The sequence below is a fragment of the Zootoca vivipara genome, chromosome 15, assembly GCF_965207765.1.
Source record: "Zootoca vivipara chromosome 15, rZooViv2.hap1.1, whole genome shotgun sequence".
In the NCBI taxonomy this organism is placed as follows: domain Eukaryota; kingdom Metazoa; phylum Chordata; class Lepidosauria; order Squamata; family Lacertidae; genus Zootoca; species Zootoca vivipara.
In genome coordinates, this window is record NC_142598.1 from 22,815,922 (window position 1) to 22,888,010 (window position 72,089).

At 44.5% G+C, this 72,089-nt stretch overlaps 1 protein-coding gene across 1 annotated transcript; it reads left to right on the top strand.

Annotated features, from left to right (window-relative positions):
- Positions 1-5,968: 5,968 nt before the first annotated feature.
- Positions 5,969-55,751, top strand: PIGG (phosphatidylinositol glycan anchor biosynthesis class G (EMM blood group)). Its single transcript, XM_035097127.3, has 13 exons — positions 5,969-6,218; positions 7,641-7,846; positions 12,599-12,808; positions 14,484-14,672; positions 16,389-16,533; positions 17,553-17,765; positions 18,324-18,541; positions 19,918-20,196; positions 26,374-26,828; positions 29,975-30,166; positions 36,748-37,057; positions 45,821-45,984; positions 54,333-55,751. The coding sequence occupies exons 1-13, from the start codon at positions 6,065-6,067 to the stop codon at positions 54,556-54,558; spliced, it is 2,961 nt and encodes a 986-aa protein (XP_034953018.3). The 5' UTR covers positions 5,969-6,064; the 3' UTR covers positions 54,559-55,751.
- The last annotated feature ends 16,338 nt before the right edge of the window (positions 55,752-72,089 follow it).

The following is a 72,089-nucleotide window of genomic DNA, read 5'->3' on the forward strand; positions in this document are numbered from 1 at the left end:
GGACACATCGCCCGGGTGTGTCGGGCTCGACTCACCCGTCGACAAGCATCAGATGACCGACCCAGGAGCCCCAGGTCACACGGCACCATGCACCAAGGCAACTCGACGGAGATCACGGACTACCAGGTATTCCAGTTGCCCCATCCCAGCACAGAGAAAATTTATATAGAGGTACAGATAGAGGGAGCCCCATGCCGCATGGAGCTGGACACGGGTTCAACTCTATCCATAATCTCGGCCCGAACATTAAGGGAACTGTGCCCTAATGGGGGTCCCAAACTAAGGCCGGCCCCATTCACCCTCCGGGACTTCCAGAAACGTAAGGTCCCTACTATGGGGGTGGGGACCTTCAGGGTGCAATATCGAGGGCGAAAGCAACAATTGGACTTGCTGGTAGTTAAGGGCCCCTACGTTAGCTTACTGGGACTGGCATGGTTTGGACCTCTGGGGCTAGCCGTTACCGGGGTGAACCGCACTAGCTTACAAGTGGACGTGGACGCCATATGCAAAGAGTTTCCAGGGGTTTTCGATGGGGCATTGGGACGATATACAGGACCCCCCATTGCCCTACAGCTGGACCCCGCTGTACGACCCATCAGGCACAAGGCCCGCCGGGTCCCGTTCGCCCTGAAACCCCGCATAGACGAGGAATTGGACCGGCTCGTGGAGCAAGGAGTGCTGGAGCCGGTGCCCAACGCCCCCTGGGAAACTCCAATTGTCACACCCGTCAAGCCTAACGGTTCGGTCCGCATCTGTGCAGACTACAAATGCACCATAAACAAGGCTCTCACGGCCCATGCATACCCAGTGCCAGTGGTCAGCCATGTCCTCGCCACCCTGGCTGGGTCAAAAAATCTTTGGCAAACTGGACTTGGCCCAAGCGTATCAACAGTTGCCTGTGGACGAAGCCACAGCAGAGGCTCAGACGATTGTGACGCACAGAGGGGCATTCAGAGTTAAGCGGCTGCAATTTGGCGTTAGCGTGGCACCAGGCATATTCCAGAATCTAATGGACTCTCTCCTTAAAGGGATTCCGGGCGTCACCCCCTTCTTCGATGATGTACTGATCGCCGGGCCCACACCAGAGGAATTTGAGGACCGCCTCCGCTCCGTCCTGCACCGTTTCCAGACGGCGGGCCTCAAGGTGAAGCGGGAAAAGTGTTTACTGGGAGTGCCGCAGGTGGACTTTCTGGGATTTAAGGTGGACGCAGAAGGGGTCCATCCAACCGGTGACAAGGTACGGGCCATTTGTGAGGCCCCAGCGCCCAAGAGCAAGCCCGAACTTCAGTCATTCTTGGGACTATTGAACTTTTACCATGCCTTCCTTCCCCATAAGGCAGCGGTAGCGGAGCCCCTACACAGACTCCTAGATAAAAGGGCCCCTTGGGTGTGGGGCCAGCGACAAAGGGCCGCATTCCAGGCAGTCAAAGACTTGCTTGTCTCGAACTCGGTCTTAGCACACTTCGACGAGAGGCTGCCAGTGGTGCTGGCATGCGACGCCTCTCCCTATGGCATCGGCGCTGTCCTGGGACACCAACTCCCGGATGGAAGAGAGGTGCCGGTGGCATACTTCTCCCAGACGCTTGCTGCAGCCGAACGAAACTACTCACAGATTGACAAGGAGGGTCTGGCAATCGTGAAGGGCGTAAAAAAATTCCATGATTTCTTGTACGGGCGGCCCTTTACCATAGTGACTGACCACAAGCCGTTGCTTGGCCTGTTTGCCCCTGAGAAGCAGACCCCCCAAGTGTTGTCTCCACGTGTCCTCAGGTGGTCAATTTTCCTTGCCGGCTACCAGTATGCACTAATCCACCGCCCTGGGAAGGCGATGGGCCACGCAGACGCCCTCAGCAGGCTACCACTACCAGAAACAGGCCCCGACCCAGCGCCTGCGCAAGAGGTTATGACCCTGGAGCTGCTTCCCGACCGACCCATTCAGGCACAAGAAGTTGCGCACCATTCCACAAAAGATAGGGTCATCTCCCGGGTCCTGGACTGGGTGTGGCGAGGATGGCCCAGCAGCAGCCCCGGGCCAGAATTCGCTGGCTACACAAACCGCAAACATGAACTGTCGGCCCACAAGGGGTGCCTGTTATGGGGAAGCAGGGTCGTTGTTCCCCAGCCCCTCCGCAAAAGGGTCCTCACAGCCCTACACGAGACACACCCAGGGGTAGTGAGGATGAAGGCCCTTGCCAGGAGTTATGTGTGGTGGCCGGGGATTGACAGAGAGATAGAGGCCTGGGTCCAACACTGCCAGACCTGCCAAGAATCCCGCCCGGATCCCCCAAGGGCCCCAGTCCAGCCCTGGGAGTCCGCCCGACATCCATGGTCACGCTTGCACGTGGACTTCGCTGGCCACTTCCAGGGAAAAACATTCTTCATAGTGGTGGATTCCTACACCAAATGGCTGGAGGTCGCACTGGTACCATCCACTTCTACGGCGGCAGCCATCCGGGTACTACGTAAGCTGTTTGCGACCCACGGGCTCCCTGACACCCTCGTCTCGGACAATGGAACCGCATTCACGTCAGAGGAGTTCCAGACCTTCACAGCGCAGAACGCCATCCGCCACATCCGCTCAGCACCATTCCACCCTGCCACCAATGGCCAAGCGGAGCGCATGGTGCGGACCACCAAGGACAGCCTCCGCCGCATGACACAAGGGGACTGGGAATACCGCCTTGCCGCATTTCTTCTAGCACAGCACAGCACCCCAAGCACAACGACGGGCCGGAGCCCAGCTGAATTACTAATGGGCCGGCGCCTTGCAACTAGACTGGACCGACTTCACCCCGACAGAGCTCAGGATGAGGTAGTGGTGGGGAAAGGCAGGAACCCCCGGACATTTGTGGCCCAGGACCCAGTGTATGCAAAGAATTTTGGGGCAGGCCCAGCATGGGTACCCGCCACAGTCACCAAGGTGACCGGTCCCGTGTCGTACGAGGTACTAACGGAAGGGGGGCAATGTTGGTGCCGCCACTGCGACCAGCTACGGCAACGATTCCCAGGAGGAACCCGGGAGGAGAGCGGGACAGAGGGGTCCCAAGGGGACAGCAGGGCAGTGAGGCCTGTAGAGCGAGAGGGGTGGGCAGGGGAAGCAGAAGCAGTAGGCACAGAGGGGCGCCCCGAGGCTGGAAGGACACCGGAACCAGAGCTACAACCTAGTGGTTCAGTGGCGCCAGACCAGACAGCCCTGGCACAGCCAGCAGCCTCGGAACACGAGCCAGAACCAGAACCCCTGACCAAGGAACACCCCAGGCCACAACGCACACGGAGGCGGCCAGCAGACCTTGGGGACTACGAATGCAACTTCCCGGGCAGGACTGGAACTTAGAGGGGAGGGGTGTTATGTACTGAGCTGAATCCTAGAACAATAGGATTCACAATCAGCGGGAGCTACCCAATCCAACTCCAGGTGGAAGTGAATCCGCAACCTGATTGGCCTGCTGGAGCAGCCAATCAGGCGGCTGGCAGAAGTGAATCTGCTACCTGATTGGCCTGTAGGAGCAGCCAATCAGGCTGCAGGCAGAAGTCAATCCATAATATAATTGGCCCACAGGTGTAGCCCTGAAGTAGCCAATCACGCAAGGCCCATTGTGTAAATAATGTATATAAGCAGATGGTTTGGGGAAAAGAGCCATTCGTCTTCTCTTCTCCTCCTTGATGACTATGAGCTGAATAAAGAGCATGAAATTCACTCTTGACTCTGAGTATATTTCAGGGTGGTCCCTGCCTGTTTGAAGGAGGTAGTGGTAAAACCACTCCTTAAGAAACCTTCCCTGAATTCGGAAAATCTAACCAATTCTGGCCAGTTGTTAATCTCCCTTTCTTGAGCAAGGTCCTGGAGTGAGTGGTTGCAGACCAGATCCAGGTGCTTTTGGAAGAAACTGTATCTGGATCCATTTCAATCGGTGTTTAGGCCTGGTTTTGGCAAAGAAACTGCTTTGGTTACTCTGTACGATGACCTGTGTTGAGAGAGAGACAAGTCCCTGTTAATTCTTCTCGACCTCTCAGTGGCTTTCAATACCATCGACCATGGTATCCTTCTGGAGCGATTATCCGAACTAGGAGTGGGTGGCACCACTTTGTGGTGGTTCCAGTCCTACTTGGATGGTCGTTCCTAGAGGGTATTGCTTGGGGAATGCTTTTCAGCCCCATGGAACCTTCAATGTGAGGTTCCGCAGGGCTCAATCCTATCCCCTACATTGTTTAACATCTACATGAAACCGCTGGATGGGGTTATCCAGAGGTTTTGGAGTACATTGTCAGCAGTATGCTGATGGCACTCAGCTCTATTTTTCCTTTACATTTGCAGGTGAGGCAGTATAAGTGCTGGACCAGTGTCTTGCCTCGGTAATGGACTGGATAAGAGCCAACAAACTGAAACTCAATCCAGATAAGACTGAGGCACTGCTAGTGGGTGGTTCCCTAGACCGGATGGGTTGGAGATCGCCTGCTCTTGATAGGGTTACACTTTCTCTGAAGGAGCAGGTTCGCTACTAGATCCTTTGCTGTTGCTCAAGGCTCAGGTCGCCTCAGTGGCCTGGAGTGCCTTCCATCAGCTTCGGTTGGTGGCCCAGCTACACCCCTGTCTGGACAGGGATAGCCTAACTACTATTGTCTATGCTCTGGCAGCCTCAAGGTTAGATTGCTGCAGTGCATTATATGTAGGGCTGCCTTTGAAGATGGTTCGGAAACTTCAGCTGGTGCAGAATTCAGCGGCCTGATTGCTCACTGGAGCAGGACGGTTTGAGCATATTACACCTATCATGGTCCAACTGCACCTGCTACCAATTAGTTTCCAATTTGACCTATAAAGCCTTAAATGGCTCAGGACTGCAATATCTCAAGGACCACCTCTTTCCATATGAACCTACCTGGATCCTGAGAGCATCTTCTGAGGCCCTCCTTCATGTGCCTTCTCCTCGAGAGGGCCGGAGGGGAGCAACACGAGAATGGGCCTTCACTGCAGTGGCTCTCTGTTTGTGGAATGCTCTCCCCAGGCAAGTTCGCCTGGCGCCTTAATTATACACCTTTAGGCACCAGGCAAAAATGTTCTTTTTTTAACCATGCCTTTGGTTGATTTTATTGACATCCTATGCCCTTTTAAAATGTGGTTTTTTGGGGGTAGACCATTCGGCTGCTGACTCATTTTCTGTCAGTCTTGTCATGTTTTGTTTTATGCTAGCAATGGGCCATTGAAAGCACAAGCTCCATCTATCTCCAATCAAGTTAATGCATAAGAAAAACATGATTTTCTCTGCTTCCTTGTATTTGTTTTCTGTTTGGTCTGACTTCCTGGTCTTAAACTGCTGAGAATTGCATTTCTCCTTACTTACACTTCCTGGGAGTCAGAGCAGAATCTGTGGACCATTCTGGATGACTTATTTAATAACAAAGTTAGTTATTTATTGTTACGGTTCTCAACCAGCATATTTAATAACAAATATACTGTTATCTGTTCCCCTCCTCAGTCTCTCAAGTGTTAAGAAGTTTCAGGGGTCCTATAATACCGTATACAGCACAAGAGGGAGCAAAGTCAGGCTGTTTACAAATCTGCTTGTGTATTCATTTAATTTAAATCAATAAAGCTATTGATGCTGTTATTTGCGTATTTAAATTCATCTATTCAATTACGCATATTGTGTAGGTTAACTAATACTAATTGTATTGCAAACACTTTAATTTGCGGTGCCGAAATTTAATTCCGTCTGTGGCCCCTCGCGGCCCACTTTGCCTGAGAGGTTGGCCCGCACTGGATTATACAGTATGTGGTAAAACGCACTTTAAAGCACGTCAAAGCTCCGTCGCAGTGGTTTTCTGGGAAATGTAGTCTTCCCCACCCCCTCTCGGGATTGGCTCTTGCCTCAACGCCTTCCTTATAGGAGGTTTCTTGCATAGAGGCCAGGCCAGCCATTGGTCAGCCGGCAGCCAATAGCTACCGAGAGTTCCCTCCGGGCTTCCCCGATTGTTGTGGCCTGTCGGAAGCGGCGGAGGTGTGCGCAGGCGCGCGTCGCGAACTCACCTGTCTTCCGGCTCTACCTGTCCGCGCTGGAGCCGGAGGATGCGGCTGCGCTCGGGGGTCTTCGCCTCCGCCTGCCTGCTAGTGCAGGCGCTGGGCGTCGGGCTATTCCTCAGGGGCTTCTTCCCGGTGCCGGTGAGGTCGCTGCCTAGGAGTGGGGCGCTTGCCGGGCCGCCGGCGGAGCCGCCTCCCACAGGTAAACGCATTGCCTCCTTCCTGGCGGTGTGGGGGGCGGGAAAGGTGTGGGGAGCGTCTCTTCCAGGTCTTGGGGGTGGGGGGTTGCACGTTTGAAAACAACGAGGGTCGGCCTCTTTCTCATCGCCCAAGCCATGAGTTCATCCCTCCACACCCCTTTCCATGGGAAAGAGCCATGGGCGTGGGCGGGGTAGCTGCCCCACCCCTAAATCAAGTAAATAAATGAAAATAGCTTACAAATAGAAATAAGTAAAAAGATTTCGACAGGTTTTCCTGAGCGCTTGTGGTCAAAAGAAAGGGATTTACAACAACTGTTGTCCAATCAAATCCAAGTCCTTATTACGGTTACGGGCTGGTATAAGATTAAAGCACCTCCATACATAAATGTAACATGCAAGATAGGCAATAGTGTAACTGCTGAAGTAAAAAGGGAAAGGGAAAGGACCCCTGGACAGTTATGTCCGGTCAAAGGCGACTATGGGGTTGCGGTGCTCATCTTGCTTTCAGGCTGAGGGTCATCTGGCCAGCATGACTAAACCGCTTCTGGTGTAACGGGACACTGTGACGGAAACTAGAGCGCATGGAAATGCTATTTACTTTCCCACCACAGCGGTACCTATTTATCTTCTTGCACTGGCGTGATTTCGAACTGCTAGGTTGGCAGGAGCTGGGACAGAGCAATGGAAGCTCACTTCGTCGTGGGGATTTAAACCACCAACCTTCCAATTGACAAGCCCTAGAGGCTCAGTGGTTTAGACCATAGCTCCACTCGTGTTCGGCAAACTGCCAAAGTAGAGGGTACATTTACTCATGCTCACAGTTACAGTAGAACAGCATAAGATGAAAACACATAAAACATGTAAATCAAGCCTTCAGTTTTAGACCTGTGTTCAACTGTTGTTGAGACATTTCATTCTGAATCTGCTAGACAGAGCCAGAGAGAAGGTGATGACAGGTGTGTTAGCATACCTGAAAACACATACAGTCATACAATAAACAATAATCCTATGACTGCAGGACAGGGAATGAATCTCAACAAGGTGAGTGTCCTGCCCCCTTCCCAACATAAACCCTGTCTACACCCATGGAAAGAGCCTTGCATGCAGAATGTCCCAGGAGCAACCTCCAAGGAGCCCTGGGATTAAGCCTTTTCTGAAACCCAGGAGTGCCACTTCCAGTCAGTGTAGGCAGTACTGAGTTGGATGCACCCAGTGGTCTGACCCACTATAAGGCAGTTTCCTTTGTTTTCCCACAACCACCACCCATCACGTGGCCCAGGAGAGAGGGAGGGCAAGTGAGTAGGGAGTGAGCTGGCAAGTTGCCCACTTTCTGCAGCAAGGCAGACAACTGGGGATAGTATTTACAATGAAAACCAACCCTTGACTTGACTTGGTGACTCATACATGCCTTAAATATATTTTAGGATTCTCTTCCAACTGGACGAAGGTGCCACCCCCTGTCTTTAAAAAAACTGTCATAGTACTGATTGATGCCTTGCGAGATGACTTTGTGTTTGGCTCGAAAGGCAAAAGGTTCATGCCCTACACAACCCAGTTGGTGGAAAGGGGAACATCTCATAGTTTTGTAGCGGAAGCCAACGCACCTACAGTCACCATGCCTCGAATTAAGGTAAGTTCTGATATTTGGACGTGTGCTTCAGAACAATGTTAGAGATTAGCCGGGTGTCAGGCGTGTTTTGCAACCAGTGCGGGTCTGATTGGCGGCCATGTGTAGATCTCTGGATGCCATGTTGACGACTGACATCTCCATCTGGCGCGCCTCTCCAGCTTTCTAAAGCAGGTAAGCAGAAGAGCTTATTTATTACATTTATATCCCACCTTTTTCTCCAAGGAGTACCTGGTTTACCACCTCCTCAGTTAATCCCTACAACAACCCTGTGAGGTAGGTTCAAGAGGCTGTGACTGGCCCAAGGTCACCCAGTGAGCTTCATGGCTTTGTGGGGATTTGAACCCTGATCTCACTGGTCCCAGTCTGACACTCTAACCACTGCACCACCCTGGCTTCCTAGAGTACTTCTGCTATGGGACAGCTTTATAAGTTAAGCAAGTAAATAAGTATGGGGAAAGCAGAATGTCACTTAGAGAAGGATCTGAAATCTTTCTTTGAAGCTTGAATTTCTTTTAATCTGGGTTGTTTCATTTAATGTTTTAATGTGGTATAAAGTCATTTAAGATTTTTTTTCTTTAAAATATAAAGCTGTATAGAAATGAAATTAATAATAATAAAAATATTAATACATTTCATTAAAAATGGCTCCTAGATATTCCATTGTTGCAACCGTAACCTGGGTTTATGGTGCCATTTGGTGATTAGCTCACATATATGAGTTTCTAATACTGTTTCAGAACTGCTTGTACTTTTTTTGAGAGGACTTCCAGGTTAGCAAGCACTGTAGGTGTAGGACAGAATTTCAAGCGTCGGGTATCTTTGTGCAGGACAGAGTCTTGCTAGCTGTTTCTTCCCCTTAGAACATAATAATAATAATAATAATAATAATAATAATAATAATAATAATAATAATTTATTATTTATACCCCGCCCATCTGGCTGGGTTTCCCCAGCCACTCTGGGCGGCTTACAACAGAGACATTAAAATACACTAATTTCTTAAACATTAAAAGCCTCCCTAAACAGGGCTGCCTTCAGATGTCTTCTAAAAATCTGGTAGCTGTTTCCCTTTTTGACATCTGATGGGAGGGCGTTCCACAGGGCAGGCGCCACCATCCACTGCTTAAGAGGCACCCTGCTTTTGAACAGAGCAGAGGCTTGACTCTTCAATAGCAGCAACTATTGAGAGGAAAACTAGCAAAACTTTGCATGTGTTTGTGGTCCTCATACATTTATGTTCCCCCTTTTGATCCTGGCCATTGGCTTTGTTGTTATACTGAAGGGCAGACCGTGAAAAATCTCCTGTTGTCACATTGAGGGTGGATGGTTTATAAGAGTTTTTGAAAAAATGTTTCTTGAGCGGAACCAGTAATGACTTCTGCTAAGTGTTCATGAGATCAGGGTATAATTTTATTTATATTCTTTGCTCCAGGGAAATGTGCTTAGCAACTCCTTTGTTTTCTGAGATTATATCTACATTTCCCCAAAGACTTGCAAACATACACATGTTCACGACTATGAGGACTTGAAACTTACATTTTTTTTAAAAAAAGGGAAACAGATTATTTAATCTGAATTATGTGATATATTTTGTGGCTTTTTTGGACTGCTGTATGTAGTTACAGCCCAACAAAGGACCTACAAACAAATTGGGATCGGGACATCCAAATTCCACAAAACAGAAGAGTATAAACAAGTTATATAAAACACATTTATATCACAAATATGAACAAATGAAGACTGACATAACCTTTGAATACTCTGTTTAAGAATTAATGTGTGTGCCAGTACATTTTAGGAAGCAACATATTACTATTAGCTGTTGCAGATTTTTTTTTTTTTAAAAAATGGATGCAGTGTAGGAAAGGTGCTAAATTGTGTTTCTACGCTGCAATTGGTTGCATGTAAGAGGTCCATGAGCTTGCTTAGGCTAATCAACAAAAGCTGCTGACATTAAGGATGGAAATATGCTTTGATGGGTTGCAAGCAACCAACACGTCCCATTAGACCAAGGATTTCTGCTTGCAATGTGGGACATCACCCCATCCTCCCATGTATGTGCCCTGTGCCCTCTCCTAATCTGTTCTGGAGTGTTGGGGGAACTCCTAGAACAGATGTAGGGGGTGCATAATTTAGTGCTGTCTTAGAACAACCCAGTACTTTAAAGAATTGATCTGGTCCTATGCATTAAGAATATTTCTGCTGGAAGTTAATGGTGGGCTGTTTTGCTTTAAAGGCTCAGATCTCCAATATCTACATGTCATTGTGGTGGTATGATTGTTGAGGGGCATCAATAACTAATACGTTTATTGCTGTATCTTAAATGAGAGTAAGGAGGCAAGGGCTCCTTTATCAGGTGTTGGCTGGAGATGTGAAAGCCCATGTGGGGACCCCCCCCCCCAGTTTTCCCCCTCTTCATTTTTTTACAGACCTTCACATCTCTAGTGTTTGCATCCAAAAAGATCAGAAGCTGTGATTTGGAAGTCAAACAGACTTCCGGAATGGATTCTGTTCGACTTCCAAGGTACAACTATACTATTTTGTGCATCAGGATAATAATTCCTCAGTACTAATATTAAATGAGTTTCTAATTAAATACTCTGACAACATCAAGAACCGTGTAGTTAGAACTTAATGAGCCGTTGCAATTAATTCATCTTGTGCCCTTAAAACTTACTGCGAAGTTTCCCAAAAAAGACATTGCAATCTCTGTCCCAAAATAGATGCCTGTGAGGATTGATTGTCTGCTTCGGAAAGTGGCCGTCATCACAATTTGTCTCAAGTATCGGTTTCTTTTAATTTTGGTGAATGGATTCTGTAAATGATGCACAACAGCTACAGCGCAGTTGATCAACTTTTTAATTTTGTGTGTTGTGAAACGGCACTCGGTGCTTGTCGTGTCTTTTCCTTGTCTTGTTTTTGCTGTACAGCTGGAATCTTTCCAAGTTCAATATTGGGGATGGGCAGAAGTCTGAGGAGAGGGGAGGGATTTGCGGGCAGGGGAGCTGGATGATGATCCGGTGGAAGGGGGCAGTGATATGTGGGGTTTTGTGGAACCCATGAGGCAGGTGCCAAGGAGAGCCAAGGGGAAGAGACTGGGCACCCAGAGACAAGGGGAAAGGAGGTGGGAGGAAAGATTCAGGGAGTCTTACAGAGGCAGAAGGGGCTGTGCCAGTCCCAGGGAGAGTCTTGCCTTTGGTCCTCCCTTCCACTGTATCATCGCATAAGGAGGGTCATAAAGTGACGGGAGCAACTAGAGCGGAGTTGTAGGGCGCCAGCCCCCATTGCATCAGACAAGGGGTTTAAAGTTAGTTGAAAGGGCTGTGGTCCTAGAGCTGCTCCATCTGTCCGAGTTGGAGTGCAGGGCAGTAGAATTAGATTGCCTAGGCAGCTAGTTAGCAGGGGTGGTGTGTGTTACCATTGCACCTTAGGAGATGATGCAACTGAGTTCTTTGCCAATAAAGAAAGAAACTTCCAAAAGCATGTCTTCGTTGGGCTGGGTTTGCTCTGGACATTCTTGATCTCCTACGGTATCTAAACTTTCAGTGCTGGATCCTGGGAAATGGGAACATTTTTCTCCTTGTTGACGGATAGAAGTTCTGTTTTTCTTAGAAAGCAAATAGTCATTTGCCTTGTTGCTGGCGGCAGCTAGGGACTGTGGGCCAGGTGAGTTCCCATCCTTCTTTCCAGGCTTAGGGCTGGTTCATAACATGGGTGAGGGTTATGTAGAGTTGACTCGGCAAACCCAGGCAAAGCATCGGGCTGCTGTGCTCTGTCAGGAGGAGGACTATAGATATGCTATGGTTTATTTAGATACTGCAGTTTAGCCCGAAGGCCCCCATAGCGGTGAGCATCAGTAATACATATCAATGCAGAAGAAATAAGCCATAAAAGTACAATTCATTAAAAAAAAATCAAGCAAAGCAAAAAAATAAAATAAATAGGAGCAGGATTTTGAATGGGGGTGGGGGTGGGAAATGAAATACTTATTCCATTACGTGCTGGTCCAAGGGATGCACTCCATATCTGAAGATGTCTCTTAGCCCTATTCAATTCCTAGAATACTTGGGCAGCTAGAGGTTCCTGTGCTCTTCTGTACAACTCAGTTTCCAGCTGTGTGCTTTGCAACGCAGGTCACACACCCCTGAAGCCCTCCACCCTTAAGTGCCTGAGCAGAAAGGAGTGGCTGGCCAGCAGATGGCAGACAGACGAGCAGAGAATAACAGACAGCAACTTCACCCAGTCCTCCTCTCACACTTCAGCCCCACAGGGGGCCCATGTGTTCTCCCCCTTCTATTCTGTTGGGTAGAAGACTACTGCCAAGAATGACTTCCATTGAAAATAATCTCAGCTTTGCATTGTGTGTGAACTGGGAATCCCTGGCTTACAACTGAATGATGAACCTGTTGTTTCTGGGTTTGCACATAATGCTAAGCTAAGATTCCCATCACCCTTGAACCTCGGCCATGCTGACTGTGGGGTGATGGGAGGGAGGAATCCAGCAACAATTGGAGGATACCACATTGGCTACATATCTAACCGAGACTTGCTTGGCAGTTGTGTTAGATGTGTTCTCTGGGTTTTATTTATTTATTAAAAAAGTATCTCAGAATTGGTTCATCAAGCTGTTACAGATGATTGTAACAACATTTTTTTTTACTGTCCATGCACCTTTGTCCTAAGGCAGTCTCGTCCTCTTCTCAAACCCTATCAAGATGTTTCCCTCTCTGCTTTTGGGGCATCTGTTTGCAGGCACTGACAACGGGGAGCATCCCGGGTTTCATCGATGTCATCATGAATCTCAATTCTCCAGCATTGCTGGAAGACAACTTGATACAGCAGGCCAAAGCAGCTGGGAAAAGGATAATCTTCTATGGTGATGATACTTGGGTTCGACTATTTCCAAAGCAGTTTGTAGAATATGATGGAACAACATCTTTTTTTGTCTCGGACTATACAGAGGTATGAAAATGCTCCAGTACAGTGATGTAAGAAATTGCATTGTTAGGTTAGTGTGCAAATAATTACTGTGTGAAAATTTGATTTATTTTTTGCCTATATGTTAAAGATCCAGCTCATAGTAAAAAGGCTGGATTGATCTGTGAAAATTCTAAAGCATGTTTTAGTTGCCACATTTCTAAAATGGGTATGTTTTTCATGTCTGTGTTGTTGTTTTTTGGTTGGGTTTTTTTGCAATTGGGGGCAGTCAAATAATTGACAGGCTCTGCCTCCCCATTGTGACGAACTACTAAAAGCTCCATATGTAGTTGTCACAAAATTGCAGGCCAGCATTCCTTACTTTAGCTCAGGAATGGAGAGCTTGTAGCCCTCCAGAAGATGCCAGACTCCAACTCCCATTATTGCTGAGCATTGACTGTGCTGACTGCAGCTGATGGGGGTTGGAGTCTAACATCATCTTGAGGACCACTGATTCCTCAGCCCTGCCCTAGCCTGCACAAACCCTTGAAAGCTTTGGAATTGCCATTTGCAGCAAGTACAACTGGTCCAAAAGGACGCGGGTGACACTGTGGTCTAAACTGCTGAGCCTCTTGGGCTTGCCGATCAAAAGGTCAGCGGTTTGAATCCCCGTGACGGGGTGAGCTCCCGTTGCTCGGTCCCAGCTCCTGCCAACCTAGCAGTTTGAAAGCATGCCAGTGCAAGTAGATAAATAGGTACCGCTCTGGCGGGAAGGTAAATGAAGCTGCTTAGTCACGCTGGCCACATGACCCGGAAAAACTGTCTGCGGACAAACGCTGGCTCCCTTGGCCTCTAAAGCGAGCTGAGCACCGCAACCCCAGAGTCGTCTTTGACTGGACTTAACTGTCAGGGGTCCTTTACTTCTACCCTTTTTTTTACAACTGGTCCACTTGGAACGGTTCTCTAGAACTTCAGGCAGGGCTCTTTCCGGTCCCTTTTTATTTTGTATTTACTATGTTTTATATGCTGCCTTTTCTACCAAAGAACTCAATATTATTTATTTATTTTAAAACAATGGATACATGAGATACAAGAAAGCTAGGGAGAAGAGGAAAATAACTTACTTGAATATTGCCCTTTTCATACGGTTATGTTAATGATCAGACAGAGAAATCTCTGCAAGGTTCTAGGAGAGAAGAAACAAATTCAGTTAGGTCTACATGGTTACTTAATTCTTATTAACTGGCCATCTGCCTAAAGATCCTTCTATACCAGTGTTTCCCAAACTTGGGTTTCCAGATTTTTTTTTTTGGACTACGATTCCCATCATCCCTGATTATTGGTCTTGCTAGCTAGGGATGATGGGAGTTGTAGTCCAAAAACATCAGGAGACCCCAGTTTGGGAAACACTGTTCTATAGTGTTTCTTGGACTCCAAGACTCCAGAGGAGAGGGGCATCATGTTTGAACGCTCCTCAGTTGAAAACAACTCATTGTATGTAGAAAATGAGCGTGTCTGTGAGAGACATTCAGCCTTGCCTTCTCCCTTTAGTGTGCAATTTCCGCTCTTGTGTAGGAAATAATAGGAATCATTGCAGTGTGATAGAGTCCAGGAACAGTTTTTCCCCCTTGGATTCTGCCGACTGTATAAATTGCAAGCTTGAAAAATTAAAATGGCGGAGAAGTTTCAACCTGCCTTTGCTTTTCCTTTCCCTCTTAAGGTTGATGATAATGTTACCAGACACTTGGATAACGTGATGAAAAGAGAAGACTGGGACCTGCTCATCCTTCACTACTTGGGGCTGGACCATATTGGTCATCTGAGTGGACCACACAGTCCTTTAATAGGGCCAAAGCTTTCTGAAATGGATAACATCATCAAGAAGATTCATACTTCTCTCCTCTCCAAGGTGACATGCATGTATAGTGATATAAATTTAATCACGAGAGTAGGAGCAGCATAATGAAGCCTTAGGTTTCTATCCAATGTCATTTATACACTTATCAGCCTGTCCTAATGCATGCTTACTTGCAAGAAAGTCCCACAAAATGTAGCGAGGCTTTTTCTCAGGCAAATGTACATAGGTTTACAGCCTTCGTGGTGCTGTTGCCTTTGATGTTTGGGGCAAGTTAACCTGACACCCTTGAAAATCTTGGCCAGTGTGTTAAGGACACGAGTAATCACCACAATTAAAAATCTCATCAATGCATGTGGCACAATTTCAGGCGTTCTGCAAAGGCTATTTTCAGGCGTTCATGGCTATTTCAGGCATTATGCAAAGGAAAATGCATGTTTGCCACCCACCTGACAACTCAACACGAAGCTGCGTCCGATAGCAGCTCTCTCGACAAGGGCACCTGCATGTAATACACACGACTGCGGTACTCAGATTGCATATTTTTTTTCAGTGAAATGTGTTGAGTGACCTTAAAGCTCCATAAGGAAAAAGGACCAACTGCCAACTTTTCCCACGGTGTGTGTAAAAAGGAAAAAAAGAAGTTTGGTGCTTAGTTACTTGAAAAAGTGATGCCGGGGCTCAAATCTGAGAATGCCACTTCATCTGGAAATTATTCCATCCTCCCTGAATCCCTGATCTGTTGGGGGACTCTCTCTACTTCCGAAGCCATTAAGGAAATGCCCTTTGAAACTGCTCTAGTGTTTGAGGGTGAAATAGGTGCCTGTTTGGAGGTGGGGGGAGCCTTGGCACTCGTAAAGTCCTGTCTGTGCTGTGTGGCACAAACTACATGTGCCATGGTGCGTCTCTCTGCCTTTTTCTTTTGGATGACCAGTACAGTCATACCTTGGTTGACGGAACGCCTTGCGACTTGGAACCTTTCGGCTCCCAAACGCCGCAAGCCCGGAAGTGTTTCGGTTTGCGAACATTCTTTGGAACCCGAACGTCTGACAAGGCTTCCGTAGCTTCCGATTGGTTGCAGGACCTTCCTGCAGCCAATCGGAAGCCGTGCCGTGGTTTCCGAACATTTTGGAAGTCGAATGGACTTCTGGGGCGGATTCCATTTGACTTCCAAGGTACCACTGTAGTGGCCAGCTTGTAGTGGCCCTCTGTTTGTGAAATGCTCTCCCCAGGGACGTTCGCTTGGCACCTTCATTATATATTTTTGGGCACCAGGCAAAAATGTTCCTCTTCAACTGGCCCTTTGGCTGCTTAAAATTCTATAGCCTCTTAAATGTGTCTGGGGGAAGGGGGGGGGAGTATTGCTTTGCTGTTTTGTTCTATGCATTTACTTGTTTTTATCCTGTATTTAATTCTGAGATCTTATGACGAAGGACAGTATATAAATCCAATAGATAAATAAATAACAAACAACTGGCTCAATGACAGCCATTCCTCAAACTGCAGGTGGGGGACCTGGCGCCCTCCACACATTGTTGGGCTCCACTTCCCATTAGCCCCACCCAGCATGACCAGCATTGTGGGATATGGGGAGCTGGACCTCCCAGCAGCTTCTACAGCGCCATGGGTGCCCTGTTCCTCCTCAAACGGTTTTGACTACGACCACCTGTGCTTTCTGAGCTTAGATGTTGCGAGTTAAGGAAACGAAATGGTTAACGGAGTATGTCAACATTGCCCCGCTAAGCCCTCGGCAATTTCCTTCCTTTGCAGGAGGAGGGAGAGGTGGCTTCACCCCACCTGCTCGTTGTGTGTGGCGACCATGGGATGTCCGAAACAGGGAGCCACGGGGGATCCTCGGAAGGCGAAGTGCGGACGCCCCTGCTTTTCGTCAGCTCTGCTTTCGACAGGGCCGGGGGTAAGGGCTGGATTCCTCTTGCCAGTGCTGTTATTTCAGTAAAGAGATCCAGCTGCTTTTATTAAAAAGTGCCGCAGAGGAGTAGCTACTCCCTTGTGAAATGCTTGTGAAATGACGCAGCTTTAGAAAGGTGTGCTTAATGTGTCCTGGTAGACAGTCTTATTTCAGAAAAAGAGAGAGTTAAAAATGTCTAAGGTCTGTGGTAGCCCTAGCATTAATAACGTCAGGACAGCTGCACAAATTGTTATAGCTAGGAAGTGGAAGGGGGAAAGGTGACTATAAAATGGAAGAATGGTACAAAGAGCTGTGGGATATAGCTATTAATGATAAATTAACATGTGCAATTAAGGTAAGACGAGGAATATGCAGGAGAAATGATTTTGAGGAGATATGGAAGGTATTTGTGGGATTGGTACTGTTAAAATGGAAAGGGGTCAAACCATCGCAAAGAGGTGTTGAAATTTTGGGAGGTTGGATAGGTACAATGGAATGGCCTCGGTGCTGGGGTGCACATTTTTTTCCTTATTTATTTATGATTATTACTTTGTCAAAATAATAAATAAAAAATGTCAGTGGGTTTTTCCTCTTCTTTTTTTCTGGACTACCACTCCCCTCAGCCTTAGGTATCACAATGGAACTTCTGGGTGTGATGATTAAAATATTTGCAGGGCACCAGGTTAGAGGAGGGTGTCATATTATTATATGTTGTTGTTGTTGTTAGCTATGAACGGCTCCAGTGCTTTACTCCGTTAGGAAGGTAATAATGGGGGGGAATCTTGATCTGTTTTGGTTAGAACGTGGCGGTGATAATGCCAAGGTTGCAGGTTCAATCCCCTTATGGGCCGGCTTCATATTCCTGCATTGCAGGGGGTTGGACGAGAAGATCCTCAGGGTCCCTTCCAACTCTACAATTCCGTGATCAGAAGGAACATGATTGTGTAGCAAATACCTCTTTGCATTTATCATATTTTTGGGAAGACAAGCCAGGGAAGTCTTAGCTGGCGTCTTTCTCCTCTCAGGTCTCCTGAAACCTCCAGAGCTTGTTCAGCAGACTGACTTAGCCGTCACGCTGGCCATTGGCCTTGGCTTGCCCATCTCAAGGAACAGCGTCGGGCAGCTTTTGTTGCCTGTTGTGCAGCAGAAGACGGTGAGAGAACAGCTGCGGTACTTGCATTTAAATGGATTCCAGCTTAGCAGACTCCTCCAGGAGAACATGGCTACCTATGAAAAAGGCAAGTAAGTTAATGTCTGCGCCTTTTATGATAGCCGCCGAAACATTCTTAACCCACAGGAAACCCACTTTGAAGAAATAACAGTACTGTATTCTGATTGTCAGGGGACTGAAATAGATTTTTGTAGCATGACAGGAGAGAGACAGGATCAAAAGCAACTCTTTTGGTTCCCTCCTCCTAAGGCAGAACCTGCTGATGGTCAGTTTCTGCTCTAGTGCGGACATCAGGCTGAGGCATTTCGTAATTTTCACATTTAAATCCTGCTGCGGAGGGAAATGGCAGCTCTTCTCCCTTCTTTATTTTAATTTAATTTAATTTAAACTGTATAAAACAAATGAATTGTTAGCTTTAACTGTGGTTTAAAGTGGACACGTGCTCATAAATACTTGGGTTTCTTTGCAAACTGTGTTTCGGATTCTGTTTTTAAAAGTGAGTTTGCAACTCAGTGGTTGCGAGGGAACCATCGCAGACCTTTATGACTCGATGCAAGTAAGAAGAATCCTTTCCTCAGATCCCTCAAATAACTTTCTGGTCTGCGTTAATGTCTCTTATGACTAGATCCTGGATTCCAGCAGTTTAAGATGGCGGAAAAATCCCACGGAAGCTGGCTCAAGCTCTATTTGGAGGGGAATACCTCGGAGGTCCTCAGAAACCTCGGCAAAAAAGTTCTCAGGCAGTATTTAGAGGCCATCAGGGTCCTGAGCTCTTCCTTAAGCAAGCAAGTGGCACAATACGACACATATTCAATGATAGTGGGGACCGTCATTATTCTGGAGGTACGGTTGAGTATACTGAAGCCGTCAAAATTTTCAGTTCAGTCAATAAGTCACTACACTATCTCTTTTTAAAGTACTTAGAAAGTACTTTTTTCAAATTTAGGTGGCAACATATCGGCCAGGAGAAGAGGATCTTTCTTCAGAAGTTGCTGACATGGCCTTGCAGCTTACATGTGTTGTCTCTGGTTTTTATATAGGCAGTATAAAAAGACTGTTTTTCTGACAGTAGCGAAAGCTTCTCTATCTAGATCCACGCTGCCTATATTTTCATCAAAAACCTTGTACGTACAAGATGCCTATGCTGGATTGCAGACTTTCTCTGCAGTTTCCAGTTTGTATGCTACGTGGCATTGGGAAGGGGCTGCTATTTGAGAGACCCAAGCCTGAAACTCTTATGAGCGTGGGAAAATATTTTGTGTGGGTTTTCCCCCCTGTCGGATCCTGGCCTGCGGCTCAAGCGCTATAGCGATGAGTAAAAGAGCAAGTCTTGCCTTTGCTCCCAAAATGCTCACGAGCAGTAGATGCAGAGAAACGCTGTCTTGCTTGGCATTCTGGGTAGTTTGAGAAGTCAGCCAGTCTGGTCTGTCCCTTGTGCCACTCATAATGTGAAATAATGCAGGACCCTAACTAAATATCACAAAGAGCCAAGGGGCACGAGAGTGTTGGGCTAAGAGCTTGGAGACCAGAGTTCAAATCCCCACTCAGCCATGGCCACTGGGTGACCTTGAGCCAGTCAACATCTCTCAGCCTAGCCCAGCTCACAGGGTTGTTGAACATAGCTGTCAACCCTCCCGTTTTTGGCAGGAAACCCCCGGATTTAAATCCGTTTCCCGCCACGACCCCAGATTGTTAAATACCCAGTAAATTTACCGGATTTCCAAGGAAGCAGCTCCTCCCCCTCCCTGCTGGCCAGGGAGGCTCCACTCTGCCCCCCCCCCTGCGAGCGAGCAGCCAGCTGCTGCCCGGTAAAACGCCTTGCTCGGCGGCTGGCTGCTCGCTCACTTAACGAGTGCTGCCGAAAATCGCCTCTGCACATGCCTGAAAGCGATTTTCTTTCGGTGCCCAGACATGGGCAGAGCCGGCACCGAAAGTCGCTTCTGCGCATGTCCAGACACGCGCAGAAACGACTTCCGGTGCCGCACCGCTGGGTGAGTCTGCTGATCCCTTATTTTTCAATGCGGAAGTTGAGAGCTATGTTGTTGAAAGGGCAAAATGGAGGTGTGCAGTGGGGAGGACCAGGTACACCCCCTTGAGGCCATTGGAGGAAAGGCAGGATGGAAACATAATGGTAAAAACAACAACCAATAAACTGCTCCTTCCACTGGTTTTGAGTTCTAGATTCTCATGGGATGTTCTTGCTTGTTTTATCCTTCTAGGTGCTGGTGCTGCTTCTATTGAGTACCGCAAGAGCTCTAAGCAGCAGGGCGGAACTGGAAGTGCCCCTCTCCCTATTGTGTTCTCTGCTGTTCTACCTGACATGCCTGATGCTCTGTACGGTTCATGTCGTCGTGTGCACTTCGGCAGAGAGCTCGTGCTATTTCTGCAGCATCTCATGGCTAACAGCCACTGGAGTGATTGTGCTGATTTCCGGGCTTCTCTGCGTCGTTCTCTCTGCCCTGGAAAATGTGTTTGTGAACCCCAAACAAATGACAAAGGTAATAGATACAGGAATGTAATTTAAGCTGCCAGGGAATGTGGATCTGTAATTGTCTTCTGCCTTGTTGCTTTGGAAAACCAGTACACCTTTCACATGGTACCTTAAACCTAGTGTTTCCCAAACACGGGTCTCCAGCTGTTTTCGGACTACAGTTCTCATCACCCCTGACCACTGGTCTTGCAAGCGAGGGGTGATGGGAGTTGTAGTCCAAAAACAGCTGGAGACCCAAGGTTGGGGAACACTGCTTTAAACCTTTGCAAGGAAAAGCATACATCATGCACCAGCATGCTGCACATTTATATTCAGCACCACCACTTCTGCCTGCCGGTAGCCCCTGATAGGCAGACAAGCCCACAGTGTCCTCCTTAAGGAGGCTGACCTGGCACCTACGTCACAATCTTTTCCATGCTAAGCAAAAGCGTTGCTTTTTGTCCCAGGAATTTTAGCTTGTAGAAAGCATGCTAACAATTGCATTGGTGTTGTTACTGTATTCGTACTGCTATACAGTTAGTTGCATACTGCCCTGGAATTCTAAATAGGATGGTCTCTCCCCCCAGACTGGAATTGGACATTAAGTGACTCCCAATTCTTTGCTTTTCCATTGCCTGTTTAATTTTTTTTTTAACCCACCTACTTCTCAACATGCAAGGGTGGTGAGGTCTTGCAGTCCAAGGCTGTTACACATGATTTTAGCATGGCAAATTGCAGACATCGATTTGCCACAGTGGTGATATTGCTGTCTTAAAGGTAAGCTGCTGTCAGTTATAATGACTAAATTACCAGTGCCTAAGAGCAGAGTTCAGGGAGATTAGTGGTGGTGGAGCTGCTGGCTCGGCTCTTCTGCAGAGCTTCAACGGGCATCTTTTAGTCTTTGAAAATCGCTGCATGAAAGCTGCTTCTCCCAGTAATCCATGTTATCCGATTTTTCTACTGGAGCGGTAATGAAAACCCTAGTTTTGAAGTCGCGTCTACAGATTTCAGTAAAACTGCTTTTTAACAAGCAGCTTCTTGCAAAAGAGTTGTGGGAATAGTTTTGTATAAAAGTGGCATGAAATTGTGATGGGAAAAACTAGCGCAGAAAAAGGGGGAGAGGGCGAAGGAAATTAAGCCCCTCCCTTTTACTTGAAAAGAGGAAGAGAGAGATAAATTAAACAGGCCGATAACATTGCAAGAAGTGTATAACGTAATAGAGAAGCTTAGACCCGGGAAATCCCCAGGAACAGACGGCCTTACTAACCAGCATTATAAAATATTCAAAGAACAATTAGGAGGTATTTATGTGAAATTGATAAATGAGATATTAGAAAAAGAAATATTCCCCCAAAGCTGGCAAGAGGCCTACATAACGCTCATCCCCAAAGGCGATAAACAAAACGACCAAGTAGAAAACTTTAGACCCATATCCCTTTTGAACGTAGACTACAAAATTTTCGCAGGGGTCCTGGCAAATAGGATTAAAGATATATTAAATAGAATAATCGGTAAGAATCAACAAGGATTTCTGCCCCAAAGGAAAATGAATAATAATGTGAGGATATTATTGGACCTGATAGAATATTTAGATTGGAATCCTGGGCAGAGTAGCTTTTATTTTCCTGGATGCTGAGAAAGCCTTCGACAACGTTAATTGGAAATATATGATGAAGGCTTTAGAAAATATCGAAGTCGAAGGGAACTTTCTAAAAGGTATCCGGGCGATATATGGGAAGCAAAAAGGCAAATTGATAATAAACGGGGAAGTAATAGAAGACATTGAAATAACAAGGGGCACGCGACAAGGATGCCCACTTTCACCCCTTTTATTCATATTATCAATTGAGTTTATGTTAAAAGGAATTGAAGAGGATGGAGGAATTAAAGGGGTGAAAGTAGGAAAAATTAATTGCAAATCTATGGCCTTTGCCGATGATGTTATCATCATGCTAGAGGATCCCACAGAAAATATCAAGAATCTAGAAGAGAACTTACGGAAATATGGAGAAATATCTGGCTTTAAGATAAATGCAAGGAAAACAAAGATAATTACAAAAAATATGAGGAAAAAAGAAGAGGAAGAATTAGGAAAGAAAGTGGGATGGGAAATTGTGAAAAAAGTAAAATACCTGGGAATAGAAATAACAGCCAATAATTTGAATTTATTTGAGAATAATTATAGAAAGAAATGGAGAGAAATCAAACAAGATTTAGAGAGGTGGAGTAATTTAAAACTAACCCTCTCCGCGAGGATAGCAGCGATTAAAATGTCAGTATTACCTAGGGTGATTTTTTTATTCCAAATGATTCCAATTATAGAGAAAAGAGAGATATTCGATAACTGGAGGAAGGATCTGAGTAGATTCATATGGGGAGGAAAAAAGGCAAGAATTCAATTTAGATTGCTAACCGACATCAAAGAAAGAGGAGGCTGGGGAGTACCAGATTTTAAGCTGTACCATGCTGCGGCTGGTATATGCTGGATTAAAGAATGGATGAGATTAGAAAATAAAGAATTATTAAATGTAGAAGGATTTAGAAATAATCAAGGGTGGCATGCTTATTTGATGGAAGAGAAAGAAGGAGGTCATAGAGAGTTTAGAGATCATGTCATTAAAAAGCCACTATTGAAGATATGGAGGGAAAATAGAGACATCCTAGACTTCAAAATTCCGTGGTGGGTTTCCCCCACAGAGATGACAACATTATTTAGTAAAAATACAGAAAGAAAGTGGGCAACCTACCAGGAATTATTAATAAAAGAGAATGGATAATTAAAATTAAAAACATATCAGCAAATGAAGGAGCACTGCACAAGCTGGCTACATTATTGTCAAATACAGAGCCTATTCCAAAAACATAGAAAAATTGGGTTTAAAGAGGGGAAATCTAAATTGCAAGAAATTTTGATAGAAAATAATGAAAAACCATTGGCAAAATTATACAACTATTTGCTAGAATGGGAGGTGAAAGATGAAATAGTTAAAACAACCATGATTAAATGGGCTCAAGACATTGGGAGACCCATTTATAGCAACCAATGGGAGAAACTATGGAAAGAGGGATGGAGATTCACGGCCTGTGCAGGAATAAAAGAAAATATGTTAAAATTAATGTATAGATGGCATCTTACTCCAGAGAAAATTGCGAAAATCTATAAAACAAGCTCGAACAAATGCTGGAAGTGCCATGAAAAAATAGGAAACTATTATCATTGTTGGTGGCAGTGCAAGAAAATTAGGGAATTCTGGAATATGGTATATGAAAAGTTTAAAAAGATACTTGAACCCCCTTCTTTGACCAGCTTATCTACGTGGGCAGAAATGTGCAAGCTATGGGGAACCTTAGCTTGGAATTGGTGAGGATGATAGAATTGGTGAGGACTGAAATCAGTACATACAGCTGTGAGTTTATGAGCAAACCTTTTAAAGCTACTTTGGTTCCAGTGTGTCGCTGTATGAGAGATTGAAAAGAAAGCATTAAAGATTAGCCTTTCGGCTAACAGCGAGTGGTAACTTCCCTTGACTTGTAGGTTAACCTTGTGCATTCCTTCAGAATCTTAACATTGAGGTTTTGATAATATGGAAATTGAGTAGGAAAAAGGGCACACAAGCATCTAAACGTACATTGACTTGGTTGATTTGGCTCTGACTGACCATTGTAATCCATGTGCTGGTAACCTCAAGACTGGATTACTGCAATGCGCTCCATGTGGAGCTGCCCTGGGGGCCTAGCTTGGAAGCTCCAGTTGGTGGCGAATCTGTTGGCCAGATTGCTGATGGGGGGGGGGCACATGGCCAACGACATGTGACACCACAGTTAAAACATCTGCACTCCAGAGTCATGTTCAAGGTCCTAGTATTCATTTACAAAGCTCTGAAACACTTAGGTCCGGGGTAGGAACTGTCTGAAACCGTACCTTCCAGCTCAGCTGCCTAGTTCATCTGTAGGAGTGTTGTTCGTCATCTCCTGAGTTGGCAAGGTTTATCTGACAGCAAAAGGAAACTGAGTCTTTAGTTTCATTGGCCCTGCCTGCCCTGTGCAATGCTCTGCCAATAGAAATTCAGCAGGCTTCTTCCGTGTTGATATTTATACATCTGTTGAAAACTTTTTCTATACTGCTTCTGCATAGAAAACTATACTGCTTATGCAGGCAATTAATAAAATATCCTATCTGTAATAGTTGGGTGATTTAAAATTTGTATATAGTTTGTATTGTGAATATGTACGTTAGTTGTAAACTGCTTTGATTTTGAGCCCCGCATTGCAGGGGGTTGGACTTGATGACCATCACGGTCCCTTCCAACTCTACAATTCTATGATTTTTATATACTGTATATAAATAAAACAAACTGACTCGCCACAAGTGGGAAGCATTTACCCCCTCCCAAGCTGAGGGATTCAAGGTGGTGGTCTCCAGTAAAAATAATTATGCTTCATGTTTAATTATGAGCTTCAAGTTTTAAAAAGGAGGGCTCCAAAGAGGTTAAGTGGTATGCCCAAGGAGCAGCCTTCACCAACCTGGTGCCCTCAGATGTTTTGAACTACAACCCTCACCAGTCGCAGCCAGCAAAGCCATGCTAACTTGGGTTTGATGGCGAGTTATGGTCCGAAACATCTGCTTGATGAAGGCTGCTATAGACAAAGTCTGAGCATAGCTGGCAAATATTCTTTGATATACCTGTAGTTAAAGAGTTATTATTCCTGATACCTTCTGGCAGTCAAAACTGATTACATTGAATGCATAGACTAGAGCAGTAATGAATAAGCAAGTCAGTCTTTCTATTTCCCACTAGCTGGCCCTGCATGCGTTGCTGTGCGTTAGTCTGTCAAATGGAGGGTAATAGCCCCCCTTCAGATCCCCCTGAGTCTCAGAGTCCCCCTGTTTTACAGGATCTCGTGGCGGAAGCGGGGTTTGTGGGTGTGGGCTAGACTCCATGGGGAGGGAGGAGGAGGTGGAGGAGGAGCTGTGGGAATAACGCCACTTGAGGGCGCTGTTTTAGTTTGTGGAAAAGCAGGTTTTTACCTGCGCAGGTATGAGATGTGAGCAATCCGAGGTTGTGCAAACACTCGGGTAGTGGCATGGACCGTTGTGTCCAAATTCCAGGACAATCGGTCAAGCGGTTTCGGAGAAAAGTGGAGCCCACAGTTTCACCTTTTTTACATTTATATATATATAGATGTATACATCAAAATCCTTTCAAGCACTACCTAGGCAGTGAAATCTGAGAAGCTTAACATTCAGCATTGAAGTCTATGACTTTGGTCAACTGAACGGCTGGATATTTTTTATAGACTTCTCTCTGCATGTCTTACTAGTGTTCAGATGCTATCCCTTTATTTTATTTGACTGCGCTTTTCCAGAGTCGTTTCGTTTTTTGCAGAGCTAAGCCAGTGTTTCTCAAACTTGGGACTACAACTCCCATCATCCCTAGCTAGTCAGGAAGGATAGGAGTTGTAGTCCAACAACCACTGGGGACCCAACTTTGAGAAACACTGAGCTAAGTGAACTTCAGTTTGCTAAAAAATGGTGCACTCAAGGATTTCTGAAGAGCTATTCTTAAATTGGGTTACTCTGCAGCAATTAACATATAAAATAGCCATTTCCGAGGTAGCCTTGCCTGGCGGCTTCTTAGGAAATAAACCCATAGCTTTAGTATGAGCAACGTAATAACCAGCGGATCAATATTATCTTTGCTGCAGCTGTAAAGCTAAATGAACAACTGTAGATAGTTGGTTTTTTTCCCTTTGCATTGCAACACGCTGGAAAATGGGTAGATTTAAAGAGACAAGGGAAACGGCTCCCTACTTACCGCCTTTAGAATTTTCTGATTGCGAAAAGATTTTCTATTTTTAGCTCCACATCGAGGCACTTCATACTCAGTCGTGTGGCTGGAGACAATGTGGACTTTACATGTTAATGCCAGTTATTCAGTGAGAATCCCCGCACACTCCTTGAAAGAGAACACTCAGCCGTTTCAATGGCACAATTAACTGAATGTTGACAGCAACTCTGAATTACACTGAAATTAACCTTGTTTCGGGCTAGGAATATAGGAGAATTACATAAAACGTAACAAAAATACCGTTGTCGTTGAAGAAGCAAATGTGTGCAATTTTATATGCCGGCGGGCTCTAATGATACGTTGGATTCTTCCCAAATTATCTCGCCAACATATTTTTCTCCCTCCCCTCTTCACAGAATCCAGCTGCCGCTACTTCCAGCTGGTCTGAATTTGACGTGCTCATCCTGGCAGGCACCATTGGCCATGTGTCAAGTCTGGGCGCTAGCAGCTTCATTGAAGAGGAGCACCAAACTTGGTACTTCCTCGTCAGTACCCTCTGCCTTGCCCTCTGCCAGGAGACCTGCAGGCACTGTTTCCTGGCTAAAGACTGCGATCTTCAGCTTCCCTCTTCATCCAAAGCAGACCCTGAAAATGTCAAAGGAGCCCACCACCACAGGGATGATGCTGGGTTCCTGCAGGATGCCCCGAAAACGGGCAAGGCTGCCAACTCTGAGAGCACAAGGGGCTCCGAGAAGTGGATGGTATTGGCCACTCCCTGGGTTGTTCTCATTTGCTGCCGTTTGCTTCGCTCGCTAAATCAGACTGGGGTTCAGTGGGCTCACAAGCCAGATTTTGGCCACTGGTTGACAAGGTGCGTATTTGAATTGCTCTGTATTTGTTTTGGGCAAGATGGATGATGAATTAAGGCTTGTACATTGCAATTCACCTGCAGGGAGGTGTAGAGTGATTGGGGAAACCCCACCAGATAGGCAGGGTATTTTTTTAAAAAAAATATTATGTAGGGAAGCATAACAAAAGGTCTTTCTTTTGGGCCACAGGCTACTGATACTTTATGGATCTTGCGGCTTTATTAGCTAGGATTCGAAATATTTGTTTATTTATTTATTTAACATCACATCAAAAAGAACATAGAATAAAATTCCAAATCTTACTAATCGAAACACATATTCATAAATATAGATAAGAAAGAAGAAAGAAAAAAGTAAAGAAGAAAAATAGTGATAAAGAAAAAGAAAAGATAGTCTTTGAAATAGTTTGTGTTTCATGCCATGCCTTGGAAGGTTTCTTCATGTTTTATGTTTTATTGGTCACCCCCAAAACAGTGGAATGTAGGTCAGCCATCTACCCTGCTTCATTCAAAGGCTCTGAAAAGGTTACAGTGAATTTTGCAGTGGAATATTCTTCCTCTGTGCACTTTCCCTCTTCCGGGATGGAAGATGGCAACCCCATTGTTTTCTGGGCTGCTGAGAATGCGGAGGGAGAAAGAACACTGGAGGAAGATGGCAATGTACCATTTGGAATATGGCTGGAGGTTCCCTTACCTCTGAAGCCACAGAGCAACAGACTTTGGCTCTGGAGCACGGTTACTTCATCCCCCCACTCTACAGACCACTTTGGAAATTGCTGACCACTCAAAATGCCTTTGTTCTACAAATCAAGGCACAGCTTCACCACCAGCGTCACAATCAGAACAAGCGCCATCTTATGAAAATCCTGGCGCCCAGGCCAGGGTGGTGCCAGCCCGCTCATGGTCAAAGCAGCTTCTATGCCAGTCTCTAGAATGAATGAGTGGATGAAGTTAAGGGCCTAGCAACAGCTAGTCCAACAACAGCCGAGGACTCCAAATTTGAGAAACGCTGGGCCAGGCTAGTCTTCCCCATGACTTTTCTTTCTATCTCCAGTTAGCCAATGGGGGGCTGAGCCTGAATACTGTAGTGCACTAAATGAGTTCACGACAGGCCAGATTTGAACTGGCGGCTTTCTGGTTCACTGCTTAATCATGATGCTGCTCTAGCTCTACTTGGTAGTTAGATTCATAGACTTGTAGAGTTCAAAGCAGCCCAAAGGATCATCTAGGCCAGTGTTTCCCAAACTTGGAACTCCAGCTGTTTTTGAACTACAATTCCCACCATCCCTGACCATGGGTCCTACTAGCTAGGGATGATGGGAGTTGTAGTCCAAAAACCTCTGGCAATCCCAGTATGGGAAACCCTGATCTAGTTCAGCCCCCTGCAATGCAGTAGTATCTATTTGATACTTTGCAAAAGACTGGAACAATCTTCCTTTGCATCTGCTTGGCTTTCTTTTTAAAAAGAAAGTTTCCTTTTCCATCTAGGAAACAGTTACCTGATCTTGGGTGGAAAAATGATGCTTTCTGAGATAACTTGCCAATCCTTAACTACAGACTTCTTTCCAACAGACACGCTTGGCCTGTGAAATAAGAGTTTTAAAGGAAGCCTAAAAGTGGGGGCTTTAAGTGCCAGCTGGCGTTGTGTAGCAGCCCACCCTAAATCTGCAGTGAAGCTGCCTTATACCGAGTCAGACCATTGGTTTATCTAGCTCAGTATTGTTTACAGAACCTCACTTTGACTCTCCAGGTTTTCGGGCAAGGTCTATCCCAGCCCTACCTAGAGACACCAAGGATTGGGACCTTCTGAATGTCAGGGAGATGTTCTGTCACTGAGCTGACGACACTTCCTTGTTATATTCATGTGCAAAAATAAGGTGGGGGGGGAGGGAGGAAGGTGCCAGGCATCCAGAATGAATGCCATGGCATAAATAGCTCTGTGATGCTCCATGCTAAAAATACAGTGAAAACTCTGCTCCAAGGCAATCCAAATTCTGTGATGCTGGGAAAAAAAGCTGAATTATGTCGCTTGTATAAATTAGGCAAGTTTGTGAGATTTCTCTAGTTTTGCATAACACTGTGCTTGATACTATTTTAATTTATTTATTTTTGCATTGGATATTCTGCTTGCGCTAACTGTGATGAGGGGCAAGGAGCTGGAACTCGTGACTTCTGAAATTTCACCAGGTGTTGGCACTGCACTTTGAAGAATATATTTGCAACCCTAATGGCTAGAAAGCTGCTCTCTTGCTGGAGCAGGGATAGGAGGAAAAAGCAAAGCCCTTTTACAAATGGTGCTTGGAACATTTGACTACCCCAAGCAAAATTCCAGTTTTCTCAGGGTAGTAAAATTGTCCCCAAGCAGATCCATGTGTGTGATATCTGAAGAAATGTATTAAGGGTGCAATCCTGAACCCACTTACCTGTGAGTAAACCCTATTGAATTTAGTAGGGCTTACTTCTGAGTAGACATGGTTAGGTTTGTGCTGTTAAGTCTTCCTTGGATTACCTTTTGTTGGGAAAAACCCCCAATGGGGCAATAAATCCCAATAATTTACACTGCTGGGGCAAATATATCTAGTTAAAATTAGCAATATCTGTACCTATCTGTATCTAAGGTTTAGGATAGGGAGAATTCCTCTGATGTACCGTGTTTCTCATATTATAAGACATGTCTTATATTTATTTTTTCCTCAAAAAAAATACTATGGATAATTTCAAGGGATGTCTTATTTTTTTCCTCCTCCTCCTGCTGCGGCCGGCATTGCTGCTGCGCCTATCACTATGTCTTATTTTCGGGGTATGGCTTATATTCCTTGAATGCTTAAAAATCCTGCTATGGCTTATTTTATGGGTATGTCTTAAAATATGAGAAACAGGGTAATCAAGAGGCAAGTCCGATTTTTAATAATAAAAAAAGTCTGGAACAATGTGACAAAATGAAGTAATATGCAATTTACACAAAAGCATATATATCAGGGTTTGAGATTTGCTGTTTTTGGGGTTGAAACTAGTCAGCTCACTTTAGCCTCCTTCCCAATAAACAACTTTAATACAGGTCCAACCAACCAGCAGTTTCAAAAAATGAATTTGCAGTAGCTGAATCTGTTAAAATGGATCTAATTGAAATTATTCTTGTGTTTTTGCAGTTCTGAACATAAAGCTGAACTTTCTCTCGTGGCATCTGTATCTCTAGCTATGATTTTTATTCTTGTGCAGCGGAGATGTTCTCTGGTTTCAAAAATAGCAATGGCACTTGGACTCTTGGGAGTGTACAGTTACCGGGCAGCCATTGGAAATGTGGAATTTCCATGGCAACGAGACAGCAAAGATATTTCAAAGTAAGTTCATTAGCAGCTATGTAAATGTACTTAACACTGCGAGGTCTAAAAGGAAATGTTATACAGTACGAGCGAACGGTGTGTTGGTTTGGGCACGAGCCTTAAGAGCTCCTGCAGGTTGCTAGGGACCATTGCAAACTGGGAAGCTTCTGTAAGACTCCATTCTGCCTTGGTCGGACCACACCTGGAATACTGTGTCCGGTTCTGGGCACTGCAATTTAAGAAGGAAATTGACAAGCTGGAATGTGTGCAGAGGAGGGCGACCAAGATGATCAAGGGTCTGGAAACCAAGCCTTATGAGCAGTAGTTGAGGAACTTGGGTATGTTTAGCCTGGAAAAGAGGAGACTGAGAGGAGATAGATCCATCTTCAAATATCTCAAGGGCTGTCACATGGAAGATGGAGCTAGCTTGTTTTCTCCTGCTCTGGAGGGTAGGACTCGAACCAATGGCTTCATGTTACAAGGAAGGAGTAAACATCAGGTCTCTTCCAACTCTGCAATTCTGTGATTCTACAATGCACTGTGGTGATGAGGAGGCACCTAGACAGCTTGGAGATGCATGGCTGGCTCATTGCAGGCAACCAGCTGAGTGTTAAACGACAACACTAGGGATAGTTGGGGATCAATTTGACAGCAAGGTTCCGCAAATCTCTCCGTTTCCTAGTTGCAGCCACCTGCTCTTCCGCAAATGACTTTGGGGGCTTCTAAGCCGGAAGCATAATCCGCCGAACTTTCAAAGCGGCAGGTCCCGTGTGTGACTCTTCCTCCCTTAAAGCTGATGGCTTAAAATCACCATTACAGTGTGAAGAGCAGTTTAGAGGCATGTGATCTAAAGTACACATGTAATCTAAAGATTCTGAAGTACAACAGCTCTTTTTTTAAAATGCATCTTTAACTGGGTTGATATATTAGAATCATTTTGTACTGTTGTCATTTAAAATTGTCTTGTGTGTGTGTGTATATATAAATATGTATGCCTCCTTGACTGGACTACACCTCAAAGGTTGGCCTATAAATAAGTTTATTAAAAATACAGCAAGAAACTTCTGCTCCTGAACGTCAATGAAAGCACTCATTTTAATAGCTAGAAATCTCGAGAGTGTTTGTAGCTACATGTACGAACTAGAACACTGAGGTGCATTTCTGTAACTTTTAAGGAGAGGTGGTTGAATTGATGTTTTCCCTGCAATTAATTGGTGGTATCTTGATTTATGAAGCGAGTAAGATTTTTTAAAAGCTACTTAGACTTGTGGTTTGTGGAGGTCCTTGTTTCTGATGATACGGCCAAATGTAGGCTTTTCCGTTCGACTTCCAAAACGTTCAAAAACCAAAGCGTGGCTTCTGATTGGCTGCAGGAAGCTCCTGCAGCCAACCAGAAGCCACGGAAGTCCCGTTGGACATTTGGGTTCCAAAAGAACATTCACAAACCGAAACAATCACTTCCGGGTTTGCGGCATTCGGGAGCCAAAACGTCCGAGTTCCATGGTGTTCGGGATCCAAGGTACTGCAAAAGTTTAACTATCTAAATATGCAGCAAGTCATCAACATTATGACTGTGTGAGACCATTTTTCTAAATAGTACACTTTCTTTTGTTAATAACAAAATTTCTACTTCTGCTTTCAACATTTATTTTCCCCAACTTATTATCATTATGATTATTTATTAAATTGGTATACAGCCCCTTCATCCATAGATCTCAGGGCGTTCAACATATCAGATGACACTTAAGATACGTGTACTTAAGGTGCCATAGGGCAAAGCACATTGCAGCTTTCTCTAGTATTTGATCATATATTAGTAATTTTGCTTCTACAGAACAGATGCATACTTTTTGAGGCTGCAATTCTTTGTGTGCTTATCATGGGAAAACTTCACTAAACAGAATAGGTTTTACTTCCTAGCAAGCGTGCGTAGGACTGCTTTGTGAATTTCATAAACATAGCAAATGGTATACTTTATAAATAAATAATGCATTTTATACCGATAAAGCCATAAAATAAAGGTAGGGTTTATGAGAAAGTTAAATATTGGATATATTTCAGTTCCCCTCCCAAACTTGTTTTGGCATGGAAGGATGGAGAAGAGAGAGAGAGAGACCAATAGGTCCTTTTTTAAAAATAATAATGACTTCAACATTTTCAGAAAGTCTCTGTTATGTAAGATTTGCAGCATATTGATATAATAGGCATTCAAAGCTGATAATAGAAAGTGGAACTCATTTAGCTGTTTAACTTAGGATTGTTTCCAATATTAGTCATACTCTGAGTAAATTAATAAAAATAGGCCAATTAATTCCAGTTGGTCTACTCTGAATAGGACTTAGTTGGATGCAACCCTTCATTTAAATGACACATTTGTTTATATGGATTGATTTACTAGTGGCATAGTTTAGTTTAACTTTCCGGTGGATGTTCCTTAGGGTCAGATGTTTTTCTTTCTTGAAACAGAACAGAAATGTTATAACTGCTTCAATTGAAATGAGAGGGTATTTTAAAAAAATGCAATTAGAGTGGTGAATAACTTCTTTTTAAAATGCCTACCAAAAACCTGCTTCTGACAGCTTAAGTGCAATTAGCATTTTAATTCCAATTAGCATAGACTGAAATATGTATTTTGTAAAAAACAAACAAAAAACCTCTTATCACAGTATTGTACAGTTGGAAACGGACCCTTTTGTAATTTGCTTAAATTGCCCCGGTCTTTGGTAATACAGTGGTTTTCAAGATAACTTGCGATAATGCCTGAAAAAAATTATGCTATCAACTGGAGATGAAGGTGCCTTAAAGATAATGGAGTTTGATAACTGAGCAAGGTTTGTTTTGTTTATTTGTTTATTTATTTAGATTCCCTACCCACCCTTCACCACCAAGGTCCCATAAAAGTACAATACTAAAATCCATTAAAACCAACCAACCAACCAAAGAGCCTTCCTTTTTAATATGGAGGAGGGAAATATTTAGGGGGAAAATAAGACCAAAAACACTTCCTCCCCCCCCTTTTTTTAAACTGGGAGCGCTTTCCAGTTTTTTGTTTACATTCCCATGTTATTACAATATTACATGTTATTACAATCAGTGCCAGATTTATGTACAGTAATACCTCGGGTTACGAACGCGATCCGTTCCGGAACGCAGTTCGTAACCCGAACTGTTCGCAAACCGAGGTGGTCGTAACCCGAGGTACGACTGTATAAGCTAAGCAAGCTATAGCTTAGGGCCCCACTCTCTTGCCCCCCCCCAAAAAAATTTAAAGACAAAACAAACCTGGATGTACATTTCCAAAATATAAGATAAAAAAACAAATACTGTAAAGTAAAACCTACATACAGTTAGAGCTTAATAATTATTTCATTATTATAAGTATACTTATAATTACTTCTTTATACTTTATAAGTATATTTATATACTTTATAAGTATATTTATAAGTATACTTATAAATACTTCTTAATTGTATTTCACTTTTAATATACTTATTCTTGTATTTCAGTTCAACAATTACTTTGATAAAAAACATATTTTGTTATGTGCAAATGGCTTTAGATTAGGGTTGCCAGACTCAATAGTGGACAGGACTTCTGTGCCTTTAATTGCTCTGCTCTCTTTTGAGTCTGGAAACCTTAAAGAGAAACCAGCAGACCCTTTGCTTGGAAATTGAACAAAGGGTTTGCTGGTTTCTCTTTAAGGTTTCCAGACTCAAAAGAGAGCAGGGCAATTAAAGGCACAGAAGTCATGTCCACTATTGAGTCTGGCAACCCTACTTTAGATACCTATTAGGTCCATAAATTACTCTATAGCATATATTCAACACAAAAAACAGTGACAATTTGTTGTTGACAAAGGACAGCTGGACATATAAAGGCCCCCATTACCTTCAATAGCTTAGGGCCTCATCAAACCTAAATCTGGCCCTGATTACAATACCGGTATTCAAAGGTATGGCAATTTATCGCACAGCCCTAGTGGCAGACGAGATGCTTTGAATGCTAGCATTACTTCTACGTCCTTTCAGTGTGCAGGTACAGGAAGGTGTGCAGGTGAGTTCTGGACATGCCACACTGAGGTGTACCAGTCCTTTTCAGTGCTCCTCATGAGTCCAGTAGGAGCCTAGGACATGCTGGCAGATATACAGGTTTCCTCAGCAGATAAGCCAAAGTTTTTCTTGGCAATCAAAAGTTTGAAAGCCCCTGGGTATAATGGGTTTGGCTGTAGCCATCGTTGAAACCTGAGTGTGATTTTAAGTCTAGTTGTTTAAAGCTCCAGCTTCTCTCCCCTTTTCTTGCTCAGATTCCCCAAAACCATTAGAAAGTACAATTCATCAGCTAATGGTGGTTTACGGAATAACAGGTCCTTTGTGCACCCTGGTTGTGTACAAAAATCCAATTCCTGCTGATGTTCAAAAGGCATGTGAATAGTGGAAATCAGCCCCATCAACACCTTCCCCCTTATTTTTAGCCCTCCCATCCCTCTTGAGGTATTTGAAGCAGTTCAGCAGGGGTCTGATTGCCTTCAAATTCAACATCCTTCTTCAAAGTGATTTCCAGAGAAAGAAAGGGAGATAAAGGCCCTGTGAGCTTGAGTCAGCTGTTCAATTCTTTGCCTGGGTGCTGGGCGCCACCTTGAATGAAAGACACCACTGAGAACGTGGTCCTCGGTGCAGGAATTGTTATTCCATGCACTATGTTTTGGTTTTAACTGCTAAATCTCATGTTTTTATATAGATTTGATGCTAAGACTAGTATTTTGTTTAAACCTCTAATATTGTTTCTATTAATTGCTTGTCATTAGTGTTCCTAGGGGCGGGGGTCCAGTATCCCAAGATACAGCTATGAGGGGTGGGGGGTAGACCTCCCTCCCCAAACCCCTGGATCCAGCAAGTGTTAAGATATAAGTCAGGCTAGCTTCCTGTTGAGGCGATTGCCTGGGCGATGCTCCATTAAGGGGATCAAAGGAATGGGGCTCTGTACATGATGCAGGTACTTTCCCCCAGTTTGCGGGTAGATGGAAAGACAAAGCCAGTGTTGAGAGCAAAGAGTTGGCAGTGATGTGAGCTTAGAACAGGCACCCTCAAACTGCAGCCCTCCAGATGTTTTGGCCTACAACTCCCATGATCCCTAGCTAACGGGACCAGTGGTCGGGGAAGATGGGAATTGTAGTCCAAAACATCTGGAGGGCCAAAGTTTGGGGGTGCCTGGCTTAGAAGCAAAGCAACAAACTGAGAACTGAGAGAGACACAGCTGTGGCTTGGGAGGAAGCAAGGTCCTCTAGGGTGTGAATGCTGTAAACCCCTCCATCATAGGCTCAGGTTGTATGTATGTGTAAATAAACAATATAACAGAAAGACGCCATAGTCTCCGCTGTGCCTCATTCCAAAGGACACACCCTGGGTAAGTGCCTGGAATCCTTGGAATCTCGCACTGCTTGCTTGGATAGTGGGGTGGCATGCAGCAATACTTTTTGCACTTTGAGTAGGAATGGTTAGGATCACACTATAAATTTCTAGTCCTTATCAATGGAGATGTGATGACAGGTTATGAAATAAATTAGAGGTGAAATGACCCCAAATCTTTTAAATACCCACTCTTTCAAAGTGTTAACAGACTTTGGACTGAGCTGTTGAAACTTTGAAAAAGTGGGTGTTCAAAAGATTTGGGGTTTACTCAGAAATAGTTCCTGCTGAGTTCAGTGTCTGTTGTTCTTTGGTAAATGTGCACAGGATTGCAGCATTAGGTTTTGTCGTGGGAGTAACACCCCCATAACGGGTATAAAGGCTCCAGATTTTCATAGCTGAATAAACATACAGGGTTATGGTTGAGAGCTGTAGTCCAGGAACTTCTGAGGGCAAATTTTACTCAGTATCCCATTAAGGTTCAAAATCAGCAGGGCGCCAGGCACATTTTGTGCCTAAAGATTCTCCATTTGCGAGCACCTCACAGAGTCTGGGTGCCATTTTTTCCACCTGGCTGACACTCAAGAATTACTGAAATTTATGTGCTTTGAAGCCTCAAAGAATATGTTAAGGATAGACAATATGTTAAGGAGTTTTAACAATAAAGTGTAGAGTGTTTCGAAAACTGAAGTATGGTACCAATATTTTTTTATTGTAAGCACCAAATTAAACATGTATTAACAATTTCTGTTAAAAGTGTGATGTTAACAATGTGTCACTTACGTGAATTGCATATTCATGCTTATCAAAATAATAATTATTTATTTATATAATTATATACAAATAAAAAGTGTTGCTGAACCCCCCCCCCCCCTTGTGGTGACTAGACATTCTGTTTCGGTGCCCCCAACCCAAGTCCCAGAAACCCATTTGACTCCTAGCTTTTCTATCCCAGTTTCTAACACGGGGGTGCAATCCACCAGGAAGATTTCCACACAGAGCTCTTTGATTTATTCCAGTCGCTTCTTGATAACGTCTTGTTACATCGGTAATGGCACCCCAAACCCATTGCCTTGATTTGCTTACTTTGGACTCTTCATTCCTCCAGGAATAATTTATTCTAGTTTCAACAGAAGCAGATTTTTGGACCCATCAGATGCTGAATTTGTCCTATCTTTTCTCTCTCATTTTTAGGGGCATAATTGAAGCACGCTTCGTCTATGTCTTTGTTCTTGGCATCGTCTTCACAGGCACCAAAGACTTGCTCAAATCTCAGGTTCTCTCGACAGACGCTAAGACAAAGTTTATAGGATTGTGGGAAATCTACAGCGGGTTGGTCCTGCTGGCTGCGCTTTTGCTCAGGCCTCACAACTTGCCTGTCTTGGTCTTCTGTCTTCTCATCCAAGCCATGATGACAAAGTATGTCTGGAAGCCGCTGGAGTTTGATGCAGCTCAAGTTACCATCATGCATTACTGGTTTGGACAAGCGTTCTTCTTTTTCCAGGTAAGAAGAGCATATTGTCTTTAGAAGAAACGTACTTACTCGGTTGTAGCCTGTTTCTTGCTTCAGTTCAGATGCTTGCCTCTTAGGTGATAAACTCTTGACCAGGAACTAGGGCTACATTGAGAATGGAACTTGGACACAGGTTGGCAGGGCCCATTGCGGCAGCTGCTGTTATCTGCACACACACCATTTCCCTTGTGGGAGTGGTTCAAAGAGTTAAAGAGGCCAGATTTATCCATGGTGCCTCCAGTTGATTATTTCTGTCCAAAAGTGATCTGGGGCCAAGATACTTCGGGTAGTACTTTCCTCTTATCTGCGGGATTCTTAGGCCTCAGTACATCTCTGTTTTATGTGGTGGTGGACCTTAATAAATTTGCTTGAGGGAGACCAGAATCATCAGGTTCTTTTCCATGCAAGTAGAAACCCACGTGGTTGTCCTTTTTGGACTTCCAGAGAGCATTTAAAACCTTCCTCTTCATGTCCCCCCCCCCTTTTGATATTTTAGCAAGCTGATGGATTGTTTGTATTTATATTTTGTTTACCACTTAACACTCGTCATAATTAATTTTTTGTTTTTCATTTGCTGGACCGAAAGGCAGTCTATGGAAATGAATTACGGGGTGTTTTGTGTAGCATTATGGCAGCCTTGGGTTTCTAGGCAAGCTCTGTTTTCATTCAAAGCATTTAAAAAGACCTCTCGCTTCTAAAGAGACTTAAAGCCACTTACCAAGAAATTTCAGCAATGGCAACAATGTTCAGATCTTACCAGCTTTAATTCAATTCATGAAAATTCAAATTGAGTCCTTTTCAAAGGTTAATTGTAGTTCTTCTTAAATGCAACCTTCATGTGTAGGGAAGGGAAGTGGCATGAAGAATTTCTGTAGTGGCGATTGTACCTTTGTACTACAAAAATGTTTGCCTGTGGAGACTGGCAATTAAGTTTTGAGGAATTGAAAATCCCAAAATACAGATGATCCTCCTTTATAGTGGAGAACATACCGTACTAATGAAGAGTATGTGGTGTTAGGGGAGGGGTAGTTCCTCTGGTGGAGGACACATTCTGCTCCTTGTGGGATAGTTCTTCCACCTTTGATCCCAACCCTGCACTCACTTTTCACCTGCAGCTGTCAGCATATGACAGTGGCCACACACTGGGAAATGGCTTTGACCGGCTGGTTAAACCAGGTGAGGGTAGCTGATGGGTCTCAAACATTTGATGATTTAGGCATGCAAAGACAGGCCCGGCAGATTGAACAGATTAGAGCAATGGTGTGGGTCTAATGGTCAAGAAAGCGGTTTCTACACTTGTAAGGGGCAGATAGGGCTTGTCAAGTTGGAAGGGTAGCCCATCTAGGAGAAGGGAAACTGACCCCCAACCTCTGTTGCCTTGTGTCTATACTCATTCATGAGATCAGCTTCGGGAGTAAACCCTGAGGAAAAATCTGTACCCCCTACCTTGCGGGACATATTCAGGAGAAGAAAAGGCAATTGAGTAAATGCTACACAAATCCAGAGGGGAGTCCGTAAGGCAGTTGTTGGATGGTGTCTCGTATGCCTCCTTCCAGCAACTCCTGCAGTCAAGTTGGTACCAGATGTATCACTCTGCTTTCCTTTGGATCACATCAACATGGTCGAGAAGGGGGGGTCTTATTGTCCTGGCAACCCAGGACTTCCATACACACTGCCCAGGCTCACACCGCGGGGAGATCACTTTGGTGCTTCTAACACAGCAAAACCAACAGTTTTTGGAGGCAGCAGTTGTTACGAGGTACCGGTCTCTGTAGCCACAGCAGGCGCTGTGATTCTCCAGTAGTTTGACTTCACCCCCGGAGGCGCACTCCATTGTCTTCTTGAGACAGATGGATGCCAATAAAAGCAGGAGGAAACTCTCTCTGGTGAATTCCTTGCATGCAAATTCACCACTCAAGTTTTTAAAAGAGGAAATAGGGATGTGCATCCCCTCCATCTGTCCATCAAGGCACTCAGAAAAAGCTTCTAATAAAATACATGTTCAAGCCCATTCAGGATTAGTGGTTCTCGCAATGGAAAGACGCCACTTTATTCCCCCCCCCCCCTCACCCAATACTTGTTCTTTAAAACCTGTCCTGTTTCCTACTGACACACTGCTAGGCATACATTCTCTTTTGGCTTTGCTTCACTATTAATAGAAATGCATGCCCTGCACCCAGAAAAGTCATTAAACAACTCCCCCCCCCCCCCGGCCTCCCTGTTAAAAGAAGCTTGAGCGATTAACAGACAGTCGGTCTTCATAAAATAGTTCATGTGATCAACCCTGTAACTGAAATTGGAAACGCTTTTAGAAGCCTCAGGAATACTATTTTCGGAATACCCTTAAATTAAACTCTGTGTTGCCATTTTCTCTTAGCTCTGTTCTTGTGTAGAACTGCTGACAATTAAGCAGTGCTGGTGAGATCCATATGGTTTCTTTGCAGACTTTCTGTTGCATTAGAGGCTACAGTATATTGGTAGAGTCTTGATTCATACTTTGGTTTAATTGAATCATGCACCCCTCCTGCTACAGATTGGCTAATGATCCCGAAGTTCTGGGGGCAGCAAGTACGAATAGCTTTTATAGATCCCATTAAAACCTAATGAAAAGTACTGCTTATATACTTCCCTCCATCTCCCTGTGCTTATTTAACACAAGCTTCCTCAGGATTATTCTAGAGAGGAAAGCCTTAAGCTTCTGAAATATTTGGAGGCCTTGTGTTTACAGTGATGGGATGTATGTGTGTGTGTGGAGTTTATAGGGTAGACAGGAGTGTCTGAGAATGTCTGCACACCAGACTGCTTGGATGGGATCATAGCGGTGTTAACAGGATACTGTTAGTTCTTAGGATTGTTTACAGCAGGACCCAAACCAATGGATTCAAGTTACAAGAATGGAGATTCTGGCTAAACATCAGGAAGAACATTCTGAGCGTAAGAGCTGTTCGACAGTGGAATTCCCTCAGGACTCTCTTTCCTTGGAGGTTCTTAAGTGTAGGTTGGTTGCCCATCTGTCATGGATGCTTTAGTTGAGATTCCTGCATTGCATTCTACGATTCCCATCAAGACCCATCAAGGAAGCAGATGTAATGTCTCAGAATATCACAAGGTGCTTCCTCTGCGGACCTCATGGACTTGTGCGTAGCTTGCCTCTGCATTTTCCTTGGGCTGCGAGGGCCTTCTGGCGGTTCCCTCACTGTGAGAAGTGAAGCGACAGGGAACTACTTCTCAGTAGTGGCGCCCGCCCTGTGGCATGCCCTCCCATCAGATGTCAAGGAAATAAACAACTGTCTGACCTTTAAAGCCCTAAATGGCCTCGGTCCAGTATACCTGAAGGAGCGTCTCCACCTCCATCATTCTGCCCGGACACTGAGGTCCAGCACCGAGGGCCTTCTGGCGGTTTCCTCATTGCAAGAAGCCAAGTTGCAGGGAACTAGGCAGAGGGCCTTCTCGGTGGTGGTGTCTGCCCTGTGGAACGCCCTCCCAACAGATGTCAAAAAGGAAAACAACTACCAGACTTTTAGAAGACATCTGAAGGCAGCTCTGTTCAGGGAGGCTTTTAATGTTTAATTATTATTGTGTTTTATTCTTCTGTTGGAAGCCGCCCAGAGTGGCTGGGGAGACCCGGCCGGATGGGCGGGGTATAAATAATAAATTATTATTATATTATTGTTATAGAAGACATCTGAAGGCAGCCCTGTTTAGGGAAATTTTTAATGTTTGATGCTTTTTTGCTTTTTATTATTATTAATATTTTGATGGGAGCCACCCAGAGTGGCTGGGGAAACCCAGCCAGATGGGCAGGTATAAATAGTAAATTATTATTATTATTGGGGCATGCCATTCCTAAAGTGGGTAAATCTGAGGAGAAATCTGATTTAAGAGATTAAAGCTTTTCCTGGCTGCAGAGAACCTTCCAACATACACTTTTTTGCCAGGGATCGTCTGGTATCGGCCTGGAGAGAATGTTCCGGTGTGTTTCAGGGCATTCTTTCGGGTCCTACATTACTACAATCTGCTGGCCCTCCTCAGAGCCCCAGATGAACCGAGAGTGTGCTACAATGTGCGTAACGTTTCCCCGTAGCTGCACATTGCAAGGGAAGATTAATAATAGCTGTTGGCAACCGGTGTTTCAGGAAAGATTGCCCAGCGCTATTAATCTTCTTTGAGGAACCCTGATGAGCGTCTGAGGAATTCCGAGTTAAACATAAGGACATAAGATGACCCTGTTGTTCAGGCCAAAGGCCCATCTAGTCCAACATCCTGTTCTCACAGAGGCCAGCCAGATGTCCCTGGGATTCCCGCAAGGAGACCCTGAGCCCAACAGCACTTAGCAACTGATATTCCAGGCATTTGGCCCTCCAGCCAGGCCCGGCTTGTCGTAGACCCCCGGTGGCGCAGTGCACCATGGCGCGGGGCTGGTAAGCTGGGCGCCGGCCTGGGAAGGAGGGCGCCGCGCGGCAAAGCTGCGCGGAAACCAATTGCGCCCTGCGAGGGCAGGGCGGGCGGCGGAGCGATCTCCGCCCCTCAGCACCAGGGCGCGCGATCTGCTCAAGACGGCCCTGCCTCCAGCAGAGTTAACTCTGAATTCCCTGAAACATAATTTGAAAGATACTTCGCCTCCAGTCCCTCGGTTCTGGTTCTTGTGCCTGAGGCTGCACTTATTGCACTGTCATTTAAATTGTTTTGCATGGTGTTCTGGTTGTAAGAACTCCCATAAGAAAATTGGAGCCTGTTTCATTGCTTGATTTGAAGCTTTACCACCAAGCTTGGAAACGCATGCCTCAGAAATAGATAGCAGTTCTTTACCTTAACTTTTTTTCCCCAGGGCTGTGAGATGGTTTTGTATTCCTTCATCTCTTTTGTTTTGCTCTCCAGGCAAGGAGATACAGGAGGTTTTGCCCTAGGTTGAAGAACTCTTTAACTGCCACTCCGGGTTCAACCCTTTCGTAGATGCTTAGCACTGATAGTCCGTTGAAGTGTTTATCTCTGTTTTCCCAGCTTGCCAGGCCACCATTTTATCTTGGGGCAGGAACAAGTGATATCCATCACTTCTGGGGTGTGTGAATCGGGACAGTGGCTTGTAGGGATATGCAAATAATATTCCCTTCTACGATTTGAACGAATCCCCCTTCCATTCCTTTTTTCCCACTTGTGTCTTTTAAAATTCTTTGCTACTGGGGCAAGTCCAAGGGCAAGGACTGTCTTAGAACTGATTTTTGTAAGCTGTAATGAGAGTCATTTCCAGTTAAAAGGCATGGTATAAAAGTTGTAGGGGCGCGCGTAGGGTGAACTATTTATTCAGAGAAGTTTTTTTTTAAGTGTACAGAGAAGTTTTTTTTTAAAGTTTTTTTTAAAGTTATATTGCCACCACAGGAAGCAGCATTTGGATTTGCTGCCTTGAGTACCAAAAACACGCCATCTCTGGCTCTGCCTTTTGAAAACTAACCAATGCCTGTGTTGGCACTGTTGATAATAGGAAACTGACTCGTAGCTTGTTGGACTGTATGCCCACATAGCCCATTATTGTCTACTCTGACTGGCAGCAGCTTTCCAGGATTCTCAGGTAGAGGCCCTTCCCCGTCACCTGTGACCAGAGTGTTTTAACTGGAGGTACCAGGGATTGAGCCCGCGACCTTCCAGTTCCAAAACACGTGCTCTTGGGCCACTGAGCTGTGATCCACCCCACTCCCTAGTACATCTGCAAACGTACATGCTTTTTTGTGTGATTATGTGCCAGAACAAACCTCTTGCTTGTGCCACATCCACCGTGTGTAGAGGAGGCATGGGCCTGAAGATGCCTCATGCATGCTGTGGAACATCATCATCATCAATGAATAAATAATTTATCATTTCTACCCTGCCCCTCTGGGCGCCTCCCAACAGAACATTAAAAACAGAATAAAACTTCAAACATTTAAAACTTCCCTAACAGGGCTGCCTTCAGGTGTCTTCTAAAAGTTAGATAGTTGTTTATTTCCTTGACATCTGATGGGAGGGCGTTCCACAGGACGGGTGCCACTACTGAGAAGGCCCTCTGCCTGGTTCCCTGTAGCTTCACTTCTCGCAGTGAGGGAACCGCCAGAAGGCCCTCGGAGCTGGACCTCAGTGTCCGGGCAGAACGATGGGGGTGGAGACCCTCCTTCAGGTATACTGGGCCCGAGGCCATTTAGGGCTTTAAACTTTGAATTGTGCTGGTACTGGTTGGCACATACCCAGTGTGTGCATGCTTGTGCCTGTAAGGCAAAAGGGTGGATTAATGCTGAGACAAGGCTCAAAGGGTTGGTATGCAGGCCTCATCTCGGGCTCTAATTGTGACTGATATTGGCATGAGTGTGTGCCAGGGCTGGGCAATATATCATCCAAAACTGGTTTGAAGTCCATATCGTGATATCGTCTCGTAATTTTTGACCTGGCAATATATTGAGAATCATGATTGTGTGTGTGTGTGTGTGTGTGTGTGTGTTTGTGTGCTATGCAAAAATCATAATGTGGGGGGAACCCGTGAAGCCAGCCAATGCCTCTTCATAGCTCTATCCTTATTTCAGACATTGTGATATATCGGTTTGATGCGATGTTTAGCTGGTGATATGTCATGAAGTTGAAAACCAGATATCGCCCATCCCTAGTGTTAGCACAAGCTAGGAAGCCAGAGATTTGTCCTCGTTCCTCACCAAATCTACTGGGTGCTTTGTGGGCTTCCTCTCAAAGTAACACGAAAGTAGATGTTGAGTTTTGTTATTGTACAAACCTAGTTGCGTTTTGCTTTTAGCCCGTTCCTGTCTACCTCTTGATATAGAACCTAGTCCCCATTAAAAATTACTGTTCGTTCATTTGTTTCTAATGCATGTTCAAAATTTATAACGAACAAAAGAGAACATTTGTCTGGCCACTTAGGCCTCCCGTTGCAGTAGATAGATATTGTGTGGCTGCTTCCTCCGCACAATGCCTCCATTCTGACGGTTTGTCCTCTCCCGAATACAAATTTGCATACGCCTCTGAGCACCGGGCAATGGCTTTGTGAAGCTGGCATCCTCTTGGGGATAGAATTCGTGTAGCACAGCGTAAATATTTAAAATGTAATATCTGCACAGTACACTTTACCTCAAGGTATGCCAGGCTCTAAACTGCAGAATCAAATAAGGAACGAAGAACAGATTCGCTTCGAGCCGGGGGAATATATAAAATCTTTATATAAAGAAAAACTAAAAATAAGTAAGCCACTTGTTTGTGATTTATACAGAAGTGGTTCGAATGCCTCTTTTAAAAACTGGAGGAATCTCATATTGTCCTTTACATCCCTGAGTTGACGGCAACAACAATGGCTTATCCCAGGGCTTTTTTCCAGCTGGAACTCTCAGGTGGGCGCCATTGCCATTCTAGGAGAACAAGGGAGGTGTTCATGGTTGCTTCTGCTACCTCTTTTTCTAGAAAAATAGCACTGGATTATCCACATGGTACATATTTTAAGCCGCACAAGGGCTGAAAGGCCAGCACATGGTCTCCCGCCATTGACTGACACTCCCGGAAAACTGATGGGATCCATGAACTTTTTAATCCCATAGTCCCCAATATGAAGAGCAACAGTTAGTCGGTTCCCTGTGTGAGCTAGGATGCTAGCAAAGAGGAATGACGAGCATGATGGAGGACTGTAGAAGGCTTTGATGTGACAGTGGCAGAGATCAGTTCCAAATCCTCCCCTCTCCAAGCTGCTATTTACCCGACGTGGCAAAGTATTCAGGTACTCGTGATCATACATTTATGGTCTCTTCCTCCCACCCCCGGTAAATAGTAAATGTGAGGGGGGATTTCGATTGGGGGAAACTGGAAGAAAGGGTTAAAACCTCACCTTTTGCAGCACTGTGTCATAATCACATTGTCTTCGTCACACACACCTTCCACACACATTTCCTGATACAAATGGTTGCTGCACACACCTGAGGCCTGAGGCTTAAAGGGACCTTTGCTTATGTCTGTTTAAGAAATTGAGTGAGGGGCATAATAGTGGACAGCTTCCTGAGGCTGGGGTTGATTGAGCCTCCAGGTCTCTGTTACTACTATTGCTGTTGTTTAGTCGTGTCCAACTCTTCGTGACCCCATGGACCAGAGCACGCCAGGCACTCCTGTCTTCCACTGCCTCCCGCAGTTTGGTCAGACTCATGTTGGTGGCTTAAAGAACACTGTCCAACCATCTCGTCCTCTGTCGTCCCCTTCTCCTTGTGCCCTCAATCTTTCCCAACATCAGGGTCTTTTCCAGAGAGTCTTCTCTTCTCATGAGGTGGCCAAAGTATTGGAGCCTCAGCTTCAGGATCTGTCCTTCCAGTGAGCACTCAGGGATGGTTTCCTTCAGAATGGATAGGTTTGATCTTCTTGCAGTCCATGGGACTCTCAAGGGTCTCCTCCAGCACCATAATTCAAAAGCATCAATTATTCGGTCTTATTTTTTAAGGAAATTTACATTAACAAAATGTGGGGGGGGGGGGGGAAGAGAGAGAGAGATCTGTCATATTGCTTCTTGCTGGTTGGATGGAGATGTACATGCAGAAACCTCTGACTTCTCTGTGGCTGAATCGCAGCCTCTGGAAGGTTGCCCACTTTGGGCTAAAAGTATCCCCTGCCCCTGGTCTGGGGGAAAGTTGTAAAGACAGAGTTCTGAAAGGCCTCCTCCCCCTTAGGACCTCGAGATGTATCTTGGATAGCTTTCAAATTTTCACTGTGTGGATTTAGCTGCTCAGTATTTTCCTTTTCTTCCAGGGCAACTCAAACAGCATTGCCTCTGTGGATGTTTCGGCTGGCTTTGTCGGGCTTGATAACTACGTGGAAATCCCGGCCATCTTCCTAACTGGATTTGCGACATATTCTGGACCTTTGTTGTGGGCCATTCACTTGCTGTGCTATTTGAGCTCCGAAGTGAGCAGGTAATCTGTTGTTGTTGTTGTTGTTGTTGTTGTTTTTTGCACTGACCGCAGCTTTATAAATACTGCTAAATGTTTAATTTCTTTCTGGCTGTGTGCTGAATGTCAAGGTCCATGCTCCAGCGAACTTTGCAAGCCTAAGGGGCGAGCCAGAGATGTTATTGGCAAATGTGTGTTCTCAAACTTGCGTGGGCTGATATAATGGAACGTTTAAGAGGGCAGGACTGGCAGGCAAGCAAGCAGGAGGCTCTTTTTTATTCTGCCCACTGATTCAGCAATTGGGTTTTTAGAGTCTGGCTGGAGAAAAGAACTGAAAAACTACTGGTGGGTGGGGAGAGAATTCCTGGGCAGGGGGGATAAACATACCTGCCTGCAGATTCTGCTTTGCAATTGTCCACATTTCCCCCCCCCCCCATATTAGCATTTCAAAAAGGCTTTCTCTGTCTCAAGAGACAATGGAGTATTGGGGGGGGGGTTTGAAGTCAAACTGCTGCGCTGGCAGCACCAAAGTGACCTCCCTGGGATGCAGTTTTAGGCTGTGTGTATGGTGTTGCTGGGCTACCCAGGCGACAAGACCCTCTCCTCGGCCTTGTTGATGTGGTCCAAAGGAAAGCAGAGCAATACGTTTGGCACCAGCTTAGCTGCAGGAGTTGCCAGAAGGAGGCGTACAAGACACCATCCAACTGTCTTAGGGACTCCACTCTGGTTTTGTGAAGGGTTTACTCCCTTAGCCTTTTCTTCTCCTGAAGAAGGCAGCGGAGGTTTAGTGTCAGAAGTCTGATCCTAAGGGTTGGAAAATGTGTGCTTTCTTCTTCTGCTTTGGCCCAAAATGGGATATGGCTATGTGTCCAAGAGCATTGGAGAGCCTTGGTTACAAAGATCCAAAATGACAGCCTCCACACCTGTTGGCTTTTCCTGATTCAGAGTAGGAATGATGGGGAGCAGGGAGCGGGATGCCATTACCTGAAGGAGCGTCTCCACCCCCATCATTCTGCCCGGACACTGAGGTCCAGCACCGAGGGCCTTCTGGCGGTTCCCTCGTTGCGAGAAGCCAAGTTGCAGGGAACTAGGCAGAGGGCCTTCTCGGTGGTGGCGCCTGCCCTGTGGAATGCCCTCCCAACAGATGTCAAAGAGGAAAACAACTACCAGACTTTTAGAAGACATCTGAAGGCAGCCCTGTTCAGGGAGGCTTTTAATGCTTAATAGATTACTGTGTTTTATTTTTCTGTTGGAAGCCGACCAGAGTGGCTGGGGAAACCCAGCCAGAAGGGTGGAGTATAAATAATAAATTATTATTATTATTATTATTATTATTATTATTATTGCCTAAGGGCACTCAAGGTACCTTCAAGCAGCACCACCCAGTTGGCCTCTGTCCTCTCCTACCCTTCCTGCTTTGGGGGTGGTGACTAGGGTTTTTGGCCTGGCCAACAAGGCCATCCAAAAATTGTAGACCCCCCTCCACCCATATAGAGTGAATGTATATATTCACAATAAAAAGGGCTTGCGGCTGAATGTGTACCAGCTTTTTAATATTGAGCACTGGCTTTGAAACGTTCTCATTATATGTAAGCTAATTTGAATCCGTTGGCGGGACTTCCTGGTAAAAGCTCTGGAGAATTGCTAACTCAGGAGACCTTGTCGCCTTTCTCCTTTTTAAAATATGGTAGTTCATATTTATATATATATATATATATATATATATATATATATATATATATATATATATATTAATACAGTAAATAAAATCACCTTCCTCTCCTATAAGGATCGTCAAAGCTGCTTATGATACAAGTATCAAATAAAAAGACTATTAAACTCCAAAATAAAAACCAGAATACCATAGACACAGCAGCATACATGCTTAAAATGACAGCATAAAAATTGCCATGTCAAACTTGCCACTACCCTGTAGCCAGCTGCAAATGCCTGGTGGGGTGTTTATAGTTTATTATTATTATTATTATATTTTATTATTTTCTATTATTTTAAAAATTAGTTGCCAAAAAGAAATAAGTGCTTTGAGTTACATATTGGAAAAAGAAAAATGACTCAACTAAACAAATGTTTAGTTAATAACTATTCATAATCTATTTTACAGCAACTTAAAACATTAATTTAAGATGACTTAACAATTAAGAGAAACATATTTACAGTATTTTTAATTTATTTGAACTATGTTAAAATCATTTAATATCGGCTCCAGAAGTAATGTTTGGACAAGCCCTAGTGGGATGAAAGTGTTTGTTTTAAGTATATAATCTCCATTTTTAAAAACAACGCAAACAGTTCCTATTAAAATTGAGGAGGAGGAAAAGCAACTGAAAAATTTGGCAAAAAGATTAATTGCATTACATCAGAATGACAAATTTTCCTGGCTGGACTGCTTGATTAAAGAGCTGCAAATATTGTTCATGTTCTTAAAATAGATTCTTAGTTGAATTGGTTGTGTTCTCTTTACTTTCCTAAAGCCTTACTAGATGGGTGAATTTCGCCCATATGCAGTGTAGTTCAGATCCTTTAAAAGGAAAATACCCCTGTTGAGGTATTGCCACTGACTAGCTAATTCAATCCTTGCAGCAACAGTCACATTAACACCAGTTTTTTAAAAGCGTGTTTTCATTCCAAAACCTTTAAATAGCTAAGTAGAAAAATACCCAGGGGCAGGAGAGGTAAATGAACAACAACCACATGGCAAAGCAAAGAAGTAGACCGAGAGTCCTAAAAGGATTCTGTTAAGATGCAAGTCATAATAATGTGAAAATATGTGAATGGCCAGAGACGGGTTTAATGCTGTATATAGTATTTAAAACATGTTGGCTTCTGCCTTCCTTGGCAATTTGTTCCATTGGGATTTCATGTGGATACTCAGAGCTCAAGCGGGGGCCTTAATTCTTACACCCATATACTTTAGACCAGGCACCCCCAAACTCAGCCCTCCAGATGTCTTGGGACTACAATTCCCATCATCCCTGACCACTGGTTCTGTTAGCTAGGGATGATGGGAGTTGTAGTCCCAAAATATCTGGAGGGTTGAGTTTGCCTATGCCTGTGCTAGGCTTTCCTCTCTAGGGAGGCCATTTTGAAGGTAGGGAGCCACCACCAAAAAGGCTGTTCTTCCAATCACCACCTCCATCACATTTCAGATGGCAGGGGTGCCCAGGGAGAGGCCTTGGATGACTCATCCATCTCATGGATGGATGGACTCTCAAACCCTGCACCTAATCCTAGAGAGAACTAATAAGAAAAACCTCTCTGGGTAGAGGAACTACACTTCATCCAGTCAGGAATTGAGTTTCCATTCATTGACCCTCATCCGGTCCATTAGTACTCCCAGATTACCTGATCAGCACTTCATCTGCATCACTGAACTCAGCTGGAAAAGACGGCTTTTTGTCACCATATTGATGACACCCAACTCCAGACCCTCAGACCTCATTTGTAGGCTTCAAGGGGCCGTTTCCCCAATGTTGATGGGCATTGCCATTTAAATGGTGTGTGTGTGCCACGTCATGTGATCGATTATGTGGGGCTGGGCTTACCTCGAACCCCTCTTCCCATATTTTATTCAAGTTTGCACTCCCGGCTTCATGCAAATGTTGAATGAGGAGCCCTGTAAGGCGTGCATCCCAATCCCACCTTCTGGAACTGGTTCTCCAGGTTGGAGCAGAACCATCCAAAGATGGTGCCTGAGATCGTACCCAAAGGCTACCATGGTTCATAGTATCAAATGCCAGAATGAACAGGGTGGAACTCCCTGTGTCTTTCCCAGCAGAGGTTCAGCCTGACCAAGGCAGTGATCCTCCTACCATAACAACCTGCCATTATTTCCACATTGCAGATTCCACGGGTGGGCAGGAGAACTGAGGTCTTCCTGATTCCACAGTCCAGCTACTTAGGCTCTCTGCCTCACTAGCACACAAGCTGGGAAAATCCCGACTAGCCAGAGGTTATATTAAGAGAACAGGACCTGCCTTTGAATTGCTGCCAGGTTGCTGTGATTGTCGCTTCAAAGTCGAGATTGGCTTATCAGTCTCACTTCTGCCCAATATAAAAACCAGCGTTTAGGCCTATGACAACCATTGGATGCTCAATCCGATGGCTAGTGTGCTCAGAGGCACATCATTTCGTTTACCAAGTGCTTTGGTATTGCGTCTCTACAGACTTAGCAAGCTACCTACTGTGCATCAGAGAGATTGCCTGTGTGCCTGTAGTTCTGTTTTGCATTACAAAACCTACAGCACATCCACCCCCCCTACAACCCTTTATTAAACATAATAAGCTTCTTTTTTGTGCAGTACACAATTCTAGCGCCGGCTGCAAAGCCTGCATAAATATGTTCTCCCAGGATACAGAGGCTGTGTTGTCAGAATCCCTTAGCAGCCGCCACAGAATCACAAGTGTTATTCATGGTATGGTTAATGCTCCTCACGCAGACAGGAACCTGGAGAGCTTTTAGCTGACCTTGGTTCATCAATAGGCTAACATTGGAGAGGGAAGAAACTCCTGATGAAGCACAATGTTCAAGAGGATTCACTTCAGTTATCAAATTTCATTGTGTTCTGCACCCTCCCTCTTCTCTCTCTCTCTCTCTCCCCCCCCCCCCCCGCCAAAGTGTAGGGATCTAGCTGGAATTTGCAAGGAGATTGTCCTTCCATTGTTATGAGCACTGATCAATATAAATATGTTGAACTGTAGAGTTGGAAGGGACCCAAAAGTTCATTTGGTCCAACCCCCTGCAATGCAGGAATACGGGGATCGATCCTGCAAACGTTATCAGCACCACACCCTAACCAACTGAGCCTTGGCTGAACTGTGGCAAATGTTTCCAATAAACAACGGCGGCACCTGCCTCCTTAAATAAACCCAGCCCATAGGTATCAAACGTTGAATAAACACAGGTCTGGTTTGAGGAGTGGAGAGTACCTGAACAAATGGATTTATTGCCCCTGTGTTGACCATACATTCATAGGCACACCTTGCTTATCTTAACTAGTTCCTAGTGCATGTGACGTTCAGGTGCCTCGGTGCTATTTGACGTGCACCTTAATGATAGCAGATGGACCTCTCAGCTTGATAATTGGTGATGAGCGCTAGAGGTGTGTATAGAATCAAAGATTTGATGTCGCTGGCCCTTCAGAGCTATCATCTTGAGTGCCTTGATGCTGGCGGGTGGGGGTGGGGCATTGTCATGTTGAGTAAATGGAAATAATTGCGCCTGTATTGTGTCAAGCTTTGAAGATCAAATTGGCACAAGAGCAGTGGCTAGCAGAGCCAAATAGTGGAAGCTGAAGGATAGGTTTTCTGCCAGCTAGGTGGCTCTGTCCTGGAGTCTTTTGTCTTCATTAATGAAGTGGGATTGGCCTGTCACCTTTTGACAATTTAAATCAGGCTTTTCCTCCCATCAGATGCAGTGGACTATGGGGTCTTTTGCCAAAAACATAAAATCTGCTCTTTGCACTCTTACTATTTGGCCTCGAGTATCAACCTGCAACTCTTGCCCAGTAACTTCATATGAAATCTTCTTGACAGTCCATGTGAAACAGCGACCTGCTGTTTTCTGGTTTCACAGCTTGAGAAAAGGAAGACGGCTGGAGGATGCCCTCAACTAGGGAAGAGTAATTGGGTTTGCAGTACCAGTTATGAATTCTTTTTATTATTAAATTATGTGTTAAAAGAATAAACAATACTTTGACCTGTCAGATGCCCGGTGTTAACTTTAAGGCGGGCTGTATGTAAAGCAACTTAAAAACTAGTGTTAAATCTAGAAAGAGACTTGAGGCAGGACAAAATCAAATGTTAAAAGTTAAGGCTATTGTATGGAGGTGATGGATGCTGGGGGCGGCGTGTTTGCAATAGTATTAATGCTGCAACTTGTTGCAAGGCTACCAGAATGGCTTGACTTTGGCCTTGCCATCTGCTGTGAGCTGCTAAAGCAGTTGTGGGAGAGCCAGAGGGAGAAAAATCTGAGCAGGGAGAGCTTAGATTCCTAAGAGGGCTGTGTTTGTGTATTCACGGTGTCCTGTTCATCATCTCTCTCCAGCTTACATTGTGATTTTGCCACAGTTGTGTTCCTGATTCCTGTTCCTCAGCCAAAATTGTATCACTCCAGCCTCTTGAGGCATAAAGAGATGTGTGGGGTATTTAGGGGTGGGGAGAGAGAAGCAGAAAAGTCAGTTGCCCTACTTTCAGGTGCTATGACTTTCCCCCTCCACAATTAAAAGCCAACTTGGTCAAGTTCCTTGGAAAATTTCTCAAGTTTGGATGAGAGTCACATGATACCTACTGTGTGCACTCCCATGAAGCAACTTCTACAGGAGTCCCCCCCCATAAGGCTGTTCAGGGGGCATGACATCATGGCTCCCAGTACGTTTCTGAGCACAATTCAAAGTGCTGGTGCTGACCTTTAAAACCCTAAATGGCTTCAGCCCTGTAAACCTGAAGGAGGCAGAGGGCCTTCTCGGCAGTGGCGCCCTCCATGTGGAATGTCCTCCCATCAGATGTCAAACACATAAACAACTACACAACTTTTAGAAGACATCTGGAGGCAGCCCTGTATTGGGAAGTTTGATGTTTTATTATGTTTTTACATGTCCAGAAAGCCACCCAGGGTGTCAGCCAGATGGGTGGGGTATAAATAATGAAATAAAAAGAATAAGAATAACTTTTGTTATTGTTATTGTTGTTTCTGTGAACCGCCCTGAGACCTCTGGGTATAGAGCAGTATATAAACTCAATTAATAATAATAATAATCTTGACCAGGGAGACTAATTTTCTCCCAGCTGAAGAACCTGACAGGCAGCTTCTCACCTCATAGCTTAAAATAGTATTGGGGTGACAATGAGGACCTTCAGTTGAGCCATATCTGCAGTATTGTGCAGTACACAGGCCACAGCATGCAATGGATCATGTTTCTTGTACATACACAGGCAATAGAATTGTCTCCTGGCGGGCCCCTGCTTCTCTGCCGTGAAACACCTGTGCAGTGTGCAGGGAATTCTGGGACATATACAGAGTTCACACTGGGCCCCATCAGGCCTGTTGCAAATTACCCAGCTCTCTGTGGGAACTGATAGTATACCCGAGTCAACACATACCGGTAGCACTTTCCGATGGCCCCATGTTGCCAGGGAATGCCAGTCGTGCTGGGCAAGCTGTCGTTCCAAGAAGCTTGCACGCCATTACTGATTGCCTCTGCGAGGAACCGTTGGCATGCTTTCAAGGAAACCACAGTTCCCTGGAACACACTGGCGGAACTGCTGCTCCAAAGCGTTATTACTGCTTGGCGGCAACAGCTCCCATTGGACATGTTTCATTTTGGTCCCTTCCCAATTACCCATTCAGCGAGAGCTGTCTTCATGTATGAGCAGTCCCATCATTTCTCTTTATTCCCTGACTGTCATGATGGCAAAGCCTTCTCTTTATGACAGGGCTTACAAAAGGTCATGTGTAATAGCTCTACAAAGTTAATGGGCAATAAATCTACAGCCTTGGGAGCCACCAGTATGGCTCCCCAGCCCTTCTTCTTCAGTTCTTTGTGATTGCCATGTGGTGTCTGCCAAACCATCTCTTGAACTGTTAAGTCGATATCTGGATTTCTGCCTGGCACTGGAACTTACTTAGCAGTGGCAAGATGTCCCCTCCGAACCATCGCTTTTCTTATACAATCAAAAAGGGTGGGTGGGTGGGTGTCCCCAGTTGTAGGTAACAGAAAGACGAAGTCCCAGGAACACAATTTAGCAAAAAATGAAAGTAATATTTATGTAAACATGTGCACTGCAGTAAAAGAATACAATGATCTACGAATAGTACAAGCCAAAGCCATCGGCATTCCTTTTAGTTTTGCTAAGTTGGGTTGCTGTGACCCCTCCCCCTTTTATAAAATGCCTTTATTGTTGTTGGCATCTGTCTCGGGAGAAGGAGTGCACCATTGGGGGTGGAGAGTTACAGCATTTGCTGTGGCATCTAGAACAGGCACCTCCAAACTTCGGCCCTCCAGATGTTTTGGACTACAATTCCCATCTTCCCCGACCACTGGTCCTGTTAGCTAGGGATCATGTTGTAGGCCAAAATATCTGGAGGGCCGCAGTATGGGGATGCCGGATCTAGAAGAACCATATATTCATTGAAACTCACGCCTCCACTCTGCATAACTCCACCTGAGTTGGTTTTGGCTCTCTGCAGATCAGGCTGCAGTGCTGGAAGCTGGTTGTCCTGCGTTTCCTAAATCCACTTCCATCTCTCATTTATTACAGAGGCTTTCCTATGCCAACCCACAGAGATGCAAAGTAAATTATTGGATAGGGCATTGACACAGGCTGTGATCATGTTTTTTAATTATTATTTAAAGGAATCCTTCAGCCATGGGGCACGGCTGCTTCTGTTACGCGCTGCTGCGTTCCATCCCGGTTGCCGTGTACATCATCTTGGTCACGGGCCTGCGGTACCACCTCTTCATCTGGAGCGTTTTCTCGCCAAAGCTTCTCTACGAGGGGGTGCATGTCTTCATCACGGCAGCCGTGTGCACCTTCTTCACAGCCATGGATCACAACCACTTGCGTAAAGTCCAAGACTGAAAGCAACCATTAAGGCAGAGTCTTGCATAATTTCAAGCGACGGACTGAATTTCTACTATGGAATGTGGATTCTTGCCATTAGATTGATATTTAAAAGTTAACTGGGTATCTATTTTTGGCAAACATGTTTATACATGCATACATATCTACACACACACACACACACACACACACACACACACACACACACATTGCATTGCAGATTCTGGCTTGAAGTGCTGATCCAAGCGTAACAGGCCGTGTGGTGGGGAACGGTATCTAAATTTCAGTTGGACTATAAATGGATTGTTAGATCGCATCCCTTCCGTGCCAGTTTTCATTGCCTGCCTTAACTACAGTTAAGCATCACATTGGCATAGATGTTGATTGCAATGGAAACTAGCCAGGCTCTGTTCTCTATCTTACAAAACCAGAGTTTGAAGCTGGTTAACAGGCACTGGTCAAGTGGGCATTTGGCTTGACTTAACTATGATTAATGAAGGGACGCAGGTGGCGCTGTGGGTTAAACCACAGAGCCTAGGGCTTGCTGATCAGAAGGTCGGCGGTTCGAATCCCTGCGACGGGGTGAGCTCCCGTTGCTCGGTCCCAGCTCCTGCCAACCTAGCAGTTCGAAAGCACATCAAAGTGCAAGTAGATAAATAGGAACCGCTACAGCGGGAAGGTAAACGGCGTTTCCGTGTGCTGCTCTGGTTTGCCAGAAGCGGCTTTGTCATGCTGGTCACATGACCTGGAAGCTGTACGCCGGCTCTCTCGGCCAATAAAGCGAGATGAGCGCTGTAACCCCAGATTCGGTCACAACTGGACCTACCGGTAATGGTCAGGGGTCCCTTTACCTTTAACTATGATTAATACTGCTAACTATTAAATGGTGGTTATAGTAATCAGTGGCAATTGGTGCTGGAAGTGGTCACAGGCTGCCCCCGATTTCTTAAATGCACCACAATTGTCCATGTTGTGTATGCACTATCTGGGTTTGAACATCTGAACAGGATAATCTCTTGAGAAGTTCTTACTGGTCTTCATTCCTTCATATTGGAGTTTAGATGAAAATCTACCAGTCTTTAACAGATTGCTGGGGCTAGGGTTGTCTCTATCACTGGGACTGTATGTTGAAATTTTTTTCCACTCCTGCACTGCATTTCTCATTTGTTAATCATAACTTGAATAAGTAAAGTTTTTATCTCCTTATCAAATTCCATGGAGTGCTGGCTGATGAACCTCACTCAAAGGTTAAAACTGTGAAGAAGATTCTCTCCAAAACAATTACTTGTATTTTTGTTGTTGTTCCTTTGATATATTCTGAACATTATGGCTCACAATGTGACAGGATGCTGTGAACTGGAGATTAGACACACACATACATTTATACCATAGCTGCCAAGTTATCCCTTTTTTTAAGGGATTTTCCATTATGCTGAATAGGCTTCCTCGCGAGAAAAGGGAAAACTTGGCAGCTATGATTTATACACACATGCATCACAGTTATATGAATGTAGCTCTCATAGTTTCCTGTAGTTTTCTGCAGTCAAAGACTATGAAGGCGCTCTGGCAGGCTTAAAAATGCTGGCATATCTGTAAATATGTGTGTGAAATTCTTTATAAGCATTACTGGAATGGGTTTTTTAATAGGGAAAAGCAACTAATTCCATTATTTTTGATAGCTGAATTGTAGCATGGAAATGTTGCAAGTTATATATGCAATTATATAAATAAGCTATCGGCGAATGTCAGTGTACTTGCAGCTGACAGCAAGCTTTGCTTAAGAAATGCAAAATCTATGTTTAAAAAAAGAAGAGTTATACTTATTTATGATAACTTTAACTCTCCTGGGTGAGACCTTATTTTTTGGTATTAGCGTGTGTTCAGAGGCTACCTTTCTGAGAATACAGCCCTTGTGGGGTGAGTGGGAGCTGGTTGTGGGTGCTTACTCACATGGTGTTAGGAGGCGGGTATGCTGCATTTATCCACCTGTACTTACCCTGTGACTCATTCTCAGATCATGGAGGCAGGAAAAAGCCCATACAGCCTGGCCCAAACTTCATATTCTCTGTTTATAGTGTCAGGCCAAAGCTCATTCACATTCTCAGGTTAAGCACTCAAGTATTATCCAAGCAAGCCCCATATTATTCAAGCTTCTCACGTTTGGTGAAATGGTCATAGAATCATAGAGTTGGAAGAGACCACAAGGGCCATCCAGTCCAACCCCCTGCCGAGCAGGAAACACCGTCAAAGCATTATTGACATATGCCTGTCAAGCCTCTGCTTAAAGACCTCCAAAGAAGGAGACTCCACCACACTCCTTGGTAGCAAATTCCACTGCCGAACAGCTCTTACTGTCAGGAAGTTCTTCCTAATGTTTAGGTGGAATCTTCTTTCTTGTAGTTTGAATCCATTGCTCCGTGTCCGCTTCTCTGGAGCAGCAGAAAACAACCTTTCTCCCTCCTCTATATGACATCCTTTTATATATTTGAGCATGGCTATCATATCACCCCTTAACCTTCTCTTCTCCAGGCTAAACATACCCAATTCCCTAAGCCGTTCCTCATAAGGCATCGTTTCCAGGCCTTTGTCCATTTTGGTTGCCCTCCTCTGGACACGTTCCAGCTTGTCAGTATCCTTCTTGAACTGTGGTGCCCAGAACTGGACACAGTACTGGACACAGTACTCCAGGTGAGGTCTGACCAGAACTGGACACAGTACTGCAGGTGAGGTCTGGTGTCAGATCTAAACGTCTAACCGGGGTATACTCTCCTCCCGTGGCGTGGAAGGACAGAATGCTTTGTGCTGTGACCAACGGTGATTTACAAGGTGTTTTCATTCCTTCGTACAGAGATGCAAGTAAGGACCGCAGAAGCACCAACAATGGGATTTAAGTAGCATCTCTGCATTTGCAGCTGTTGATCTCTTATTGTTTTAAGCTGCACGGTTCTGAAAGCATTTGATATTCACATGTTATTGCAAACTCTTGGAATAGCAAGCAGGGGCAGAGCAAATAATGCTGCTGCTCTGGCAAACAGCAACGTTAATATTTTTTCCTACTTTAAAAAAAAGAAATTTTCTCACTATACTTCGAGGCAGTGTTTTCCAAGTGGAACTGCCTGCCTCCAGAGCAGGTCCTCTCTCCCCGCATCTCAGTGTGAGTCACTGTTTCGGTTCAGCCCCAGTTGGAAGGAGGCGAAACTGGAAGTGGTGCAATGAGCAGACTCCTCTGAGGACAGGGAATTTTGCTCTGTATAGGGAGGGAGGCAATTGTCAGAGGTCCCTCTGCTGGAAGCAGGGGGTGGGTGCTCACACCTGGAGCTTACCTGCATGCTGTGACATAGTAGGTAAGTACACAGGGCTTACAGGAGTTTTTGATTGGTTTCTTTAAAATTTTAATACTTCTATTTCTAGTGCAACAAGCTAATGTGCCCCAATGCACAATTTGGTGAATTACTGCTCCAGGGTAAATGAACAATTGAATCTTTTTCCAATAAGAAAAAATAGCTTATAAGAAACATTCAAATCATGCCACATCATGTAAATCCAGTTTGAGTTTATCTGAGCAACCACTCTGGCCTGTATATATGCTAATATCTAAAATAGGATGGCAGTTTTTCAGGCTGTGTTTTTCATAGGTTAGATAAGAATCTTGTTTTAGTTTCAATAACAAGGAGTCTCTCTGGGCCAAACTAGATGAGATGCAGGAGATTTGAATCCGGTGGTTTTCAGCTGATTGCCACAACTTTGGACCGTCAACTAGACTGGGCCTGGGGAAGAGGATTTAATTCCCAGTGTGCTTCCCTTTGCTTTGCTGGGGTGGCCTTTGTATAGGTAGCTGTATCCTTTTCTTCACAGGGCAAATGACAACTTACGCATGTGCTTTTGATGAGGAAAATGACTTGGTTTGATGGATTTCTGTATTTTAGTGTTTTGTTGGAAGCCGCCCAGAGTGGCTGGGGGAACCCGGCCAGATGGGCGGGGTATAAATAATAAATTATTATTATTATTATTATTATTATTATTATTATTATTATTATTATTATTATTATTATTGGAAGGATTGACTTTGCCTTCTCCCGTATTGGAACCCGTTCCAATTCTAGGACTCTGATCTTCCCCCATCACCCCCAGTTTGGCTATGACCCTGCTTTAAAATGCAACTTGAATGCAGTGTAAACATGTTTTTCAACCTTCCCTCACAACCTCTCATCAAACGGGAGGCCATGACTGCCTATCTCACACACTGACTCAATTGAGATATTACACTGAGATATTACACTATACAACATGCCAGGTGGAAACCTCCAAACTGATACTGCAAGCCAGGATTACATCATGATTTGTAAAGGGGGGCGGGGGGGGAGGAGGAATCACACCAGTTTCCCAGTAAGGTGTTATAGCAAGCCAGTAACTCTTGTACTAAGATGGGCATGTGAAGAAGGGAGGAACCACACAGGGACATTGTGCATTCCCCAATCCAGGAATGTGATAATTGAACCAAACAATTGAACAGCTTTTCTGCCTAAAAGGGCAAAAAATATCTGACTTCTTAGGTCAGGCATAGGCAACCTTGGCTCTCCAGATGTTTTGGAACTACAACTCCCATGATCCCTGACCACTGGCCCTGTTAGCTAGGGATCATGGGAGTTGTAGTTCCAAAACATCTGGAGAGGCAAGGTTGCCTATGCCTGCCTTAGGTCAAGCATTATAAGAGTGGCACAAGACATTATTATTAGAATCATAGAACCACGGAGTTCTAGGCTAGTCAACCCCATGTAATACAGGAATTTCAGCTGAGGCATACATGACAGATGGCCACCCAACCTCTGCTTGAAAACCTCCAAGGAAGGAGACTCCACAACCTCCTGAGGAAGACTTCCACTGTTGAACAGCTCTTACTGTCAGAAAGTTTTTCCATATATTTAATCGGAATCTCCTTTCTTGTAACTTGAAGCCATTGGTTCGAATCCTACCTTCCTGAGCAGGAGGAAAACTTGTTCCCTCTTCCATGTGACAGCCCTTAAGATACCGGTATTTGTAAATGGCTATCATCTCTCCTCTCAGTCTCCTCTCCTCCAGGGTAAACATACCCAGATTAGTACATTTCCTTTTCATCTCCATAGAGGACTCTTGCCTAGTAATGACCAGTCGTTGCTTCTGAAAGTTTTGAGCGCTTCAAGTAAATGATCTTGTGCCATGTCTTTGGACGTAGGAACCTTTCATTTCATAGTGGCTGCTATGTCCATTTGCCAGGAAAGATTAGGACTCCAAAAATGGATTAAGAGAAATTAGTGAAGACATCTTATTATTTCGCTTAGGGCCTCATTGCACAGTGGATTTTAATTTGTATGCATTAAGTACAGTATGTCAAAAATATAAAGGTGCAAATTCAACAAACTTATTCACAAAAGCACATCTCAGTCCAGTAGACATGGCAGGGAGCTGGAATTGGAATTTCACTTAAGTACCAACATATACTAATTTTAATGATTTTTGCTTTAGCAGCATCTGTGAAGTTGATGCTTTACACAGCAACATAGACAGGCTCGTCTCTTTCCTAAACTATTTTGTGTACAGATTTGCGTATGGCCCTGCTTTAGATCTTAAAATGCATGAACTGTACTTCTCATGCAAGTCTACTTTGCTGCTGCATATTGTGTGATGTCTGTTAGGCTGTAGTGGACAGCACAGCACTAAGTGACCTTTTCATGACAACTCCCAAAGAAAGTTATATTTCTTTTGTTCTCCAGATAGGTCATGCGTGGATGTAATGTTCAACCATCCTTTGTGCTAAACATGGTTTGTTGTCTTAATTCTGAGCGAGACCCTCAATATACAGTAAAATGGTAGCTTGGCTTGTCAAGTTAAGGTCTGTCCCCAAGGACAGCCGCTTGCCACGTTGCAAGCGGAGAAGCTGGAGGGGCAGAGAAACTGCCTTAACCATTGTTGGTTTGGTGTAGATCCTATTCTTTACCTATGGTTTGCATGCCCACATGAAACCATGGTTTATGGCCAGTATTAACCATCGTTAAGGAAAACAAACCATGGTATAAACTACAGTATGTGCAGCGCGTTAGTTTTTTTCCATTAGAATTAATCTCTCTCTCCAGCTAACATATCTGTTGGATGGGCTTTGCTTTATGATGAATGTCAGAAAAGAAGTGTTGCTGTTTTAAATAACTTCTGTGCTCATGAGACCTGCTGCTGTTCAAAGGCAGCTTGCTCCCCAAGAGGTTTGTAACACATCTGTCAGGATTTTGGCCCAACAAGGAAATTCTTTTGGGGAGCAGGAAACAGCAAATTTGAATTTACTGCAAAAAGCCAGATAGGCATGCTTACTATATACAATTTTCTCTACTGCAGGATTTCTACTAGTTTGGAGACACAACTGCTTCTCTGACACACACACACACACACACACCAGCCACTTGACATTCAGGCGGGTAGCCAGTTCTTCAGGTCATAACCCAGGATCCCATGTAAATCTTTAAGCTCAAGATTGTTTTAAGAATTGACCTTTATTCGGTGTCCATTTGCTTAATTAGGTAATGCATTGTAGCTCAAATTCCCTGCTGTTTTGAAAAGATACATTTTAATGGGAAAGTTTGCTTCCCTGCAGTATGATACGAGGCCCATTGAATTGGCCAGTTTGCGCAATCAGACTCATGTAGCAAATGTTGTTTTGTTTCCTCAGGAACATCAGGTTGCAACTGTTTGCATCTGTGTGTTGAGAGAAAAGTGCTTATTTGTATGCATTCTCCCCCAAGGAGAAATATATATATATTTATAGCTTTTCCTAGGCATGGTACTTAAACTGAACCCTTATTCTCTGGCAATCTACGTAGTTCTCTGTGTAGCTAATCCCTCCCACCCCTCTTTTTTGGGAGGAGCAGTTCAAACTAGCCCTAAATCATATATTTCCTGTTATAAAGCTTTCTGGAAATAGACATGGAAACCATAAGGTTGAAAACAAATACTTTTTAAAGAAAGAGTTGGGGCTGATGCAGTGCATCTTGGGGACTTGCTGCAAGTTTATTACAGTGGTACCTCGGGTTAAGAACTTAATTCGTTCCGGAGGCCCGTTCTTAACCTGAAACTGTTCTTAACCTGAGGTACCACTTTAGCTAATGGGGCCTCCCGCTGCTGCAGCACCGCCACTGTGCGATTTCTGTTCTCATCCTGAGGTAAAATTCTTAACCTGAGGTACTACTTTGGGTTAGCGTTTGTACCCCGAAGCGTTTGTAACCCGAGGTACCACTGTAGTTACTTGAAGTCCACCATGAAATCAAAATTAACTTTGGCATAGGTAGGAAGGAAGGAAGGAAGGAAGGAAGGGGTCTGATTTTGGGTGGTAGGGGGTTAATGGTAATGGAGAAAAGCCTAAATCCCCAAGCTTTGAAGGAGTGAATTGAGTGTGTGTTTAGATGATTCCAGGCTGAAATGCCAGAATACTGTTACTTCTAGTTCTTTGATAACAAACTGAATCAGCATTTAATAGTTTTAAAGCATTCTTGTTCCTTAAGACACCGGCTTTGTACAAATTGAAACGTGGGTTAATCTTTGCGTTGACTTGCAGCCCAAGCCTATGAATGTTTGCTCAGAAGTCCCCCTGTGTTCAGTAGAGCTCACTCCCGGGTCATTGTGCATGGAATTTCAACCTCCGAATTGGGAGGGTGTGGGTCATTCTAGAATCATAGAGTTGGAAGAGACCACGAGGGCCATCCAGTCCAACCCCTTGCCAAGAAGGAAACACCATCAAAGCATTCTTGACATATGCCTGTCTAGCCTCTGCTTAAAGACCTCCAAAAAAGGAGACTCCACCACACTCCTTGGTAGCAAATTCCACTGCCGAACAGCTCTTACTGTTCTTTCAGTCAGGAAGCCGAAAGGACAAGGAATACTGCTAGGCCTGAAAGGATAGCTTTCAGGACTGAAGTGGGCAATGATGAGTGTCTAGGCAGAGGAAATAAATATTCTAAGTCCAGGGCAGAAATTGAAGGCACTTGCAAGAGTCACTACAATGAGAATTTCAGTGTTGGCAGTGTTCCCTTGTTTTCAGCTTCTGTTGACTTCTGATTAGCCCATGTTTTAATTCCCTGTTTGTGTGTGTTCTGTACACGAGTTATTTCTCCTGTTCTGAATAAAGTTTGTTTGTTTTTCTTTTGACTAATTTGGCTCTTGATTGTGCTGTTTTTAAGCATGTTGTCATCTTGAGCACAGCTCGGCTGGTTTTTGGAATCCATCTTGGTATGCTTCCCTCCTTGAAGTTTCTACGCCAATACTGTACATATATTTGCAGCTCCATTTCCCTTTAACCCTCACAAAAATGCACCTTTGTTCCATGTCAGAAGCACAGGGGGAAAGAAAGGCCGTATTCCCACAGACCAAATATACAATAACATATACAGTGGTACCTCGGTTTAAGTACACAATTGGTTCCGGAAGTCTGTACTTAACCTGAAGTGTACTTAACCTGAAGCGAACTTTCCCACTAAAAGTAATGGAAAGTGGATTAATCCGTTCCAGACGGGTCCGCGGAGTACTTAAACTGAAAGTACTCAAACCGAAGCGTATTTAAACCGAGGTATGACTGTATATTCAAATCCTTATTTAATGGCTGGAAGGGAATGAATGGACTAGATCTCATCAGGCAAACAGCCTTCTAAGTGGAGGCACATGAAGTAAATGCAGACGGCAAAGGAGCAGAAATCCACAGCCGGTTCATCGAAGAAAAAAACCACGAGACAAAGATTCAAGGGAATAATGTGAAAGTGAAGAAGATTCAAGGGAATCATGGAATAGCTAGAAGCTTTTAATAGACCTATACTCCATGGATTTGTCTTTTTTTTTTTTTTTAAAAAAAAGGAAGCACAAGAAATCTACCCCAAAACAAATAACTGGAAGGCAACAAAATTAATACTAAACTGTGTAACAAATATTGACACAGCATAATTGGACTACAGTGGTGATGTGGACCTACAACTAGCCTGTACAAATGACAGATGGAAAATGCTGAAGTGAGCCAAATTATACATGCAGGACGTGATTAGAAATATCAACACCCGCTGCCCAGCATGGATATAAAATTGCTCATGAACCATCAGTGCTGATGACATCTCTTAATGTTCTGACTAAAACCCTGTTGGGAGACTGGTGCATCACTCCCAAAATGGATTTACCCTTACTTGTAAGAATGATGTAGCAGACATATTTATTCAAAATTGTGCTGATAGCAGACCTGCATTGCTGTCTCACGACTTCTAAGAGCAACCCACTGAATATACAGACGTCCCCCCCCCCAACTTAAGCAGAGGTTACGTTCCGGGCCTTTATGCACATAAGTGAAAATAATCATGTAAGTGGGGTGTACCCTCTAAAAGGCCTGCCCCCTCCCCCCGCTCTCCAGCTCTCTCTCTCCTGCTTTCTCTCCACTCAAATCTCTCTTCAACTAGAGTTGAACCTCTGGGACCGAATGGAGGTTGGAGAATATGTGGAAACGTTGTTGTTGTTGGGGAGGCTGAGCAGCCTAAACCAGGCATGTCCAAAGTTCGTTCTGGGGGCTTAATCCTGGCCGCCGGTCGGTTTAATCTAGCCCCTGTGTCTTAAAACCCCCCACCCAACAACTTCAATCCTAAAAAAGCTCAACAACTTTGGGGTAAAATCATAAAAAAGCGCAACACTTTCAATCCTAAAAAAAAGTTAACAACTTTGGTTGGCCCTCACGGCCCTTGACTTTATCAAATCTGCCCCTCTTTGAAAAAGGTTTGGACACCACTGGCCCTAAACAAAGCCCTGCTGTGCCTCCGGACTCTTTGGGGCTTCCTCGGCCCTCACTGAAGTCTTCGGGCTCCAGAGAGGGTAGCACCTTAGAGACCAACTAAGTTTGTCATTGGTATGAGCTTTCATGTGCATGCACACTTCTTCAGGTGAGTGCCTGGAGGCAGTTGGAGGATGGATGGCGGCTAATGGATTGAAGTTGAATCCTGACAAGACAGAAGTACTGTTTTTGGAGGACAGGAGGCGGGCAGGTGTGGAGGACTCCCTGGTCTTGAATGGGGTAACTGCCCCTGAAGGACCAGGAGCGCAGCCTGGGAGTCATTTTGGACTCACAGCTGTCCATGGAGGCACAGGTTAATTCTGTGTCCAGGGCGGCTGTCTACCAGCTCCATCTGGTACGCAGGCTGAGATCCTACTTGCCCGTGGACTGTCTCGCCAGAGTGGTGCATGCTCTGGTTATCTCCCGCTTGGACTACTGCAATGCGCTCTACGTGGGGCTACCTTTGAAGGTGACCCGGAAACTGCAATTAATCCAGAATGCGGCAGCTAGACTAGTGACGGGGAGTGGCCGCCGGGACCACATAACACCGGTCCTGAGAGATCTACACTGGCTCCCAGTACGTTTCCGAGCACAATTCAAAGTGTTGGTACATGCCCTGTGGCATGCCCTCCCATCAGATGTCAAGGAAATAAACAACTGTCTGACCTTTAAAGCCCTAAATACCCTCGGTCCTGTATACCTGAAGGAGCGTCTCCACCCCCACCATTCAGCCCGGACACTGAGATCTAGCACTGAGGGCCTTCTGGCGGTTCCCTTAGGGCAAGAAGTGAGGTTACAGGGAACCAGACAGAGGGCCTTCTCGGTAGTGGCACCCGCCCTGTGGAACGCCCTCCCAGCAGATGTCAAGGCAATAAGTAACTATTCTACTTTCAGAAGACAACTGAAGGCAGCCCTGTTTAGGGAAGTTTTTAATGTTTGGTGCTGTACTGTTTTTAATATTCGGTTGGAAACCGCCCAGAGTAGCTGGGGAAACCCAGCCAGATGGGTGGAGTACAAATAAATAAATAAATAAATAAATAAATAAATAAATAAATATTATTCAGATATGGTTTGACTCTATTTATTTTATTTCCCGGTGCTGAGCATATATGCAGTCACACATGAGTCAAATGTGCATTAAGTGGCGGAGGACGGGACGGGACGCCTGTATAAAATATACATTCTGTCCTTTGTGAATGTTGGTGATTTGTAGACTAATTGGTTATAGCTGGACTCGGGGGAATTACAGGGGTGCATCCATCTAAGTCCTCCTCAGAGTAGCCACTGTTGGAATTAATGAACCTAAGTTAGTCATGCCCATTAATTTCAATGACTCAACTCTGAGTAGGACTAACAAAAGTTACAACTCTATAGATCCTCCCCACTTGAACCTTGTTCTGTGTGTTAGTTGCAAGAAGGTGTGTTTCATTCAAAAGGCAACCCATCAGTTTATCTTTGATCCATGCTAAAGCCTCTCTACCAGCGGAATTTTGCAGTTTCGCAATATATAAACTACTGTATTAAGGTCCAGTACATCGCAATTGATTTACAAATGGATGTTTTCCTGCCGCTGACTTTTCTATGAATAAAACCGTCCAAAATAAATCAATGGACCAGCCTCCCATGGGGATTTATTCAGAATATGAAGCGATCTCTGCATTAACGAACTTTCCAGCAACTTTACATTCATGCTGGGCTGAAGACACTGGTATTTCTGGTAATATGCTGGATGTTTATTCAGCATTTAGATGTTCAGCATCCTTTCTGCCTTTTGTACCCATTACTTTCCTGACAGATTACTCTTTACATCTATGTGTTCTAATTGCACTCTGTTCATGCAATTCTAGGATTTTGTTCCCTACCATATATTTTGGGGTGCATTTCTTGTGCTACTAGTTTTGGTATCTAGCTGACCTCATTCTGCCTTCCTTTTCAGTGCCTGTCCTTCACTGCATCTTGCATCTCTTAATTCCACAATTTTTTTTAATGCTTTGTGAGCAGTGCTATTTTTCTACAAGGAGGTGCTAGAACTCACCATGGACGCCTTCCTTGTTCTCTTACGGCACCCACCTGAGAGCTGCCGGAACTGAGGTCTGGTGTGTTCCAGCTTTTAAAAGCCCTGATTGCGAGAAGTATTACTTCCTGTGCCTGCTCTCAGCTGTGTTTTAAGGAAGGAATGCTGGGCAGCTGGAGTCTTGAGTGGGAAACACTTCTATGCCATCATGCTACTCTTGCCGACACAAGAGACCAATAAAAGGAAAATTATTCCATAGGTCCAACCTTGCCCTGAACATATGTCTCTCTCAACTACTTTACACCTGCAGTTTCACAACTCCTTGTCATGGATGCTGCTACTAGATCTAGGATGGAGCCTTGCACTTGGGTACATTTATTGACGGGCAATGTATACCAGGGCAAACGTATCTTGAAGTTGATATAGAAGAAGAAGAAGAGTTTGGATTTGATATCTTGCTTTATCACTTCCCTTAAGGAGTCTCAAAGCGGCTAACATTCTCCTTTCCCTTCCTCCCCCACAACAAACACTCTGTGAGGTGAGTGGGGCTGAGAGACTTCAGAGAAGTGTGACTAGCCCAAGGTCACCCAGCAGCTGCATGTGGAGGAGCAGAGACGCGAACCCGGTTCCCCAGATTAGGAGTCTACCGCTCTTAACCACTACACCACACTTAGCCGATAGATAAAAGATGCCTGAATACAGTTATTCTTAACAGCTGATTCATACTGGCAAGCACACCATTTGATCCCTTGCTACCTGGCAAGTTGAAGCTGTATGTTTGAACAATGCTTGGCGGGGCAGGGGGATTGAGATGACATATGATATGAAACACTCTATCCATGACGTCATCATTGACACATGCCAGTGCCATGTGAACTGATCCAGACCCTGAGATATCATCTGAGGCCCTTCTTCGTGCGCTTCCCCAGCAAGAGGTCTGGAAGGTGGAAACACAGGAACAGGCCTTTTCTGAGGTGGCTCCCCATTTGTGCAATGCTCTCCCCAGGGAGACTTGCCTGGCGCCGTCGTTACATATCTTTAGGTGCCAGGCAAAAACATCCCTCTTCCCCTGGGCCTTTGGCTGGTTAACATTCTATGACCCTTTAAATGTGTCTCCGGGACAGGGCTATTGGCTGTTTTTGCTTTTGCTTTATTATGTCTTCATTTTGCATTTTTATGTTGCGAACCACCCTGTGGTATTTAGATGAAGAACACAATGCAAGAGAAATTAAGAAGTCAAAACCTGAGTTTTGCTTCCTGGCAGCAATGGTATATGGACACAGGTTGGCAAAGGAAGATATGGCTCTGTGCTTGCAGCCATCAGAACATAAAAGCTTGTTTTTAAGTAGATAGATGAACCTGGGATTCATTGCACAGTGAACTCTTCATCTCAATATTTACTTTGGGCCTTTCCCCGCCCCTTTACAGTACTTTTGTGTGGGAATGTTTACTAGACACAGGCCAGTATTGTGTGTTCCTGTTTGTGAACCACAGAGCTATATGGCGCAGACATGCCTGCCCTGCCTTCCTAATCTCATGCAGACCTCAGGACCCCCATGATAATTTTAGCTCTGCTAATAACAGCTCAGTCACACCTTGCTGATGGCGATTGTTAGAACGAGGTTGAATCATTAGGGTCTCTTGAGCTTCTCTGAAAAGGCATGTTTTACAATCTTAATGAATGCCATGAACTGATATGGAAATTGCCAAATTGCTCTTAATGAAACCACCTCTAACTTCATACTGCAATGTAATTGCTTTTAATTGCTAATTTTCTTCTGTGCAGTTGTGCAATCAGGAAGCCTTTGTGTGTGTGTGTGTGTGTGTGTGTGTGTGTGTGTGCTTTTGTGTTTCTAGCCTCCTTTGCCCGCTGTAAAAGGGGGAGAGAAATTAGACACACTTGTTTTGAAGTGTTTGCAGTGCAAGGACCTGGGCTTTAACCCACATTTCATTTCTTCTGCTGGAGAATTGAGTGTTGTGGGCTTGTTAGGGTGTGCTCGATTACTTCTCATTGCCTGCAGGGGGACGTGTTAGAGATAGAGCAGTGTTCAGCCTTTGCCTGCTATAAAACTGAGCCAAAGTCAGACTTCAGATCAATGTCCTATAAATATTATTTTTTAAAGGCTTGTTCTGCTGTTGATCTATCTCCCTCCATATCCTGCTTCCAGAATTTAATTTAGAATGTCTGAGGTAGGTTAGGCTGAGAGTGAGTGACTGGCCCAAGGTCACCTAGTGCAATGTTTCCCAACCGTGTGCCTCCAGATGTTTTGGGACTACAACTCCCATTATTCCTAACCACTGGTCTTGCTAGCTAGGGATGATGGGAGTTGTAGTCCCAAAACATCTGGAGGCACACGGTTGGGAAACACTGAAGTGAGTTTCATGGCCAAGTGGGGATTTGAACCCTGGTCTCCTAGGTCCTATTCCAACACTCTAACCACCACGCTAAACCATACTGCCTCTCCAGGAGGCTTTTCTTGTGGTTTTATGAATCAGCTGCTATATGACATAGGAGACCTTGCTCTGGGAAGTGGCAGAAAAATGACAGACTTTCTCTTCTTAGTCTTCCGTATGGTTCTACTGCCGCAGCGCTGAGCTGAGGCTCTGCAGGTCCTAGATTGGCGCTTGGGTGCAATGGTTGGCTGGATGAGGTTCAAGAAGCTGACCTCAAAATCTGCTAAGATGGGAAACCAAGAAGCAGAATTGTGGTTTCCAGCAACAGGCACTCAGAAGCTTCACTGCTTCCAACTGTGGAGGCACAGCATATAGTCATCATGGTCGGTAGCCTCCAATATTCCTCTCCTCCATCCTTGCCTATCCTTCTCTGCCTGAATTCAAGCCCTGCTTCAGATAGTTTACACCAGGCTTCCTCAACCTCGGCCTACAACTCCCATGATCCCTAGCTAGCAGGACCAGTGGTCAGGGATGGTGGGAATTGTAGTCTCAAAACATCTGGAGGGCTGAGGTTGAGGAAGCCTGGTCTGTTTCTGACTCTCTGAAGCATTTTATTTATTGGAAACGTTACAAATGTTCAGTTTACAAAACTCCCAGGGGGCCTCCGGAAAATCATTAAAATGCTATCAAATACAATATGACTCTTATTAAATTAGAAAAACCAAATCTCATATCAGATATTTAAAAGTTCTACAAACAATTAAGGATTTTGATAGGATATAACAATAACACACATAAAGTATGAAAAATCAATAGAAAGTTAAGGTTTAAATAAATTAAAATTAAGGAAATAAGAAAAATAGTATTGAAGGAACAATAAGGGAAAAACTCAGAAACGGTTGAGAAGTTGACGGGGAAGGTAAAAGGAGGGAGGGCATAGGGTGGGGAAGGGGAGGGGAAGGGGTGGGGGTGGGAAGGGATGAATTGATAAATAAGACACCTGTAACACAATGTTATGGATGTATTTTCTTTTATTGATATTTTTATTGACATTATTTGATTGTTGTATAGTGGAATGAAATAAATAAAGTTATTTTATTTAAAAAAAATTAGCAAAAGCAATAACAGCACAGCAGAGTGATTAGAACCAGCAGGATTGGTAAAAAAAATAAAAAATCAAATCAAATTTTAACCATCAATTTAAACCAGCTTTGATGACATGCTGGCGATGTCTTTACCCAGCACCCAAAAGACATCAGATTTGGTAACCTGTGAGCATCCCTGGAGAAAACATTCCACATGCAAGGTGCCACAACTGAGATGGCCCTCTTGCCAGTGACTACCAGCCTAACTTCAGAAGATGTTGAAGAAGAATCATAAAGGTTTGGGGAGGCTCATATGGAGAGGGAGCCAGTCCTCCAGTGTCCCAAGCCATTTACAGCGTGAAATGTAATGTCCATCCCTTTGAATGGTGATCACTGGAAATGCAGCGGTGTAGCAATTAACCCACCTTGTCTCTTTTCTCACTATGCTACGGAGCGTTTATCAGTAGGTTTAACTGAAGCCCTCTGCCCTTTTGCTGAAACAAATTCCATTTTGATTTATGTGCCTTCAGGCAAGGAATTCTGATAGACGTAGTTTTCTGCTAGCCCATCAAAAAGGAAAAGAAAAGCGGGAGCTACCACATTACATACCCTCCAACATTTCCCCAATGAAAATAGGGACACCCCATTCCATAATGATAATTTTACTATTTATACCCCATGCACCTTACGGGCTTGCCCCAGCCACTCAGGGCAGCTTCCAACATACATAAAAACACAATTAAACATTAAAAAAAATAGAAAAAAATTCCTATAAAGGAATGCCTTCCGGCGGCTCAGGGATCGGATAACTCCATACCCTTCAACATTTCTCCAATGAAAATTCTAAGGAAAAGTGGGACATTTCGGGATCAAATCAGAAACTGGGACAGCTTCTCTAAATCAGGGACATCCTGGAAAATAGGGACACTTGGAGGGCCTGGCATTAGGGCATGTTGAATTTTTCAACTTTCAACTTCCAAAACTGAGGGGTGCTAAAAAGTAGTGACATAACGTGGGAATTCAATAGATATTTTGGTTAAATTAATATAATTTGTTTTGCCTGATAAATAAAATGTGTGTAAAATTGCAGAGAAAACTTTAAAAATGATTGTCAGGTACTTGCAGTTATATATTAATATTACTTTTTATTATTATAATTATTTAGCATTACCTGACATTTTCAGAAGGTAAAATTAGAATTCTTTGGTTTTCCCCAAAGCAGTTGATGTGCTTCTTCATCAAAGGTAGACTTTTTAAGCAAAACTCCCAATCACAAAAATAATAGCTGGTTTCAATTCCTCACACCCAAAAGCTAACAACAACAACAACATATTTATGCCCCACCCATCTGGCTGGGTTTCCCCAGCTGTTCTGGGCAGCTCCCAACTGAATATTAAAAACACAATACAGCATTAAACATTAAAAACTTCCCTAAACAGGGCTGCCTTCAGATGTCTTCTAAAAGTCAGATAGCTGTTTATTTCCTTGACACCTGATGGGAGGGCATTCCACAGGGCGGGAGCCACTACCAAGAAGGCCCTCTGCCTGGTTCCCTGTAACCTCCCTTCTCACAAGGACTCCTCAGTGAAGAAGTTTGCACAAATTAAGCCTCACCCCTTGAAATGACACCCCCTACAACCACATGCTCAGAAATTGACATGTTTGCACTTTTGGCAGCAGAAAAACCTATGCTAAGTGGGGGAGAACTTTAATGGGTGGTTTTTTAGTTGCTAAACCAGCCGCCTTCAGCAGACTGTTCCATCCACCCCACTGGCATCCCTTTTCATGAAGGCCACATCAGTTGCTGCCAGGAATGAGTTCTGCAAAGCCATCAAGGGCAGCCCTGGCAACAACGCATTGTAGTGGTCTAAGCAGGTGGTTATCAAAGCATAGGTAAGTGAGCCTGTTTTTCAAGTCTCAGTATTGCACGCCACCTTTTTTGGGAATGACTATAACTTCACCAGCTTCTCTCCATATTGCTTCAAGCAGGGATGAGTGGGAAACTTCAGTAGAGTGAGTCATGTCGACAGGGACTGTAAACACAGCCAAGTACATAAAATCCACATCAAAACAAGTTTCTGGTGTCTGAGGCACTATAAACCCTAGTCAGGCATCACCCAGTAATATTGCTGGAGAAAAGGAATAATCAGTAGCACTGCGCAGGAAAGGGCTGTCTCGATTCCCGTTGAGTTGTAAGGGACAAAGTAAATGGGCTGTAATTTGTAGCACAGTTGAGCAC

Bases quoted from the DNA above. Each gene is read 5' to 3' on its own strand.
- PIGG (XM_035097127.3), top strand. From the start codon at position 6,065: ATGCGGCTGCGCTCGGGGGTCTTCGCCTCCGCCTGCCTGCTAGTGCAG. The intron at 12,809-14,483 runs GTATGAAAATGC...TTCCCTCTTAAG, and splicing joins TTGTCTCGGACTATACAGAG to GTTGATGATAATGTTACCAG. The intron at 30,167-36,747 runs GTAAGTTCATTA...TCTCATTTTTAG, and splicing joins GACAGCAAAGATATTTCAAA to GGGCATAATTGAAGCACGCT.